The following is a 72,089-nucleotide window of genomic DNA, read 5'->3' as shown; positions in this document are numbered from 1 at the left end:
AGATGGATTCGCCAAGACGGCCTGCTGTTTGTGAAGTGGATGGATACTAGAGAGGTTGTCATGTGTTCCAGTATTCACAAGTCCTTCAGTGGAGATCATGTAATCAGACGTGTAAAGGATGGTTCTGGGTCATGGACCACTAAAAATGTCCCCATTCCTTTAGCTATCAAGGACTACAACAAGAGCATGGGAGGTGTGGACCTGTCAGATGCACTGATTGGCTACTACAATGTGCTCCACAAGACAATGAAGTGGTACAAGACATTTTTCTATCACTTTATTGACATTGCTGTGGTGAATTCCTTCATCCTCCAGAAGGAAATGGCTAAGAGCCGTGGACAGCCCCACATCTCACAGCTAGCCTTCCGAGAGCTGCTCATCCAGGAGCTTGCTTGCTACAGCAAGTCTACTGCAGCACCTTCTGGCCCCTCTACCTCTGCTGTTCACCTGCCCAGATTCATCTCTGCAGGCATGAATGTGCCTCAGGGCAAAAAGGGCACCGTGGGGAGACGTCGTTGTGCCCTTTGTCACAGGAAATGCCCTATCACCTGCACCACCTGTTCAGTAACCCTCTGCTTTACAGCAGAAAGAGACTGCTATTGGGCATGGCATCAGCAGAACAATATTATGTAGAGGACTGAGGGTCTTCACAATATTGTATATTATACTTTGAATGTGTGTAAATAGTTACCCTTGTTATTTATTTTTTTTTCAAATTTTCAAATTTTTATATTATTATTATTATTTTTTGTTGGGGTGTGTGTTAGAATAGCATTTTAGTATTTTGTATATAGTCATTTAGTTCAAAATGTATCACTGTACCAATTTGGCCATTTGGGTACATTTGGGCAACTTGTGTGGGACACCTGGGTGACTACATGCTCAATGTCATGTAGCTCACTCGTTCCTGAAGATATCGTTTTGAAACTTTTTTCTAATACTGTTGCCATCTTATGTTCTGCATCAGAATTATCCCCAGCATCATATCTGAATGTTTGCCTGTTCTTGTTCAGTTGAAAGATGATGCAACAACAATAAAAACAAAAAACGTATGTTTATTTCCTTGTATTTTCTTCTACCAGATCTATTGTGTTATATTCTCCTACATTGAATTCACATTTCCACAAATTTCAGAGTGTTTCCTTTCAAATGATACCAAGAATATGCCTATCCTTGCCTCTGGGGCTGAGCTACAGACAGTTAGATTTGGGTATGTCTTCAGGCGGAAATTGAGAGAAGGGGGGGGGTATCCCAAAGAAGTTAATATCCTGACCTAGTGAGATATACATGGCGGAGGCTCAATCAAGCTAGTCATCTTGACTACTTTCTTATGTCATTCTCTCTGGCACCAAAAGTGAAAAAAATGTGTTGATAGGGGATAGAATGTGGTCGGACCATCAGATAATTGACATATACATTACTCTACTTATGTAACGATTGTCGTCGGGAGAAGGAGAGGTGGACCAAAGTGCAGCGTGGTACATATCCATAATACTTTTAATAAAGATGAATACGATAACAAAACAACAAAAACGACCAACGAACAGTTCTGAAAGGTGCAACAAACACTAAACAGAAAATAACCACCCACAAACAAAAGTGGGAAAACAGGCTACCTAAGTATGGTTCTCAATCAGAGACAACGATAGACAGCTGCCTCTGATTGGGAACCATACCAGGCCAAACACATAGAAATAGAAAACCTAGACCTACAACATAGAATACCCACCCACATCACACCCTGACCAAACTAAATATAGAAACATACAAAGCAATCTACGGTCAGGGCGTGACAACTTTCTTATGTCATTCTCACACATGAAGGGAACATTTTAGCATTTGCCGTATGGTTAGTGAGAAACACCATATTGCAAATGTACGGCCCCTTACTAGACGTCTGGCAACGTTTGTAAAATTCGCGGACGGCGCCGGGCCGTGCACGGGGGACAGATCTTTCAGGAAGTAATCGAACGAAGTCTCTCGGACATTCGGTTTCCGTTTTATAAAATTTTTACATTTTGGGCATTCTTCTGCTGTCCCGAAAATTTGCCCACCAGAGGGCAAATAAATCATATTGCAAATGCACAATCATATTGCAAATGTACGTGGCCTTTTCTCCTAAACGGAAAAGACTTCGAAGACGAGACTTGGTGAGCATAGGTTTGGAATAACAGGCAGTTGGCCCTGAACAAGATGGCGTCGAGGCCTCAATGCTTTTTGAGTTATGGCCATTTTTCTGGGATTAAAGGTCAAAAATGCAAAATAGAGCGCTAATTTGACCGCTTCACGTCAAAGTACATAAACCTACGGTGTCAGGAAAAAAATAACCAGCCATTTATCTATCGTAATTTAAGATAAATCGTACATTGTACAATTGGTAATGTTCACAAAAAGGAGTTTTTTTCTAAAAAAAGTGACAGATCCAGTTGCAGTGTGTTCAGACGAATATTTTTTAAGTGGGTTTCGAAGCTCTGCGAGAATTCTGTGATTTTATATGATTTTATGAAATAACACACACTCATTTAACCCTCTGTAAATAAGTCATTTCTTAACATAAAGACTTAAAACTCAATATTATATAAGAGCCTACGGATATGTGGAGGATATGTGTTCACTTTCAGCTTCCTGTGTCAACCGGAAGTACCTTAAAATGGTGTCATAGGGGCTGTTTCGAAGGGTTAAAAAGGTCAGATCTTTTCAAAACTTCATATGTGTAATTAGGCAACCCTCATGAATTGTAAATCAGTCATTTCTCCCAACAGATGTCAAAGAAAAGCTCTCTCACACACACACACAGCAAGGATGGAGTGAAAAAGTACGGTGCTTAAAGACACACAGTGCCTGCAATGGCATTACCATTATCTCTAGCACGCTCGGTCTGAGCGCAGCGACAGTGACAAGAAGACTGCCCCAAATGAAGCCTTGACCTACATTTCAAGTCTTTTGCTTTTGGGAGACAGAGAGAGAACCGTTAACTTTTTATGGCAGTATTGAGTAGCTCTGATTAAAGGTGCCCATTTCAAACGGCCTCGTACTCAATTCTTGCTCGTACAATATGCATATTATTATTACTATTGGATAGAAAACACTCTCTAGTTTCTAAAACCGTTTGAATTATATCTGTGAGTCAAACAGAACTCATTTGGCACAAACTTCCTGACCAGGAAGTGGAAAGTCTGAAATCGAGGCTCTGTTCTTCTTCCTGCCTATACATGGGCATGATACGTAAGAGTCTACGTGCACTTCATAGACCTTCCCCTGGATGTCAAGAGGCTGTGAGAGAAGAAATTTTGTGTTTATCTTGGTCTGAATTGGAATACAAGCTCTTTGTATGACGTGTCCCTCATTTCCGGTACTCTTGGGAGCGCGAGGTGGACAGTGGGATTGCCTTCTGTTTAGCTGCCGTTATGGACGACTACTATCTCCGGCTCTGATTTTATTTGATACATGTGACCATATCATCGTAAAGTATGTTTTTTCAATATAGTTTAATCAGATTATTGAAATTTTTTCGGGAGTTTTGCCGTGTTCCATTCTCTGACTTTGTTGACGATGGAGAGATCCGTGCCACTTGGCTAGTGCGCGTGCTAAATGAAGAGGGAAAGTTGCCGTTCTAAATCCAAACAACGACTGTTCTGGACAAAGGACACCTTGTCCAACATTCTGATGGAAGATCAGCAAAAGTAAGAAACATTTTATGATGCTATTTCATATATCTGTCGTGCATGTGAACTAGTCGTCGGCGCCCAAGTGTTTCTGGCTATTGTGCTAAGCTAATATAACGCTACATTTTGTTTTCGCTGTAAACACTTAATAAATCGGAAATATTGGCTGGAATCACAAGATGCCTGTCTTTCATTTGCTGTACACTATGTATTTTTCAGAAATGTTTTATGATGAGTAATTAGGTATTTGACGTTGGTGTCTGTAAGTTTTATGGCTGCTTTCGGTGCAATTTCTGATTGTAGCTGCAATGTAAACTATGATTTATACCTGAAATATGCACATTTTTCTAACAAAACATATGCTATACAATAAATATGTTATCAGACTGTCATCTGATGAAGTTGTTTCTTGGTTAGTGGCTATTTATATCTTTATTTGGTCGAATTTGTGATAGCTACTGATGGAGTAAAAAACTGGTGGAGTAAAAAAAGTGGTGTCTTTTGCTAACGTGGTTAGCTAATAGATTTACATATTGTGTCTTCCCTGTAAAACATTTTAAAAATCGGACATGTTGGCTGGATTCACAAGATGTGTACCTTTCATATGCTGTATTGGACTTGTTAATGTGTGAAAGTTAAATATTTAAAAAATATATATTTTGAATTTCGCGCCCTGCACTTGAGCTGGCTGTTGTCATAAGTGTACCGACGCCGGGCTGCAGCCATAAGAAGTTAAGGTTAGAAGCACAATTTGACCTCAGGAACATTCCTGAGGTCCTCCCGATCTGTGAAAGCCTAACCTTGACCGTGTAGCATTAACCCTTAACAGTGAAAACAGTTTTTTTCATCTCACAGTTTACAATGACTTCTCTCCCCATAGGAATACATTGCCTGCTCCCCTAAATTCAACCTGAAGCCTATGTGGGTTATCAATGTCTTATGAACCTGTCTTCGATGACAATTCATCAGGCCACTATGAGGTCTACCTGTGTTGATTCTAAGCTTCTTGGAGCAACCGGAAGTGGTTAAAATCACCCTAAAAGTGTTTTGCCATACCCAACCTGCAGTTTGAGAGAAACAGTGCATTCAACCCTATGTAAATCAGTGAGTTCTTAACGTATAGATTTAAGACTCAGGATTCTGTAAAAGCCTACTCCAATGAGGATATGTGTTTACTTTTAGCTTCCTGTGCCAACCGGAAGTGCCATAATTGGTGTAAAAGGGGCTGTTTCGAAGGGTTAAAAAAGTCAAATCTTTCCAAACCTTCATATGTGTGATTAGGCAACCCTCGTGAACTGTAAATCAGTCATTCATCCCATCAGATTTCCAAGAAAAACTCACACACCCACACAGAAAGGATGGAGTAGACACATTGGGGGGCTAAGAGACAGACAGTGCCTTCAATAGATACCGTTGTTCGAACTTTTAAAGAACCGTCAGACCTAGAGTTCTGAAACTTTAGAAACCTGTTCTAGAGCTCAGGTCGATTGTGCACGGTGAGTTATGTGGCTCTAGAAGGTTCTCAGACCGAGAAACAGCCTAGTACATTTGCAATGACTTCAATTAATTTTGACCATTACGAAAATGGCAACATTTAGAAAAGTCCCAGAGTCGCAAGACTAGGTGCATTGAAACCGGCTCGGCCCATAGAGACGGACCCCAATGTTTCTGTCCGATAGCTCATTCAAGGACCCCGTAGCAAGGCATGGAAAAAAGTGGAACTTCAGCACCAATTAAGGTCTTGCTCGGGCACTGAATGACCTATCGAGCCAAAACTTGGGATTCGAGGTCGCCTCACATAGGCCTACACATAATGTCAGAACTGGACCTGCAGCTAGAACGTAACTACGTGTTATATGTTTTTATTATGGTTTAAACTGAAGGCGCTGTGAATTTTGGGCCTGCTCTGAAATATGTGATAGTTGGCTTCTAAACGAGTTGGAAAAAGTGAGTTTGTCACACCCTGACCGTAGTTTGCGTTTTTTGTTTCTATGTTTTGTTTGGTCAGGGTGTGATATGAGTGGGCATTCTATGTTGTATGTCTAGTTTGTCTGTTTCTATGTGTTTGGCCTGATATGGTTCTCATTCAGAGGCAGGTGTTAGTCGTGGTCTCTGATTGGGAACCATATTTAGGTAGTCTGTTTTGTATTGTGGGCGGTGGGTGATTGTTCCTGTTCCTGTTCCTGTTCCTGTTTCCTGTGTCTCTGTGTATGTCACCAGACAGGACTGTTTCGTTTCGTGTTATTCTCGTTTATCGTTAGTTTGTTGTTTTGTTCGAGTATTCGCTTTTCATTAAAAAGAATATGAGTACTCACTACGCTGCATCTTGGTCCTCCGATCCTTCCTACCACTCCTCCTCAGAAAGGAGGAAGACGAGCGTTACAGAGTTTGGTGTCAGATGGTATCAGTTTGGTGTCTGAAAATATCTAATTGACTGATGGACACTGACTTGCTAGTTGACTTTTGTACATTTGCAATATGTTTAAACAGTGAGGTACCATCACCAAAATGGACATGATGAAATCAACACAACGAGCGATGGAGAGGAACCACTATCACTGCCCGGCCATCCCGAGTTCATCAGGCCAGTCAATTTTGCATTTCTGCAGTATTTTTGAGCATGTCAAATTCGTGATGGTAATTGAAACATATTGAAACATATTGCAAATGCACGTTACATTTGCAATATGATTCAACAGTGAAAAACATCACCAAATGGACAAGATGAAATCAACACAACGAGCGATGGAGAGGAACCACTATCACTGCCCGGTCATCCCGAGTTCATTAGGCCAGTCAGTTTTTCATTTCTGCAGTATTTTAGGCTATGTTTCATGTTTTGGGTTACCAGGCACAATTTTCAAAAAACGGTTTTATATGCTTTTAGGGGGCATCCAGACTTCCATGCCCGCTATGGGAGCACTATACTACGGCCCCAAATCAATGGGTGCTGGCCTGAGTGATTTATGGAGGTTTTCAAAAAAAGTCAAAAATATTCTGTTTTTTCTTCTCGAAAATATTCTGTTTCATGTTTTGGGTTACCAGGCACGATTTTCAATACGGTTTTAAATGCTTCATTTTGGCCTTTTCTATCGTTATTTTCGACTTTTGACTTCCTATGAAATCATATTGCAAATGGACAAAACTTATGCCTTAATAAAATTTGACAAAAGTATGTTCATGCAGTTCTTATACATGTGAAATTGACATAAAAATCAAAAGAATTTCGAAAAACGGTCCAGAAAGCACTTTTTTAAAGGGGGTGATAAGTTTTTCAAATTTTTGGAATTTTCTACTTTTGACTTTTGACTTCCTATGAGATCATATTGCAAATGTACAAAACATATGCCTTATGGACAAGTAAAAACTAAAATAATAATTATGATAATAACATTTGACAAAAGTATGTTCATACAGTTCTTATACATGTGTAATTGACATAAAAATTCGAAAAACGGTCCAGAGAGCACTTTTTTAAGGGGGTGATAAGGTTTTAGCAAATATTTTCACATTTTTAAAAATGTACTCTTGGGTCTTGACTTGTGTTACATTTGCAATATGAAAAGTTACGGTAAAGCGCACTCGCCATCTATAGGATTTTTGGAGTGTTACAATTGCCATTTGCCATATGGCATTTGCAATCAGTTTTGGATGAAACGACGCCGAATTGAGTGGTATTGTACATCGTGTATATGTTTTGGACGGTGCCAATGACTTCCCATTAATTTTTGTCCATTTCAGGGGGGTGTTCCCTTACACTGGCACCAAAAGTGAAAAAAATGTGTTGATGGGGGATAGAATGCGGTCGGACCATCAGATAATTGACATATACATTACTCTTACTGAATTTCCACGTGGGCGAGGATATTGGAAATTGAATCAAAGCCTATTGGACGATAACTTGTTTTTAACTGGGACAGAGGAATTTTTAACATAATTTTTCTGACATAACATAGGTATAGCAAATCCGCTTCCTGTATGGGGCACTTTTAAATGTGCCTTTAGAGGCAATGCAATTCAGTACTCATCTCTAAAACAAAGGCAGTTTAGGTCAAAGGAGTCCATACTAATAAAGGAAATAGAAGGTCTAACAGAATAGATAGATAGCAATAAAAACTGTAATATAGAGGCTCAGAATAAGGAAAAACAAAAAGAGTGTAATATATTCTAATAATGAAGCAAACTGGATGGAAAATTGGGAAAAATTTGCCAATTTTCTTTTTGTAATCTTCAACATAGATATGCTACCGAAAATAATTTACTGAAACTTGTTTCAAATTATATTTTAAAAGAGGAAGCAAAGAACTTAAAGCATATGTTTTTTTTCAGTCTCCTCCATCTCCTCTATCCATTTTTTAAAATATTAATAATGTAAAATTAATAGCTGTACAGAGAGACTCATGTGAAGACTGGATTTCAGAGGAGGAACTTCTTGATTCAATTAAAGCCTTTAACCTCTACTTCATCACCCTCTTTTTTTCATCACCCTTTTTGATCCTCCTCATCAAAAAAGCTGACTAGCATAGCCTAGCCTAACGGGACAGGGATATCATATAATATAATTTTCTTGAAATCACAAGTCCAATACAGCAAATGAAAGATAAACATCTTGTGAATCCAGCCATCATTTCCGATTTTTTTAATGTTTAACAGCGAAAACACAATATGTATTCTATTATTTCTATTGTATTTCTATGATCTAGAACAGAGTACGAGGCCATTTAATTTGGGCACGATTTTTTCCCAAAGTGAAAACAGCGCCCCCTATTAAGAAGAAGTTAAACGCTAGTAAAACCAAATACATGCTTTTCAACCGTTCGCTGCCCACACCCGCTCTCCCGACTAACATCACTACTCTGGACGGTTCTGACCTAGAATATGTGGACAACTATAAATACCTCGGTGTCTGGCTAGACTGTAAACTCTCCTTCCAGACTCATATCAAACATCTCCTATTCCAAAATCAAATCTAGAATCGGCTTTCTATTTCGCAACAAAGCCTCCTTCACTCACGCCGCCAAACTTACCCTAGTAAAACTGACTATCCTACCGATCCTCGACTTCGGCGATGTCATCTACAAAATAGCTTCCAATACTCTACTCAGCAAACTGGATGCAGTCTATCACAGTGCCATCCGTTTTGTTACCAAAGCCCCTTATACCACCCACCACTGCGACCTGTATGCTCTAGTCGGCTGGCCCTCGCTACATATTCGTCGCCAGACCCACTGGCTCCAGGTCATCTATAAGTCTATGCTAGGTAAAGCTCCGCCTTACCTCAGCTCACTGGTCACCATAGCAGCACCCACTCATAGCACGCGCTCCAGCAGGTATATCTCACTGGTCATCCCCAAAGCCAGCACCTCCTTTGGCCGCCTTTCCTTCCAGTTCTCTGCTGCCAGTGACTGGAACGAATTGCAAAAATCGCTGAAGCTGGAGACCTACATTTCCCTCACTAACTTTAAACATCAGTTATCTTAGCGACTAAGTGATCGCTGCAACTGTACATAGTCCATCTGTAAATAGCCCACCCAATCTACCTCCCTCATCCCCATATTGTTTTTATTTACTTTTCTGCTCTTCTGCACACCAGTATCACTACTTGGACATCATCATCTGCTCATTTATCACTCCAGTGTTAATCTGCTAAATTGTAATTACTTCGCTACTATGGCCTATTTATTGCCTACCTCCTCACGCCATTTGCACACATTGTATATAGACATAATTTTTTTATATTGTGTTATTGACTGTACGTTTGTTTATTCCATGTGTAACTCTGTGTTGTTGTTTTTGTCGCACTGCTTTGCTTTATCTTGGCCAGGTCGCAGTTGTAAATGAGAACTTGTTCTCAACTAGCCTACCTTGTTAAATAAAGGTGAAATAAAAATATAAAAAAATTAAAGTATGTATTTATATGTGTATGTATGTGTGTGTGTGTGTGTGTGTGTGTGTGTGTGTGTGTGTATATATATAATTGGAAAAAATATATGGGGGATTTGAAGTGACAATTACATTGATGGAAGCTACAATCTGCAATTTTAAAGCTGATCTACCACCTAAAATATTTTTTTTTCAAATCAAACTTTTCCCTCTTTTCCAAGAACAGGCCATGAAACATATTATTTTTATTTTATTGGACCTGTATTTAACAGGGAGTCACATTGAGATGAAAATCTATGTTACAAGACAGCCCTGTTGTCACGCCCTGGCCATAGAGAGGCTTTTATTCTCTATTTTGGTTAGGCCAGGGTGTGACTAGGGTGGGCATTATAGTTTCGTTATTTCTATGTTTGTGTGGTTCCCAATCAGAGGCAGCTGTCTATCGTTGTCTCTGATTGGGGATCATATATAAGTTGTCCTTTTCCGTTGGGTTTTGTGGGTAATTCTTTTCTGTTTAGTGTCTGCACCTGACAGAACTGTTTCGATTTTTCATTTTGTTAGAGTGTTTTTGAGTAATAAAGAATCATGAACACTTACCGTTTTGGTCAATGCCTTCCGACGAGAGACGTTACACCTGTACACATTACAATAAAAACAGAATATTAAAACATACACATGTGTATAAAACAAAATTCAGCACAATAAAAATAAGAAAGAAAAAAACATTTAATAAAAGCAATCACATTCAACTACATAGAGGTCTTTAATCAATAATGTAAACTTGCTGAGTGACACCAACACATCTAACTGTAGTGAACTCTGCAAATTGTTCCACAAATTTGGGGCATACATTTTCTTTGTGGAGACTGGAGGGTCCTCTAGTGTAGTTCCATTCCTGTGAACGGGTTTGGTAACTTATGATTTGTATCTTAATTAATGACGTTACATATAGAGTGAGTTTCTGTAAGATTACTTTGTAAATAAATACAAGAGAATGCAGCTTTTTTCTTACAGACAGAGGTCCAGCTCACAGACTGAAATATCCAGATAACTACAGACTGAAATATCCAGAGGTCCAGCCCACATTTTTGTACAAACTGCAATGATGAGTCCTAAAATTGTCCGCTGTGATAAAACGTATTGCTGAATGGTAGACTGTGTCCAAGGGTTTTAAAACAGAGGTTGCTGCATGTAAACAATATCAACAAAATCTAATACAGAGAGTAGCGTTGCTTGAACAATCTCTCTCCTATTTTTAATACTAAGGCATGATTTATTTCTGTATATAAAACGATCTTGGATCCTAGCTTCTTAGTTGCATTTTTTATATGCCTTACGAAGGACAACTTGTCATCAATCCAGACACACATGTACTTATATTGACAAACAAGCTCAATTTGTGCTCCATTTATAGCGTAAATATACCCATGTCCTCAGGGTCAACATTTTGTGACCTAGAGAACAGCATGAGCTTGGTTTTACTTGTATTTAACACTAATTTAAGATCTGTAAGTGATTTCTGAATTGAATCAAAGTCATGCTGAGGTTCACGAATGGCCTGCTGCACTGAGGTGGCACAGGAATAGAAAACTGTGTCATCTGTATAGAGATGATTGTTAAAAGTATTAAGTGTTTCCTATGTCATTATACAAAGCGAACAATAATGGCCCCAAAAATCGAACCCCGAGGAACACTTTTTTGAATCTCAAGAAATTCAGATTCAATCCCATCTACCAAGATGGCCTGAGTTCTGTCGCTAAGATAATTCTGAAACAATAAACAGGCTGTATATCCCAGGCCTACTCTTGATCATTTCTTCCATAAAACAAAATGATGAACAGTGTCGAACACCTTTGACAGGTCAATGAACAAGGCAGCACAGCTCTTTTTAGCATCCAAGGCATTGACATGATCATTAACAACTAGCGTGGTTGCTGTGGTACAGAGGTGGTAGTACTATGCCCAGGCCTGAACCCTGATTGGTTTATATTAAGAATACAATTATCAGATAAAAAGGAACAAAGTTGTACATTAACCAAGGATTTAAGAATCTTAGCTGAACAAGGTAGTCTTGAAATGGGGCGATTATCAAGGCACAAGGCGAGACCCAGATGCAGACACAGGAGGCAGATGGTTGGAGTCTTACTATGTGTAATAATCCAAAGGGGTAGGCAAGAGAATGGTCGTGGACAGGCAAAAAGGTCAAAACCAGATCAGAGTCCAGGAGGTGCAGAGTGGCAGAGAGGGTCATGGTCAATGGTCAAACACCTGGCGTCCTCCCTTGGTGCATACCTGGCTAACCGGGGTGTCACCGGTGGAAATGAGGGCTGGGTCCAAGATGTCTTTAGCCGGGACCCAGCACCTCTCCTACGGGCCATAACCCTCCCAGTCAACCAGGTACTGGAAACCCCTGCCCCATGGTCAAACCTTCAGGAGGCGTCTCATGCTGGCTGCCCACCAATAATCCGGGGAGTGGGATGGGCCTGGATACAAAAGACATAGGACAGTGAGACACGGGCTTAATCCTAGACACGTGGATGGTAGGGTGAATACGGAGGGTACGGGGTAACACAAGACGGACAGCAGTGGAACTCATGACTTTGGAGATGGGAAAAGGACCAATGAACCGGGGAGACAGCTTGCGGAACTCTACCCGAAGGGGCAGATCCCGAGTGGAAAGCCATACTCTCTGCCCAATGCGGTAGCTGGGAGCTGGGGTCCGGCGACGGTCCGCTTGTCAACGTTACCTGGAGTTGGTCTTGAGAATAGCCGCCCTGGCTCTTCTCCAGGTACGTCGACAGCGGCGGACAAACATCTGGGCCGAGGGTACGCTGACCTCCTGCTCAGGGAAGAGTGGAGGCTGATACTCCATGGAGAATTTGAAAGGGGTAAGTCCCGTGGAAGAACTGGGAAGGGTGTTCTGGGTATACTCCACCCAGACCAGTTGACGGCTCCAGGTAGTGGGGTTGGTTGAGACCAGGCACCTGAAGGTGGTCTCCAGGTCTTGGTTGGCTCGTTCCGACATTAGTTTGGGGATGGAATCCGGATGACAGACTGGCCAACGACCCAATAAGGGTGCAGAATGCCTTCCAGAACTGAGACGAGAATCCCGATCGGAGACCATGTCTACGTAGAGTCCATGGATCTGGAAGACATGCTGCACCATAAGCTGGGCTGTCTCCTTGACAGAAGGTAGTTTGGGGAGAGGGATGAAATGGGCAGCCTTGGAGAACCGATCGACTACCATCAGAATGACAGTGTTGCCATCAGATGGAGGGAGACCGGTGACAAAGTCCAGAGATATGAGACCAGGGACGATGAGGAACCGGTAGTGACTGAAGAAGGCCAGAAGGAGCTTGCCGTGGAGTCTTCTTCAGAGCACACACTGTGCATGCGGCGACGAAGGCAGAGACGTCAGGGACCATTGTGGGCCACCAGAAACGTCGTCGGAGGATGGCTAGGGACCCTGGATGACAGGTCAGTCTGAGGAATGAGCCAATTCCAGGACCCGGGACCGGACTGGATTAGAGACAAACTCTGTCTCTACTCTGTTCTATCTGAAGTATCACTACTCTGTTCTATCTGAAGAATCACTACTCTGTTCTATCTGAAGAATCACTACTCTGTTCTATCTGAAGTATCACTACTCTATTTGAAGTATCACTACTCTGTTCTATCTGAAGTATCACTACTCTGTTCTATCTGAAGTATCACTACTCTGTTCTATCTGAAGTATCACTACTCTGTTCTATCTGAAGTATCACTACTCTGTTCTATCTGAAGTATCACTACTCTGTTCTATCAGAAGTACCACTACTCTGTTCTATCTGAAGTACCACTACTCTGTGCTAACACAACAAACATCCTGTTAGTTCAACTATAGTCCTGAAATATTTCAGTGAATTATAATTGAGCTGAGCTTGACACCTCATCTTCTACTGCGTGACTGTGTAGTGTATTCACCAAAAGCTGATGATGAATTGTAAATAAGTGGCTAAGTCAATATTTAGTCATGTCCTGTTAATGCTTCATTAGAGATCTGAGTACTTAGAAATGACTGAGAGGTGGAGTCAATGTTAAAACGTTTCCTCCAACCAAAAACAAATAATCTGTAGACACAACCCAGAGCTTGAACAACTGTAGGACATCTATGACAGCGTCCCAAATGGCACCCTTTTCCCTATATGGTGCACTACTTCTGACCAGAGCCCTATGGGGGCTAGTGAGTAGGGTACTATTTGGGATTGATCCTACAACTTTGTGGTCCAGTGGTGAGTCCTGGCTGTGGTCCAGGGGTGAGTCCTGGCTGTGGTCCAGTGGTGAGTCCTGGCTGTGAAGCAGACTGTGTCCACAATAAGACTAACACAAACTTTCATCCCTCTTTTCAAATAACAGGCCATGAAACATGACAAGTAGTAAACCACAATTGAAGTTGTAAAACACTGAAGTTCAAACACATGGATCCCATCAGGTTTTAGAGGTTTATTTGAACATCTTTGTACATTTGCAGAACGTACATAACATGTGATGTCATACAATGTATTAAAAACCAGGTAAAACCATAAAATCAGCATAAACAGATGGACAGCGCATCATCCATTAGTCATACACAGGCCCACTCCTTCATTTGAAAAAGAACTAAACGGCAGCCCCGTCACTTGGTTTGCTATAAAAGTTGAGGGATAGGGCTGGAGAAACATCACCACTCAAACACGTCTATGGCATAAATGGCTGTAAATATCACAGACTGGCCCTTTAAAGATTAATGAAACAATCTAAGATTCTGTAGAATGTTGATGAGTCTGTCCATTCATCACAGTTTCAATAAGGGTTTACTGTAATCAATATGTGCCCAAATGGCACCCTATACCCTATACCCCATACCCTATACCCTATGCCATACACGAGGACTCTGTTCAAAGGTAGTGCACTATACACTGAGTGTACAAAACATTCCTAATATTGAGTTGCATGCCACCTTTTTGCTTTCAGAACAGCCTCAATTCGTCAGGGCATGGACTCTACAAGGTGTCGAAAGCGTTCCACAGGGATGCTGGACCATGTCGATCCCAATGCTTCCCACAGTTGTGTCAAGTTGGCTGGATGTCCTTTGGGTGATGGACCATTCTTGATACACACGGGAAACTGTTGAGTGTGAAAAACCCAGCAGCGTTGCAGTTCTTGACACAAACCGATGCACCTGGCCCCTACTACCATACCCCGTTCAAAGGCACTCTTTTGTCTTGCCCATTCATCCTCTGAGTGGCACACATACGCAATCCATGTCTCAATTGTCTCAAGGCTTAAAATTCCTTGTTTAACCTGTCTCCTTCCCTTCATCTACACTGATTGAAGTGGATTTAACAGGTGACATCAATCAGGGATCATAGCTTTCACCTGGAGTCTTAATGTTATGTACACTCATTGTATAGGGAATAGGGAGCACTTTTGGGACGTACCCTACATATCATGAATATCGATAGTTACCTAGGGATTATTAGGATTAATACATTACACAATGTCACTTACAGGAAAGGTAATCCTACCTCTGACAGACAGACAAACAGAACAATGGTAACACCTAAAGTTTGATCAGTCCCCTCCTTAGATACAGAATCAACTATCCCAGCATCATCAAGGTACTTCCTTGAGTGTAGGTACTTCCTTGAGTGTAATAGTTTAAAAGCAGGCACCTGGTGCCTCACGGTATCAGTAGGAACAAGAAGAGTACCTGTTCAGGTGGACCAGGACGACTCGTTAGAAGAACCATCATGGCACTCCAATGGGTGAAGCCGTGGATCGCTCTCGTCTTCGGACTATCTGCTGCACATTCTGAGACTGGTAAGACAAGACAAGATATGATGAAATACAATTTAATATCACCTTAGGATAACCCATGTAGTATAGTTTAGGAATTAAAGAGGAGCTGGGTTAGAAGCAAAATAAGACTTGTTCCCTGTCTATTTCCAGTTATGATTCCAGATATGACTGCCATTGGGAGTCTATATGATTCCAAACTGCAAATCTTATCAGGTAATTTGTGTTGTTGAATATATGTCACCAAATACTCAAATATCTATATTCTACTCTACTGTTATATTATACATCTTATATTCAGACATGACTGGCGCAACTATACTGTACATTTCTCCCCCATGCAGCAGGAGTGAGTCCCACTCATAACGGGCAGGTCTGCAGCACATGGGGTAACTACCACTACAAAACCTACGATGGAGACTTCTTCCAGCTGCCCTACACCTGTAACTACGTGCTGTCGTCGTTGTGTAAGAGCAGCAGCGGCTACGAGGCCTTTAACATTCAGTTGCAGCGCGGGGAGGTAGATGGGCTGCCCACAATCACCAAGGTATTCCTTTTTGATCAGTTCTTTGTTTTTAAATTGCACTATTGATTAATTGTTTTAAATTGCGCTATTGATGAATTGCTTTAAATTTCACTATTGATTAATTGTTTTAAATTGCGCTATTGATTAATTGTTTTTATTGCTCTATGATCTTAATTTAAGGTGACCTTGAGGGTCCTGAAAGGCGTCTGTCAAATAAAATGTCCTACTATTATTTTTATTAAGGTTTCTTTGAAGCTGGATGGAACCTTCGTGGAGCTGGCCAACGGTAACGTCAGCGTCAACGGATTACAGTGAGTTCCCAGTCTAGTCAACAACGGATCTCAGATGTGTAAAACCATGGGCTCTTAGATGTGTAAAATACATTGTAATACAGGAAGTAAATGATACGGGGGTTTGTAATCACTTAACTACATCCAATGGTATTCATTTTATTCAGAGATCAATCTTTTTTTTTTCTTTTTTTTTACGATTGGAAATAATTTTATTTTCACCTCACCTGCATTCAGTTGCTACTTTTGTGCAAAGACTTGAGGTAAAATTCATGAGTAAAAAAAAAAATGCATCATCATTTAACTCATCTTGAGATCAACGTTTTGCTGTTTTAACATAATCTACATAATGTCAGTTTCAACGGGCAATAGTGAGTTCATCAGTGATCTAAAAGCATTCAGAGATAAAACTCTTATTCTGAAGTTTAGTTGATGTGCATTTACAGATGAAAGTTACCAAGCTGAAATTCCATTTGATGAAATCCTATACAGACATGTTTTCCTAGTACATTCTCAACAGGGGAGGAAGAAAAATACAAAGAAAATACTTTAAAGGACAATTTTGACCCTTGTAGGAATACCGGCTCTCCTCTCTGATGAACACTATTGTTTTGTCCCCCTAGGGTCACCATACCGTTTGGTCAGTTTAACGTCTTCATTGAGAGGACCGTTTCCTATGTGAAGATCACAGCTAAGCTGGGGTTAGTCGTCATGTGGAATGAAGATGACTCCTTCTGGGTATGTGTTCAGTATGCTGACTCATTTCCATACGTCTTCTGTTACACTACAGTGATATGTGGTTGTTTCAGCTGCTTTGGTTCAATACACGGATTGTAAATCACTCTGGATGAGTGTCTGCTAAATGTCAAATGTAAATGTGATGCTTTGCTGCAATATTCTGGTCCTGATGAAAATGGTCTGTAGTTTGCTAGTGACTGTAGGGAACATCAGTGTTAGTTGAACTGTTGGGATAAGATTGGGAACATCAGTGTTAGAGGAACTGTTGGGATAAGAGTGGGAACATCAGTGTTAGTGGTACTGTTGGGATAAGAGTGGGAACATCAGTGTTAGAGGAACTGTTGTGATAAGAGTGGGAACATCAGTGTTAGAGGAACTGTTGGGATAAGAGTGGGAACATCAGTGTTAGAGGAACTGTTGGGATAAGAGTGGGAACATCAGTGTTAGAGGAACTGTTGGGATAAGAGTGGGAACATCAGTGTTAGAGGAACTGTTGGGATAAGAGTGGGAACATCAGTGTTAGTGGAACTGTTGGGATAAGAGTGGGAACATCAGTGTTAGAGGAACTGTTGGGATAAGAGTGGGAACATCAGTGTTAGAGGAACTGTTGGGATAAGAGTGGGAACATCAGTGTTAGTGGAACTGTTGGGATAAGAGTGGGAACATCAGTGTTAGAGGAACTGTTGGGATAAGAGTGGGAACATCAGTGTTAGAGGAACTGTTGGGATAAGAGTGGGAACATCAGTGTTAGAGGAACTGTTGGGATAAGAGTGGGAACAGAGTGTTAACCTCTAATGGGACAGGGCAGCCCAATCATCAATCTACCTCCTGGGTTATATTTCTGCACGGTTACATACAACATTCTTACATTAAAAGTAGATTTTATCAGTCTAACGATCATTCCAACAGTTGTGGTCTTTTTAGTATGGCCACAGAATGGCAGGTGAAGTGACATTACAATAGGCTTTGCTCCAATCAAGGATGTGGGCCAATCTACTTCCTCCAACAACCCTTTTCATCATCTAGGCTTCAGTGAAAAAACTCAGAAAAGGGTTGTCCTAAATGGCACCCTATTCCCTTTATAGTGCACTACTTTGTGTGCACTACTTTTCTATAGGCCTATGTAGGAAATAGGGTGCCATTTGGGGGGGACAGTATGGAAGAACTTATTAGTTTAATCAGTTCACAGAGTTTGATTTGATCAGAAGTCACAATATTGTCTCAATATCTATTGACATTGTACTGAGTAAATACTGTATGTATCATCGTTCCCCTTCGTGTTTATAAATAATCCCAGTGTACTCAGACATCATAACCTCAGACTGAAAATAACTTGCAAAGCAGACGGACCAGTTTTTAGACAACTCACATTCAATTTAATGACCAAAACATAATAAATATGATGCTTCATTTTATTCATTTTTTTAAATGCACGCAAGAAAATAGAAAACAACATGATGAGAGTTTAAAAGATTTTAACAACATGATGAGAGTTTAAAAGGTTTTAACAACATGATGAGAGTTTAAAAGGTTTTAACAACATGATGAGAGTTTAAAAGATTTTAAAGGGAAGAGTACATGTGCAGTAGAGGTAAAGTCAGAGGGGATTGTAAGACACCTCCCCCTGTCAGATGTTTATAGAACACAAACCAACAGAAAATAGAATCCTGATTATTAAAACGGAGAAACAAATAGTTGGGAAGATTCATACAGTGAATGTATTTGGTATTGTTGTTCAGATCCTATCCATTTCATGTCAGACCAGAATAAAACTACAGTGAAACAGGTTTCCTATTGTAGATATATTGTAGACATGATCCCTATCCGCATAATTCACTTTAATGAATAACCACTTGGGTATACAGTACATTAAACATTAAACAATATTAGCAAAGTTCTGTGCACACTTTTGTATTTTTTTAGGTAGCCTAATGCTCTGTATTGACCCTATCTGTACATACCTAACCTGAAATACAGTGCCTGTTTTGTGCTAACATCCCACTCCTTGTACTCAGTGTCATATGCCAAACATAGCTATATCAAATCAAATTCTATTGGTCGCATACACATATTTAGCAGATGTTATTGCGGAAGTAGCGAAATGCTTGTAGCACAGGTACAAGGAGTGGAATGTTAGCCTAAAGAGACTGGTACCCAGGCTGGAACAAGGAGTGGAATGTTAGCATAAACAAACTGGTACCTAGGCTAGAACAAGGAGTGGAATGTTAGCATAAACAGACTGGTACCCAGGCTAGAACAGTTGAAACCTGTGAAATGTCAGTACATATGAACTGCTGTAGGTGCTTCAACAGCTAGCTGTATGTAAAATGTACGTATATATGAACTGCTGTAGGCGCTTCAACAGCTAGCTTGCAATGCATTAACCCTCAGTCGTCTTCCATTGGTGTTATAGGTGGAGCTGGACTCAAAGTTCCAGAATCAGACTTGTGGGCTGTGTGGAGACTTCAACGGAGTCCAGATTTACGACGAGTTCATTAGGAATGGTAAACAAAACCACCAAATGTCTTAGAGGGGTGGATTACGCTCCTGTTCTGTTTATGAATGTGTGGGTTCAATCTATGGGTTAGGAAGGGGTTATAAAGTATATTTCTAGGTACCATTTTAAGAAAGTGTTACCAAAAACACAAAACACATGATGACAGAGACTGTTTGTAAGGGGAAATAAACTGGTAAAACGAAACGGTTTATTCATCCACAGGTGATTATCTGAAGACAATCGACTATGGAGATATTTGGAAGATGAATGGCCCAACAGAGACGTGTACAGAAATCCCTGCTCACACTGAGCAGTGTGAAGACCAGGTACTTACAAGATTAGAGCTGAGCTGAACATTTAAGATTTCTTATTCATTACATTTAAACATGATTGTTAGTTTAAAATCTCAATATCAACATCATCATTGCTGACATTTGATCAGTATATAATCCCTCTGTTGCCTCTAGTAATTCTTCTTCTTCATCCTTTCAGACCAAACTTTGTGAGCAGCTTCTCACCAGTCTTGCCTTCAGTAGCTGTAAGGACCTGATTGCCACAGACTCCTTCATCAAGGCCTGTGCAGAAGACATGTGTCACTGTGGCAACAGCAGCAGCAGTGCCAGCTGCGCCTGCCCCACCATGTCAGAGTACTCCCGCCAGTGTGCTCACGCAGGGGGGAAACCCCAAGAGTGGAAGACCGACCACTTCTGCTGTAAGGGAATCTTTTTTGCATCACTGTTTTGCATATCCTTTATGTTTTTATTTTGGATGGTTTGTTTGTATTGCTCTGTTGGTAGATTGGATGTAGGTACAAAAACAATCCTCAGCCAGAGTTGTGTTGTAACTCAAAGTAAACACTTTTGACATGCAATAATGCTTTGCCTTAGGTCATCGATAGTGTCTTCTTCTTTGACATGCTAGTATTTACATTTATGTGACTGAAAACTGAGGAGCAAATCCACATTTTCACTTCCAATGATGTCAATATAAGAATACGTGAACATGTGAAGTAATGAAGACTCAGAAACAGATTTTTGACCAGGGTTATTTGTCTGTGTTGAGCAGTGAAGACGTGTCCTTTAAGCATGCAGTACCAGGAGTGTGGTAGTCCCTGCACTGATACCTGCTCCAACCCAAAGAGGAACCAGCATTGTGAGGAACACTGCACCGACGGATGCTTCTGCCCTGCTGGTATATGCACTCATTTACTGAATACAACATCATATGTACCTATGTAACTATTTTAAAGTAGCTGAGTACAACATTATATGTCAGCTATATAACTATTTTAAAGTAGCTGAGTACAACATTAAATGTCAGCTATATAACTATTTTAAAGTAGCTGAATACAACATCATATGTCAGCTATATAACTATTTTAAAGTAGCTGAGTACAACATCATATGACAGCTATATAACTATTTTAAAGTAGCTGAATACAACATCATATGTCAGCTGTGTAACTATTTTAACCTCTAACGCCTCCCAAACCCGGATCCGGGAGCACCCCCATCAGTAGAAAAGCTACTAGCATAGCCTAGCATAGCGTCACAAGTAAATACTAGCATCTAAATATCATTAAATCACAAGTCCAAGACACCAGATGAAAGATACACATCTTGTGAATCCAGCCATCATTTCTGATTTTTAAAATGTTTTACAGGGAAGACACAATATGTAAATCTATTAGCTAACCACGTTAGCAAAAGACACCACTTTTTTTTTTTCCACCAGTTTTTTACTCCATCAGTAGCTATCACAAATTCGACCAAATAAAGATATAAATAGCCACTAACCAAGAAACAACTTCATCAGATGACAGTCTGATAACATATTTATTGTATAGCATATGTTTTGTTAGAAAAATGTGCATATTTCAGGTATAAATCATAGTTTACCATTGCAGCCACCATCACAACTCTCACCAAAGCGACTAGAATAACTACAGAGAGCAACGTGTATTACCTAATTACTCATCATAAAACATTTCTTAAAAATACACAGCGTACAGCAATTGAAAGACACAGGTCTTGTGAATCCAGACAATATTTCAGATTTTCTAAGTGTTTTACAGCGAAAACACAATATAGCGTTATATTAGCATACCACAATAGCAAACATCACAACAGCATTGATTCAAGCCAAACATAGCGATTACGTATAAACCACCAAAAGATATTAATTTTTTCACTAACCTTCTCAGAATTCTTCAGATGACAGTCCTATAACATCATATTACACAATGCATATAGAGTTTGTTCGAAAATGTGCATATTTAGCGGCACAAATCGTGGTTATACAATGAGAAAAGTAGCAAAGCTGCCCAGAAAATGGCAGGAGAAATCTTTGAAGAGGCACCTATTCTAATCAGTAACTATTCCAAAACTTGACTAAAAAATACAGGTTGGACAGCAATTGAAAGACAAATTAGTTCTTAATGCAATCGCTAGGTTACATTTTTAAAATTAACGTTACTTCAAGCATACAGCGTGCGCTAAAGCGAGACGCACTGAAATTCATGGCGGAATTATTATTTGACATTTTTCAACAGAACAACGAATTATCAGCATAAATAGTTCTTACTTTTTGATGAACTCTCATCAGAATCTTGGGAAAGGTGTCCTTTGTCCAAAAGAATCGTTGCTAGGTTGGAGAACGTCCTCTTCCACGTTGCAATTAGCAGTAAACAGTAGCATGAGAGAGAGAGATACCCAACACCCTAGAACGCCAGGAAATGAAATACCCGAAAATCGCAATATACTGACATAAACTGATATAACTCGGTTTAAAATAACAACATTATGATGTCTTTAACACCTATATCGAATAAAAACAGAGCCGTATATATCTAAGAGCTAAAACAGGAGCTTCTAGCACGACATGCCAAGGTTCTTCCTGCGTCAGAGCGAAGAGTCAAAAGAGCGGACACCTCGTTTCCAAGCAATTTATAAACTTTCAGATCTGCCTAGAGACTCCATTTCAATTCCCTCTATTCGCTGACACCCAGGGGAAGGCGTATGCAGTGCATCTCAACCAATAGAGGACAGGCAAATTAATAAACTGTTCTGGGAACAGCGAGCAGATTTCAGCATTTTCAAATCCTCATAGGAAAATTGCTCTAAGTCCAGTTCTGTTTCACTCACAGACATAATTCAAATGGTTTTAGAAACTAGAGAGTGTTTTCTATCCAATAGTAATAATAATATGCATATTGTACGAGCAAGAATTGAGTACGAGGCAGTTTAATTTGGGCACTATTTTTTCCAATGGGGAAACAGCGCCCCCATATTGACAAGAAGTTCTTAAAGTAGCTGAGTACAACATCATATGTCAGCTATATAACTATTTTAAAATAGCTGAGTACAACATCATATGTCAGCTATGTAACTATTTTAAAGTAGCTGAATACAACATCATATGTCAGCTGTGTAACTATTTTCAGGACCCTATAGGGTCTGACAGTGATTAATTAGTAGTTGTGAAAAGGTATTTATATGGGCAATGATGGGAGTGGGACCAGATTTACATTTTTAGCAGATGCTCTTATCCAGAGCGACTTACAGGAACAGTTAGGGTAAGAGCCTTGCTCAAAGGCACACTGACAGAATTTTCTCCTAATCAGGTCAGGGATTCAAACCATTGACCTTTCAGTTACTAGCCCAATGCTATTAACCAATAGGCTACCTGCCGCCTAGGTATACAGGTATATATTTTCTAAACAGGTCACATGGTTTTAAAGAAATTCTGGAAAAACTCCTGGCCTTTGGGAGGATGAAAACCCTGTCAAACTGAAGCAACCTTGCAATTAATATGAAATATATTTTAAAACAACTTTCCTGTACACAGACACAACCACAGCGATTGGACAACAGAACTCACAAGGCTGAGCTTGCTTTATGCAGGTTAGCATCATATAGGCCTATACAACTGCAATTCAAAAGTAACTCACACAGTATATTTATGTCATCAGTATTGTGTTGTTTGATTCATTTCAGATAATCATTTTGGATTGAAAAGGTCAAGGTAGCCTAGCCAGCCAGCCAGCTAGACCAAGTTTGAATATAACCTAGACCGAATTTGATCACATTCACATTTTCTCCTAAAACATATAAATGCACTATAAATAGGCTGCACAACATTACCATGTGGTTTACCCTGGCCAGAGGGCCAGAGGGACAGGGCACACAATATTACCACATGATTTACCCTGGCCAGAGGGACAGGGCACACTACATTACCACATGGTTTACCCTGGCCAGAGGGCCAGAGGGCCAGAGCACACAACATTACCATGTGGTTTACCCTGGCCAGAGGGCCAGAGGGCCAGAGCACACTACATTACCACATGGTTTACCCTGGCCAGAGGGCCAGAGGGACAGGGCACACAACATTACCACATGGTTTACCCTGGCCAGAGGGCCAGAGGGGACAGGGCGCATTGGCTGTAGACTATACAGCTCCAGGCTGCGGTTGTTATCAGTAACATAGTCAGACTGAGAAATCCTCTAGTTTTCTTCCCATACAGTTTAAGTGTAGGCTGCTGAAACATTTCCGTGAAGAGTTCTTGCTTGGGTATGTCGGGAGTGATGTGTTATCATGTTTGCTAAATACATCCCGGAGGAAAGTGGAGCAGAGAGCGTTTTGATAGATTATGTGATTTGCGCCCGGCGTGCGCAACCTGTGATTTCCGTGAATCTGATTGGTCAAGACACCGAACAAAACGCACAGAACCTGCTGGACTCTGATTTAAAATACCAGATAGGTTTACATGCAGCAAGATGACACATCGAGTCATACAGCTCAAATACCAGATAGGTTTACATGCGCAAGATGACACATCGAGTCATACAGCTCAAATCCAAGTTAAATCACGAGTCATAGATGCTCAAGTCCAAGTTAAATCACGAGTCATAGATGCTCAAGTCGAAGTGTAGTGGGAAGTGTTTTACTTTTTGTCAAGTCTCAAGTTGCAACATGACTGGAGTCCACATCCCTGGATTTTAAACCAGGAAGGCTGTATAAAACCCTAATATTGGTTATGTGGCTATTTAAACCAGGATGACTGTATAAAACCCTAATATTGGTTATGTGGCTATTTAAACCAGGAAGACTGTATAAAACCCTAATATTTGTTATGTGGCTATTTAAACCAGGAAGACTGTATAAAACCCTAATATCAGTTATGTGGCTATTTAAACCAGGAAAAGGTTAAAGGTTACATAGATTGGAAAAGTAGCCTTACTGTAGGACTGGAGATTTCGTTATTTTAACAAAAGTTCTGCAACAGATGTACCGTAGTGATTAAGATACTGAACTACATGGATCAATGTATTTTATGACATAAGGAAGGACTATATTAATTGAATGTAATTTATGGGATCAGCTGACTAAATGTAATGAAAGTCATTATGGAACCAGGTGACCTAAATGTAATGTATTGAATGTAAGTCATGGGATCAGCTGACTGAATGTATTGAATGTAATTCATGGGATCAAGTGACTAAATGTATTGAATGTAATTCATGGGATCAGCTGGCTAAATGTATTGAATGTAAGTCATGGGATCAGCTGACTAAATGTAATGTATTGAATGTAACTCATGGGATCAGCTGGCTAAATGTATTGTATTGAATGTAATTCATGGGATCAGCTGACTAAATGTATTGAATGCCTTTCTCATAGGAACCGTATTTGATGACATCACTCAGACTGGCTGTGTAGCTGTGAACCAATGCTCTTGTCTCCACAACGGACAATCTTACCAGCCTGGACAATCATTCTCAAGAACATGCCATAAATGGTAAGAGCTGCATTGTGTTTATATACACTGAAATATTGTGTGTGTTGAGCCGGATGTGTTGAGGCTAAACTGACTGTCTCTCTCCGTTAGTACCTGTATCCAAGGTCAGTGGAGTTGTATGGACCTAGATTGCCCAGCTACCTGCTCCATAGTGGGAGGTTCACACATCACCACCTACGATGGGAAAGCCTACACCTTCCATGGAGACTGCTCATATGTCCTGTCCAAGGTAGGGATCTAACCTACTGTATGGAGACTGCTCATATGTCCTGTCCAAGGTAGGGATCTAACCTACTGTATGGAGACTGCTCATATGTCCTGTCCAAGGTAGGGATCTAACCTACTGTATGGAGACTGCTCATATGTCCTGTCCAAGGTAGGGATCTAACCTACTGTATGAAGTGATATTAGTGCCAACAGAAGTATTGAATAAAAATGTGATTTCTTCATACAAATTCAAAGTGATTCAATTCAGATTCCATGTCATTTGGCACTAATATGACTCCATGCTGACGCATACTGTATGTTTAGTAGATTTAACTCCTAACTCGCTAGCGAACATGTACTGGCCCACGAACAGGCCACATCCGGCATAGATTGCGGCTTGACAGCTGGCAGCCACTTGCATTGGAGGTGCTTATACATACCGTTGTTATCACTATCCATATTAATCTCATAAATACTTTTCAATCAAGTTGAACCATAATATATAGTGCCTTCAGAAGGTATTCATGCCCCTTAAATTTTTCACATTTTGTTGTGTAACAGCCTGAATTTGCACAGAGCCACATCAAATCACAGAAATACTCATAATAAACATTAATAAAAGATACAAGTGTTTTTCACATATTTAAAGATATACTTCTCCTTAATGCAACCGCTGTGTCAGATTTCAAAAAAACTTTACGGAAAAAGCAAACCATGCAATAATCTGAGTACGGTGCTCAGAGACCAAAACAACCCAAGAAGATATCTGCCATGTTGGAGTCAACATAAGTCAGAAATAGCATTATAAATATTCACTTACCTTTGATGATCTTCGTCAGAATGCACTCCCAGAAATCCCAGTTCAACAATAAATGTTTGATTTGTTCCATAAAGTCCATCATTTATGTCCAAATTCCTCCTTTTGTTAGGGTGTTTAGTAAACAAATCGAAACTCACGAGGCGCGGGCAAGTCCAGTGGAAATGTCGGACGAAAATTCCCAAAAGTTATATTACTGGTCGTAGAAACATATCAAACGATGTATAGAATCAATCTTTAGGATGTTTTTATCATAAATGTTCAATAATGTTCCAACCGGAGAATTCCTTTGTCTTTAGAAAAGCAATGGAACGAGAGCTACTTCTCACATGAACGAGCGTCAAGAGTTTGTGGCACTCTGCCAGACCACTGACTCAAAGAGCCATTATGAGCCCCTCCTTTACAGTAGAAGCCTCAAACAAGTTTCTAAAGACGGTTGACATCTAGTGGAAGACTTAGGAAGTGCAAAATGACCCCATAGACACTGTGTATTTGATAGGCCAAGCCTTGAATAAAATACAAACACAGATTTCCCACTTCCTGGTTGGATTTTCTCAGGTTTTCGCTCAGGTTTTCGCCTGCCATATAAGTACTGTTATACTCACAGACATCATTCAAACAGTTTTAGACACTTCAGAGTGTTTTCTATCCAAATCTACTAATAATATGCATATATTAGCAACTGGAACTGAGTAGCAGGCCATTTATTCTGGGCACGCTTTTCATCCAAACGTGAAAATGCTGCCCCCTATCCTTGATTTTTGAATGAACACCTCATCTCTGTACCCCACACATGCAATTATCTGTAATGTCCTTGAGTCTAGCAGTGAATTTCAAACACAGATTCAACCACAAAGACCAGGGAGGTTTTCCAATGCCTCGCAAAGAAGGGCACCTATTGGTAGATGTGTAAAAATTAAAAAGCAGATATTGAATATCCCTTTGAGCATGGTGAAGTTATTAATTACACTTTGGATGGTGTATCAATACACCCAGTCACTACAAAGATACAGGTGTCCTTCCTAACTCAGTTGCCGGAGAGGAAGGAAACCACTCAGGGATTTCACCATGAAGCCAATGGTTACTTTGAAACAGTTACAGAGTTTAATGGCTGTGAAAGGAGTAAAACTAAGGATGGATCAACAACATTGTAGTTACTCCACAATACTAACCTAATTGACAAGTGAAAAGAAGGAATCCTGTACAGCATAAAAACATTCCAAAACATGCATCCTGTTTGCAACAAGGCACTCAAGTAATAATGCAAAGACAGTGGCAAACTAATTACTAATTCATATTTTCAAGCATAGTGGTGACTGTACCATGTTATGGCTGCATCATGTTATGGGTATGCTTGTAACCGTTAAGGGCTGGGACGTTTTTCAGTATAAAAGTTCCATCAGACACTGGGAGACAAATTCACCATTCAGCTGGACGGTAACCTAAAACACAAGGCCAAGTATACACTGGAGTTGCTTACCAAGATGACATTGAATGTTCCTGAGTGGCCTAGTTACAGGTTTGACTTAAATCAGTTTAAAATCTATGGCAAGACTTGGAAATGGCTGTCTATCAATGATCAACATCCAACTTGACAGAACCTGAAGAATGTACAAAAATTTAAAATTGCAAATATTGTACAATCCAGGTGTGCAAAGCTCTTAGCAACTTACCCAGAAACACTCACAGCTGTAATCGCTGCCAAAGGTGATTCTAACATGTATTGACTCAGGGGTGTGAATACTAATGTAAATAAGATATTTCTGTATTTCATTTTCAATAAATTAGCAAACGTTTCTAAAAACATGTTTTCACTTTGTCATTTTTGGGTATTGTGTGAAAAAAAAATGTAATCCATTTAAAATTCAGGCTGTAACACAACAACATGTGCAATAAGTCAAGGGGTGTGAATACTTCCTGAAGGAACTGTAGTTCCATAGAACCAAAAGTAGGCAAGTAGTAAGTAGTGTGTTACAAAATATGTGTTCCCTTAATACTGTCATACCTTAACTTTACTATCATACCTTAACTTTACTATCATACCTTAACTTTACTGTCATTCCTTAACTTTACTATCATACCATAACTTTACTATCATACCATAACTTTACTATCATACCTTAACTTTACTATCATACCTTAACTTTACTATCATACCATAACCTTACTGTCATACCTTAACTTTACTGTCATTCCTTAACTTTACGGTCATACCTTAACTTTACTGTCATACCTTAACTTTACTGTCATACCTTAACCTTACTGTCAAACCTTAACTTTACTGTCATTCCTTAACCTTACTGTCATACCTTAACCTTACTGTCATTCCTTAACTTTACTGTCATACCTTAACTTTACTGTCATACCATAACTTTACTATCATACCTTAACTTTACTGTCATTCCTTAACCTTACTGTCATTCCTTAACTTTACTGTCATTCCTTAACTTTACTGTCATACCTTAACTTTACTGTCATACCATAACCTTACTGTCATACCATAACTTTACTGTCATTCCTTAACTTTACTATCATTCCTTAACTTTACTGTCATTCCTTAACTTTACTGTCATACCATAACCTTACTGTCATTCCTTAACTTTACTGTCATACCATAACCTTACTGTCATTCCTTAACTTTACTGTCATACCATAACCTTACTGTCATTCCTTAACTTTACTGTCATTCCTTAACTTTACTGTCATACCTTAACTTTACTGTCATACCATAACCTTACTGTCATACCATAACTTTACTGTCATACCTTAACTTTACTGTCATTCCTTAACTTTACTGTCATACCTTAACCTTACTGTCATTCCTTAAATTTTCTGTCATACCTTAACTTTACTGTCATACCTTAACTTTACTGTCATACCATAACTTTACAGTCATACCATAACTTTACTGTCATACCTTAACTTTACTATCATTCCTTAACTTTACTGTCATTCCTTAACTTTACTGTCATTCCTTAACCTTACTGTCATTCCTTAACTTTACTGTCATACCTTAACTTTACTGTCATTCCTTAACTTTATTATCATTCCTTAACTTTACTATCATACCTTAACCTTACTGTCATTCCTTAACTTTGCTGTCATTCCTTAACTTTACTTTCATACCTTAACTTTACTGTCATACCTTAACTTTACTGTCATTCCTTAACTTTACTGTCATTCCTTAACCTTACTGTCATACCTTAACTTTACTGTCATACCATAACCTTACTGTCATTCCTTAACTTTACTGTCACACCATAACCTTACTGTCATTCCTTAACTTTACCGTCATACCATAACCTTACTGTCATTCCTTAACTTTACTGTCATACCTTAACTTTACTGTCATACCATAACTTTACTATCATACCTTAACTTTACTGTCATTCCTTAACCTTACTGTCATTCCTTAACTTTACTGTCATTCCTTAACTTTACTGTCATTCCTTAACTTTACTATCATTCCTTAACTTTACTGTCATTCCCTAACTTTACTGTCATACCATAACTTTACTATCATACCTTAACTTTACTATCATTCCTTAACTTTACTGTCATTCCTTAACTTTACTGTCATTCCTTAACTTTACTGTCATTCCTTAACTTTACTGTCATTCCTTAACTTTACTGTCATACCATAACTTTACTATCATACCTTAACTTTACTGTCATTCCTTAACCTTACTGTCATTCCTTAACTTTACTGTCATACCATAACTTTACTATCATACCTTAACTTTACTATCATTCCTTAACTTTACTGTCATTCCTTAACTTTACTGTCATTCCTTAACTTTACTGTCATTCCTTAACTTTACTGTCAGTCCTTAACTTTACTGTCATACCATAACTTTACTATCATACCTTAACTTTACTGTCATTCCTTAACCTTACTGTCATTCCTTAACCTTACTGTCATACCTTGTACCAATTGTCCCCAGCAAACCAACGAGACTGCTTTCACAGTCCTGGGTGACATAGTGAAATGTGGGAAGACGGACAGTGAGACCTGCCTAAGATCTGTAACCCTGGTGACTCCAGAGTCCATGGTAAGTTAGCCTTTCTGCAGTGACACACCCACCTGATAGTGTCGTATTAAAATATATCAACATCAAACCATGTTGTGTATGTTCAGGGGAAAAAAGCTCAATGTTGAGATTTCTGCTGATACCAGTGACTCATATCACCACTTCAGGGTTGGAGTAAATTACATTTAAATTCCAGTCAATTCAGGCAGTCCACTGAATTCCAATTCCAATGCTCTTCATTGTTTTTCAGTGAGGAACACTTGGAATAATTAGGTTAACTTTCTGAATTGACTGGAATTGACTCCAACCCTGTTCCACACTCCTTATCACCAGGGGAGTGTCATTTATTGAAGTTGTAATTTGATCACTTGCAGATGATCGTCATCGAGGCCAGTGGAAGGGTCTTTGTCAACAAGATGTTTTCTCAGTTGCCGCTTTTCATGGGTGAGTGACTGATTGATGGCTGCTTGAGAAGAGGGATACAGAAATGTGATATCTGTCTAATTGTTCGTAGTCATTAATCAGTATAAACGTATGTTTGAGACCCTTCCCATGCAGTACGTACTATACCAGAAGTTGTCTCTTTTCTTCATCTTTCTTTCCTTGTCTAGCAGCGTGTAACACCATAAGCATCCCACAATGGGGAAGTGGGATCTAAAAGTTCATGGTAAACCAGATTGTGACTAGAACTTGTGTATATTTTCCACAGCGGATGTAAGGATCTTTCAGCCCTCTACGTTCTACATCGTTGTGCATACCTCTTATGGGCTCCGTCTAGAGGTGCAGCTAACACCTATAATGCAGGTCTACATCGTAGCTAGCAGTTCAAACAAAGAAAAAACCCAGGGTATGTTTCTCTCTGTTCATTTAACGTCTTTGTGGAAAGATGAGCGTCTTTGGGTCTTTGAAAAGCGCTATATAAATCTCATGCATTATTATTATAAAAGATGATTTGTTATCAAACTATTGTTAATGTAACGTGTGTCACTATACCAGTTGTTTGAGGGGTTCGGTCAAACCTCACCTGAAACAATTATTAGTAAACTAATGATACTTGATGCATTGCATCTTTAGTCAATGTTAGTTCAAACCACCTGTTGTAATGTTTTGTACCTCTTATCCAGGTCTTTGTGGAGACTTTAACAGCGTCCAAGCTGACGACTTCAGAACCATCAATGGACTGGTGGAAGGAACCGCTGTAACGTTCGCCAACACGTGGAAGAACAAAGCAAGCTGTCCTGATGTGGCACAGAGCTTTGAGATCCCATGCAGTCTGAGTGTAGAGAACGGTACTCCTTCAACCTCTTTAAAAACACTAACATATGTCTTATGCAGCGGTTCTCAAACTTGTGGTCACGACCCCATGTGGGGTCACTTTATATGAAAATGGGGTCACGGGAGAATTTCCAAAATATCAAATAATATATTTACAAATGTATTTACATCCCTGTTTGTTAGCATTTTGCATTTGCCAAGACAATCCATCTACCTGACAGGTGTGGCAGATCAAGAAGCTGATTTAACAGCATAACAATTACACAGGTGCTAGGGTAAAAAAAAGGCCAATCTAAAATGTGAGGTTTTTGTCACACAACTCAATGCCACATGTCTTAAGTTTTGAGGGCGCATGCAATTGGCATGCTGACTGCAGGATCCACAATAGCTGTAGCCAGATATTTGAATGTTAATTTCTCTATCATAAGCCGCCTTCAACGAAGCGAGGCCCATTGTCGTGCCATTCAACCACCACCATCACCTCATGTTTCAACATGATAATGCACGGCCCCATGTCGAATTTAAGCCAGAATTCCTGGAAGCTGAAAATGTCTCTTGGCTGCACCGTTGCAGCCAAGAGGCACATGGTGCATTCCCACGTTGAACGGCTAGTTCCACTACGGTATGAAACCACACACTATTGCAGAGACTTTGATATTACATGTTAAACAAAGAATTTATGCTTTTTCTCGCAATCAAGAGAAACTCTGATTAAACGACTCAAACTCCCCAGCTTATGCTCTCTAAATGGACTTTAGCTGTGGGGGCCGAGATGCCCATGTATTGAATTTTGTTCGCTATACATGTCGGGGGATGCTATTCATGAGGACATATTGTTCTGTCTCACGATTTCTGAGCATGAGGGGATGTTCCGTGTGTTGCATGGCTATATTGACAAAAACAGATTCCATGTGATTGAAAGGTGGACTCTTGCACAAATGGGGCAAATCTATGGTGGGACAGCGAGCAGGCCTCTTCACTCTAGTCAAAATGGGGTCTTGGGCCAGAAAGGTTTGGAAACCCCTGGTCTAATGAAACAATACCCAAACGTGCTTCAGCCCAGCTTGAACCAAAAGGGAATCAGGTACTCGACTGAGGGATTTGATAATAACAAAACATTCCTTATTAGTAGTAGAAAGAAGGATCACGCTGTGCATAGATCTGAGTTTATTTTCTAACTAACCATTTAAATTGTTTCATTATGTTTCGGCATAGAGAGCCTTTATCAGAGCCTTGGAATACTTCTTGGGGATTACACTGACGTATGTCTACTGAGATGCACAGTAAAGCCTAGATAAAAACTCTTTGTTTATTTGTGAAATGTTGTTAATATCTCATATGTTTTACAGAGAGATATGCCAAGCACTGGTGCTCGATGCTGTCAGATCGTGAAGGAATATTTTCCCAATGCCACACTGAGATCAACCCAAATTACTACAAGGATGTAAGTACGAGATTTTAATTTGTCAAATGCTTTTTAATTACAGAGTTATCCCAAAGCTCTAAGAATATATATTTTTTTAAACGATCGTTTAAGAAGTTCTATATCAAAATGATCAAATTTTAATAAAAATATCTCAAAACATCTAATCAGATTTTTATAATACTATTGTCCTGTGCTTGTGTGTGATTTCAGAAAACAGTAGTTTTCTTCATTAACACATCTCATAACTGAACGTTCTTCTTCTTCTGTTTCTTCTTCTCTCCCTATAGATCTGCCTGTATGACAGCTGTAACTGTGAGAGGAGTGAGGAGTGCATGTGTGCTGCGGTCTCCTCCTACGTCCATGCATGTGCTGCTGCAGGCGTCCTGCTCAGTGGATGGAGAAAAACCACCTGTGGTAAGATAAACATCAGAGATACTGAATTTATTGATTAATTAATGAAGGGTTTCCCCTCCTATTAACCCACAGTGTCCAGGGTTTCCCCTCCTATTAACCCACGGTGTTCAGGGTTTCCCCTCCTATTAACCCACGGTGTCCAGGGTTTACCCTCCTATTAACCCACGGTGTTCAGGGTTTCCCCTCCTATTTACCCACGGTGTTCAGGATTTACCCTCCTATTAACCCACGGTGTTCAGGATTTACCCTCTTATTTAAAAACAAAATTCCCCAAAACATATAATTAACTGTTGAATCACCACCCTGTTTTCCTAAGGGAAGTACTCCTCTAGCTGCCCTGATACGATGGTCTATGACTACACCATGACCAGCTGTGACCGCACCTGTCGTTCACTGAGCCAGACAGACTTTACCTGCCAGGTACATTTACATGGACATCTCATTTCTATTATATTTCTTTGCTATTATTATTAATATTATTCATTTTATTAATGTCTTGTTGTTGTGTAAGATGTTGTTGTGTGTGTTGTTGTTGTGTATGTTGTTGTTGTTGTGTATCTTCTTGTTGTTGTTGTCTTGTTGTTGTTGTTGTGGATGTTGTTGTTGCTGTTTTGTTGTTGTTGTGTATCTTCTTGTTGTTGTGGATGTTGTTGTTGTTGCAAATATGCCCAAAGTAATTTCCCCTCAAGGATAAAACACTTTTAATTTAATTGAACAGTCAGACCATGTGTCTGTGGACGGCTGTGGCTGTGCCGAGGGAACCTACCTGAACGACCAGGGAGAGTGTGTCCCTGCCTCACGCTGCTCCTGCTACCATGGAGGCACAGTAGTACCCTCTGGAGAGGTCACCAGGATCTATGGGGCTACTTGGTGAGGACTTGGTTGGCGTGTGAAAGAAAATCTCTGAAAATCTGATGGTCTTTTCTGTTGTGGCTCTACTAAAATATTTAGAAATCGACTGTCTTCTACTGAAGTCTTGGTTTACTTCAAGAGGCATGTTAAACCATGCTTAACCCCCTCCTCTTGTACCCCTCTTAACCACCCAGCTCATGCAGACAAGGGAAATTAAGCTGTACTGGAGAACCACAACATCTATGTGAGTACTCTGAAATTCAGAACACATCTTTATTTGACAAATACAGCAAATCACTTCACAACCAAGACTCTGTACTTTAGTTCCTACTAACCTATAAAACCTACTTTTGTTCCCTACAGCCTGTAAAGAACCAATGGGTTTCTTCAACTGTTCTAGTGCAGGGCCCGGAGCCAAGGGCTCAGAGTGCCAGAAGAGCTGTCAAACACTTGACAGTCACTGTGTAAGTCTACAATGGGACATGTCTTACAACACGGTAATAAAAACATTTCTTACAACACGTTAATAAAAACACGCCTTACAACACGTTAATAAAAACATGCCTTACAACACGTTAATAAAAACATGCCTTACAACACGTTAATAAAAACATGCCTTACAACACGTTAATAAAAACACGCCTTACAACACGTTAAAAAAAACATGCCTTACAACACGTTAATAAAAACATGCCTTACAACACGTTAATAAAAACATGCCTTACAACACGTTAATAAAAACATGACTTACAACACGTTAATAAAAACATGCCTTACAACACGTTAATAAAAACATGCCTTACAACACGTTAATAAAAACACGCCTTACAACACGTTAATAAAAACACTTCTTACAACACGTTAATAAAAACATGCCTTACAACACGTTAATAAAAACATGTCTTACAACACGTTAATAAAAACATGCCTTACAACACGTTAATAAAAACACGCCTTACAACACGTTAATAAAAACATGCCTTACAACACGTTAATAAAAACATGTCTTACAACACGTTAATAAAAACATGACTTACAACACGTTAATGAAAACACGCCTTACAACATGTTAATAAAAACATGCATTACAACACGTTAATAAAAACATGCCTTACAACACGCTAATAAAAACATGACTTACAACACGTTAATAAAAACATGACTTACAACACGTTAATAAAAACACGCCTTACAACATGTTAATAAAAACATGCCTTACAACATGTTAATAAAAACATGCCTTACACCACGTTAATAAAAACATATCTTACAACACGTTAATAAAAACATGCCTTACAACACGTTAATAAAAACATGCCTTACAACACTCAAAAAAAAACATTACTTACAACACGTTAATAAAAACATGCCTTACAACACGTTAATAAAAACATGCCTTACAACACGTTAATAAAAACATGCCTTACAACACGCTAATAAAAACATGCCTTACAACACGCTAATAAAAACATGTCTTACAACACGTTAATAAAAACATATAATGCAACACGTTAATAAAAACACGCATTACAACACGTTAATAAAAACATGCCTTACAACACGCTAATAAAAACATGCCTTACAACACGCTAATAAAAACATGTCTTACAACACGTTAATAAAAACATATAATGCAACACGTTAATAAAAACATGCATTACAACACGTTAATAAAAACACGCCTTACAACACGTTAATAAAAACATGACTTACAACACGTTAATAAAAACATATAATGCAACACGTTTTAATAAAAACATACAAGGACAATGTTATGTTAACACAGTGTCAGATTGATCTAATTATTTATTACCTTGGACATAGCTAGGCCCAGGATCCAAACGATATCCTCTGATGAGATTGACTTTTTAGAGGGTTTCTGTTTGAGCAGACATCTGTAACGTTTACAGAGAACCTGATCTACATGAACATCAAGGAGATCATCTTTAAAAGTCATCCTTGTGTCTTTTCAAACACTTGATCAATTGATCCATTTGACAAATAATGTCCACATCTTATACCCTGGATGGTGGAGGGACATACAGGCACATAATGTCCCCATCTTATACCCTGGATGGTGGAGGGACATACAGGAACATAATGTCCAACTTAAATTCATGTCAGTCCTATTTCATTGTGTGTTATAGATCAGTGCAGAGTGTGTGTCAGGCTGTGTATGTCCTGATGGTCTGCTGTCTGATGGAAACGGAGGATGCGTCAAGGAAGACCTATGTCCCTGTTCTCACAATGGAGTCTACTACCAACCTGGACATGTGCTCAAAGTAGACTGCAATACCTGGTAAAGTCAACTTCTACCCCTCTTCTTCTTCTCCTTCTTTGGATTTTTCAAATGTTTCCTTCTAAAATCTCCCCATGTGATTATGTTTGCATCATTGTAGCACTTGCGAAGGCAGAAAATGGCAGTGTACCAATACGCAGTGTGATGGGATGTGTGCCATATATGGAGATGGGCATTTCATCACTTTTGATGAGGAAAGGTTTACTTTCAATGGAGATTGTGAATACACTCTTACTCAGGTAGGGCAATAATCATTTGTATTTATGATTTGATTTGTATTTTTATTAAAACCCCTACTTTATGTATGATGCACATATTTTCTAATTATGATTAAGTTGACGTAATAATAATAACTAAGAGGCAAAGGTTTTCTGATGGTGTATTTGAATACATCCTGCAGGACTACTGCAGCAACAATCCAAACGGAACCTTCAGAGTGATCTCAGAGAACATTCCCTGTGGAACCACTGGCACTACCTGTTCCAAGGCCATCAAGCTCTTCTTGGGGGTAGGAACTGCTGTTCATAAACGGCTTCATACATGCATTAAAGGTACAATAGACAAGTCTGGACATTTGACTCAATGTCGACACCGGTGGCTGCGAGTGGAATTGCATGCTGACCTCTGGAATGCACTGATCTCGTCCCCTCCATGCGTTTTGTTAGCACGCTAGATTGACAGATTGCTAGATTGTCTGCTTAGAATTATTGTTGGGCAGATTTGAAAGCAGCAGAAAAATCACCCCTATGTATTTGGGTTTAGGGTTATCTATGTTTTTGGACAGTAGAATTTCAAATCGACATGTTGTATCTATGTACAAACTGAATAGTGTAAAACCCACCACCACCACAGTGTAACCCTGGACAGTGTAAAACCCAGCACCACCACAGTGTAACACCCAGCACCACCACAGCGTAAAACCCAGCACCACCACAGTGTAAAACCCAGCACCACCACAGTGTTAAACCTAGCACCACCACAGTGTAAATCCCAGCACCACCACAGTGTAAAACCCAGCACCACCACAGTGTAAAACCCAGCATCACCACAGTGTAACCCTGGATAGTGTAAATCCCAGCACCACCACTGTGTAAATCCCAGCACCACCACAGTGTAAAACCCAGCACCACCACAGTGTAATACCCAGCACCACCACAGTGTAAAACCCAGCACCACCACAGTGTAAAACCCAACACCACCACAGTGTAAAACCCAGCACCACCACAGTGTAAAACACAGCACCACCACAGTGTAAAAGCTGTCTACTAGTATTACATTATCAATTAACACTTTCTGTTTCTGTCTTTCAGAGCAATGAAATCATACTAGCAGATGAATCTGTAAAAGTGATCAAACAAGAGAAGGGGGTTGACGTGCCATACCAGGTCCACTCTATCGGTATCTATGTTGTTGTTGAGGCTGAAAATGGCCTGATCCTCATGTGGGATAAGAAGAATAGCCTGTTCATCAAACTCAGCTCTACCTTCCAGGTGAGTGACTAGAATAGGTCATTTTGAACCAGTGATTGCACTGTATCTTTGTTTAGCAGTTGCATTGGCATACCATTTTTATAAATGTTTTATTAGCTACTTCAAGTTATTATTATTATATTTTTTAAATCCTTCCAGGGCCAAGTGTGTGGTCTGTGTGGAAACTACGACGGTAATGGAAAGAACGACTTTACGTCCAGAAACCAGGAAGTGGTTGTTGAAGCTCTGGAGTTTGGGAACAGCTGGAAAGTGTCACCCAGATGCCCCAACGCTGATGTCATAAAAAACCCATGCACTTTAAGATCCTACAGGCAGTCGTGGTCTCAGAAACGCTGCAGCATCATCACCAGTCACGTTTTCTCAGCCTGCCACTCACAGGTACAGTACACAGCAGATACTAGTCAATATAGATTCAATACTTTATTGCCATACCAACCAAAGTTGTTAGGAAGTTGACGTAGTGCAGCTGATATAAACAAAGACAACAAGACACACATATAAATACTTTCATTTGCATAATCTATACATTCAATAGAGACTACAGCAGATACATTCAATAGAGACTACAGCAGGTACATTAAATAGACACTACAGCAGGTACATTCAATAGAGACTACAGCAGGTACATTCAATAGAGCCTACAGCAGATACATTCAATAGAGACTACAGCAGATACATTCAATAGAGACTACAGCAGATACATTCAATAGAGACTACAGCAGGTACATTCAATAGAGACTACAGCAGGTACATTCAATAGAGACTACAGCAGATACATTCAATAGAGACTACAGCAGATACATTCAATAGAGACTACAGCAGATACATTCAATAGAGACTACAGCAGATACATTCAATAGAGCCTACAGCAGATACATTCAATAGAGCCTACAGCAGATACATTCAATAGAGACTACAGCAGATACATTCAATAGAGACTACAGCAGGTACATTCAATAGAGACTACAGCAGGTACATTCAATAGAGACTACAGCAGATACATGCAGTCGGCAGGTTAAAACAAGCTGTATTAACAGAGGCTACCGCTTGTGTATCTTGGCTACATTGATATTTACATTTGGTGAAATTTTTTATTTTCTCTTAAAACTTCTTATGGCTGCAAGGCAAAGTGTTGAGTAGCCAGTGAAATCGTGCCCATTTCAAACGGCCTCCTACTCAAATCTTGCTCGTACAATATGAATATTATTATTCTTTTTGGATAGAAAACACTTTCTAGTTTCTAAAACAGTTGGAATTATTTCTCTGAGTGAAACAGAAGTCCTTCTGCAGCACTTTTCCTGACCAGGAAGTGAAATGTCAGAAATCGATGCTCTTTTCAACTTGATGCCTATACATGGTCTTGACACTTAGGAGTCTGCTGACACTCTATACGCCTTCCTATTGGTGTAAAGAGGATGTCAGAGAAGAAATTTTTGTGCTCATCTTGTTCTGTGGTGGAAAAAAAACTATTTCTTTGACGTGACCGTCCACTTCCGGTACTCTGAAGGAAGTGGGATTGACTTCTGTTTTGCCTTCGTAACGAACGGCTAACATCTCCGGCTCGAATTTTTTTTGATACATGTGACCATATCATCGTAATGTATGTTTTTTCAATATAGTTTAATCAGATTATTGAAACTTTATTCGGGAGTTTTGCCGTGTTCCGTCCTCTGACTGTGTTTACGTTGGAGAAATGTATGCCACTCGGCTAGTGCCAATGCTAATTGAAGAGGGAAATTTGCCATTCTGAATCGAAACAACGACTCATCTGGACAGAGGACACCTTCTTCAACATTCTGATGAAAGATCAGCAAAAGTAAGACCCATTTTATGATGTTATTTCATATATCTGTCGTGCATGTGAACTGGCCGTGGGCGCCCAATTGTGTCTGTCTATTGTAGCTACGCTAATATAGCGATACATTTTGTTTTCGCTGTAAAACATTTAATAAATCGGAAATATTGTTTGGAATCACAAGATGCCTGTCTTTCAATTGCTGCAGACTATGTATTTTTCAGAAATGTTTTATGATGAGTAATTAGCTATTTGACGTTGGTGTCTGTAAATATTATGGCTGCTTTCGGTGCAATTTCGGATTGTAGCTGAAATGTAAACTATGGTTTATACATGAAATATGCAAATTTTTCGAACAAAACATATGCTATACAATAAATATGTTATCAGACTGTCATCTGATGAATTTGTTTCTTGGTTAGTGGCTATTTATATCTTTATTTGGTCGAATTTGTGATAGCACCTGATGGAGTAAGAAACTGATGGAGTTAGAAAAGTTGTGTCTTTTGCTAACGTGGTTAGCTAATAGATTTACATATTTTGTCTTCCCTGTAAAACATTTTAAAAATCGGACATGTTGGCTTGATTCACAAGATGTGCACCTTTCATCTGGTGTCTTGGACTTGTTAATGTGTGAAAGTTAAATATTTTTAAAAAATAGATTTTGAATTTCGCGCCCTGCACTTTGAGCTGGATGTTGTCATAAGTGTACCGGTGTCGGGCTGCCCCCGTAAAAGGTTAAAAGTCTAAGCCGTTGGGGGGGATAACATATGGAGGTCATAGGACTTCATGTTACACAATACATGCATGTTTTGTTCGATAAAGTTCATATTTATATCCAAAAATCTTAGTTTACATTGGTGCGTTATGTTCAGTAATGTTTTGCCTCCAAAACATCCAGTGATTTTGCGGAGAGCTACATTAATTTACAGAAATACTCATAATAAACATTGATAAAAGATACAAGTATTAAACATGGAACTTTAGATAAACTTCTCATTAACTTCTTCTGGCTGCAAGCCCGAAGCCGGGCACAATATGACAACAGCCACTTCAAGTGCAGGGCGCGAAATTCAAAATATATTTTTTAGAAATATTTAACTTTCACACATTAACAAGTCCAATACAGCATATGAAAGATAAACATCTTGTGAATCCAGCCAACATGTCCGATTTTTAAAATGTTTTACAGCGAAAACACCACATATATTTATGTTAGCTCACCACCAAATACAAAAAAGGACAGACATTTTTCACAGCACAGGTAGCATGCACAAAGCCAACCTAACTAACCAAGAACCAACCAAACTAACCAAGGAACAACTTCATCAGATGACAGTCTTATAACATGTTATACAATAAATCTATGTTTTGTTCGAAAAATGTGCATATTTGAGGTATAAATCAGTTTTACATTGCAGCTACAATCAGAAATTGCACCGAAAGCAGCCAGAGTAATTACAGACACCAACGTCAAATACCTAAATACTCATCATAAAACATTTCTGAAAAATCGATGGTGTATAGCAAATTAAAGACAAACATCTTGTGAATCCAGCCAATATTTCCGATTTTTTAAGTGTTTTACAGCGAAAACACAATATAGTATTATATTAGCTTACTACAATAGCCTACCACACTACCGCATTCATTCATCAAGGCACGTTAGCGATAGCAATAGGCAAGTTAGCGATAGCGAATAAACCAGCAAAAGATATATAATTTTTGACTAACCTTGATAAGCTTCATCAGATGACAGTCCTATGACATCAGGTTATACATACACTTATGTTTTGTTCGAAAATGTGCATATTTAGAGCTGAAATCAGTGGTTATACATTGTGCTAACGTAGCAGCTTTTTCCCAGAATGTGCGGGTATTTTTATGGCACTCAACTATTCTGACCAAATAACTATACATAAACGTTACTAAAAAATACATGTTGTATAGGAAATGATAGATACACTAGTTCTTAATGCAATCGCCGTGTTAGAATTCTAAAAATAACTTCATTACGACATCCAGCTTAGGTATAGCGAGAGAGTACCCAAAATCTGGGCGCAAACGACTATTTCACATGTTCGACAGATATATGAAATAGCATCATAAAATGGGTCCTACTTTTGACGATCATTCATCAGAATGTTGTACAAGGGGTCCTTTGTCGGGAACAATCGTTGTTTGGATTTAGAATGTCCTCTTCTCCAGTCAATTAGCACGGAAAGCTAGCAAAGTGGCGCGAAGCTCTCCTTCCTGAACAAAGGCACACAACGCAACACGCCTAACGTCCCGAAAAAATTTCAATAATCTAATAAAACTATATTGAAAAAACATACTTTACGATGATATTGTCACATGTATCAAATAAAATCAAAGCCGGAGATATTAGTCGTCTATAACGACAGCTGTACAGAAGGCAAAACCAGGTCCCTTCACGCGCTCTCCAGAAAACAGGAAACTGGTGACACGTCATACAAAGAGCTTTTGTTTGACCCCAGATCAAGTTACACACTCCATTTCTTCTCTCACTGCCTGTCGACATCTAGTGGAAGACGTATGAAGTGCATGTATACTGATATATATCAAGGACATTTATAGGCAGGCCCTAGAACAGAGCAACGATTTCAGATTTTCCACTTCCTGTCAGGAAGTTTGCTGCAAAATGAGTTCTGTTTTACTCACAGATATAATTCAAACGGTTTTAGAAACTAGAGAGTGTTTTCTATCCAATAGTAATAATAATATGCATATTGTACGAGCAAGAATTGAGTACGAGGCCGTTTGAAATGGGAACCTTTTATCCGGCTACTCAATACTGCCCCTGCAGCCCAAACAGGTTAATGCAACCGCTGTGTCAGATTTCAAAAAACTTTACGGAAAAATCACACCATGCTATAATCTGAGTACAGCTCCCAAATAAGCCATAAAGATATCTGCCATTTTTTGGAGTCAACAGAAGTCAGAAATATCATTATAAATATTCACTTACCTTTGATGATCTTCATCAGAATGCACTCCCAGGAATCCCAGTTCCACAATAAATGTTTGTTTTGTTTGATATAGTCCATCATTTATGTCCAAATACCTTAATTTTGATCGCGCGTTCAGTCCAGTAATCCACATTCATAAGGCGCAGGTCAGACGAAAAGTCAAACAATTCCATTACAGTTCATAAAAAGATGTCAAACGATGTATAGAATCAATCTTTAGGATGTTTTTAACATAAATCTTCAATAATGTTTCAACCGGAGAATTCTTTTGTCTTCAGAAATGCGATGGAACGCAGGTCGCTCTCACGTGAGCGTGCATGTTCAGCTCGTGCCAGACACCTGACTCAAAGAGCTCTCCTTCCCTCATTCTTCACAGTAGAAGCATCAAACAAGGTTCTAAAGACTGTTGACATCTAGTGGAAGCCCTAGGAAGTGCAAAGCGACCAATATCCCACTGTATATTAGATAGGCAAACCCACAAACCTCAGATTTCCTACTTAATGGTTGGATTTTTTTCTCAGAGTTTTGCCTGCCATATTAGTTATGTTATACTTATAGACATCATTCAAACAGTTTTAGAAACTTCAGAGTGTTTTCTATCCAAATCTACTAATAATATACAAATCTTAGCCTCTGAGCCTGAGTAGCACGCAGTTTACTCTGGGCACCTTTTCATCCAAGCTACTCAATACTGCCCCCCATCCATAAGAAGTTTTAAGATAGTCATACTATTGATCATTTAGATATTTCATTTAACATTTTAGGATCCCTTTATTTTTCTAAAATATATATATAGAAAGAAAACATTTCAAATATTGAATTTGGCCTTTACTACTACAGGCCATAACATCACATTCATAAATGGCGAAAAAGACAGTAAAAAATAAATCATAAGGAATAAGATTTTGAAGTGTCTGTCGTATATTTAGGAGATTTAAGAAAGCTCAGGAATACATTTATTTGGGGGACATATTTAACCCCTTATTTCTGTTGGCAGAAAGCTCCCTCCATACTTCCATTCGTTTGTGTGGTTTACTGTCACCATCTTGTTCACAGGAGTCTCCCCTTTCCATAGAGTGGTGTCGTGTCTTTGGCATCATTAAAACGGAATACTTATTTATCAAATATCTCTCTGTAATTATTATTACGCGATTAAACTGATTAATCATGTAACTGTAATTAACTAAGAAGTCGGAGCACCAAGGAAAATATTCAGATTACAAAGTTATAATTTTCCTAATTTAACTTTCAGATATTTTAATATCTGATCAATTAGTATTCAAATTAATTAATTATTCTTTACCTCACGTTAGTCTCTTTCCAAATGTCGTAAATTGTTGGTTATCTGCACGAACCCAGTCTTCACTATGAGTCATCAATACATCAATTGTCTTAAATTATTGATTTACTAACTAAGTAATTCACAGAAATGCATAACAAACAGTAGATATGGTTACAAGGAAATGATAGGGGAATGTGCCCTAGTGGGCTAAACCGGCATGGTGGACAAAAGGGAAGAGGGGGTCGACTGAGATGAGACACTACAAGGTTGATAATTATAACAATTGAAATGCTAATCCTTTGCACATGAACGCTCACTCATTCGGGAATAATTGCAATCAATATATATATTTACGCTCAGTGTGTCGTCGGGATCTCTGTTGAAAAGTTTGTTTCTGTTGGAGAGTTTGTCCGCCCTCTCTCTCTCTCTGCCGTGGTTAGAATGGATAGTTCAGAGTAACATTCATTCATGTCGTTATAGAATAGATGTTTCGGCAGTTGTCGGTCTTCACGTTCAATGATACCAAATTCCCAGCTGCAGACTAGTAATTAGTATCAAAGATGTGTTCTTATTCTGTCGATATCGATAGTCTCAGAGTTTCAACAACCATTACAACCTGAGCTTATTCTCAGGTTTTATGGTCTGGTCTCAAACCTTAGCCCTCTCGTGGAAATCGAGGTAGGCTGATCTCGTCTCAACCCTTAGCCCTCTCGTAATTGAGGTAAGCTCGGTCTGGTGATAGAAAACCCGGGTGGGGGTTTTATTCGAAAGAGCAGAAAAGGGCCTGTCCCATGACGCCAGACCATAACTGTGCTCATGGGCGGTCATATCTGTCATATAAATTTGGAGCTGAGATGTGAGTCAGCAGACTGAGGGCTCAACTCTAAAAGGGCTAGATTCCCTTTTTGGCTATCCACCTTTAAAAAGCTATATTTCCATGTTTGTGGAGACCACATTCATGGTAAACGCTGCATTTGTTTGCTCAGTCGCGCTATTACACGGATTGAATCTAGGCCTTAAAGGTTGTATTTACATTTCCTAACAACCTAAATCTGATTTTCTTTTTATATCCAATCTTTTTTTCTGACTGTCCACACGTAGTTTTACATGTGGCCCATATCAGATTGGTTCCTTCACACTGTTGTAGGCTCTGAAGTAGCACACCGATGCAATGCTCATTTCCTGTCCTTTACATTTTGGGGTGGTTGTCATGGTAATGGAAGGTTGTCATGGTAATGGCAGGTCATGTGCAAAAAAAAAACATCAGATCTGAGCATCCAGAAAGAGATCACATGGAGAATAGGATTTGAAACAGGATTGAGATCCACAATGGAAGTGGTAAAGATCAGATTCCATGTGTTTTTAATTTGCTGTTTACACATTAAGGAAAAGATCAGATAGGTATTAAATATGAAAAGATTTGGTAAAAGATCTGAATTGGACTGCCTGTGTAAACGCAGCCAAAGTGGAAGTGCATAAGTACAAGAATATGGTTAAGGCTTCCACAATAGTTAATTTACCTCAATGCTTCACGGTCATAATAACAGTCATATGGTGGAATTTATAACAACCGATCATTTTGGAGCACAAGTCTGAGGCTAACAGGTTTTCTATAAGGTCACACAATGACAAGCAGAGTTGCATGATGGGACATGGCAATCTTTCTAATACAATTGGTTTGTCAATAATCATGTGAATGTCCACAAAGTCAACATAAAAGACAACAACAAAAGTAGTACTAAACAGATATCAAAAACATAAAGTCAACCATCCAACCCAATAATAATCATTGTCAATAGTTCATCTGTAGTCTCTTCAACAAGCTGGGCAATGCATTGAATAAATAAATGATGGATTAATACATCTTCCTATAAGGTGGACCCCACGCCATTCCATGATGCCTGTGTGAGGGACTCGTGTGCCTGTGACACTGGGGGAGACTGCGAGTGTTTCTGTACAGCTGTAGCAGCCTACGCCCAGGCCTGTAACGAGGCAGGGGCTTGTATCAAGTGGAGAACACCAGATATCTGCCGTGAGTCATTTGCTTTGAGTGGGACAATTGATTGATGGATAGGTGGGATTGTTTTGCTATCGGGACAAAATACCAATTGATGATTTGTATGTGTAACTGTTCAATCAATCCTCTTTTAGGATCCTGGTTAAGTTAAAATGTGGCATGTTTTTAATTTCACCAGCTCTGTTCTGTGATTTCTACAACCCTATTGGTGAGTGTGAGTGGCATTATAATCCGTGTGGATACCCCTGTATGAAGACCTGCAAGAATCCCTCAGGAACATGCTCCAGTCAGATCCCTGCGCTGGAAGGTAACTAATAGCCCTTCATAACAGTTTGGCCATTTTGATTTAGACTATTTACAATCCAAGTTGTTCAACACATGTACAGTATAAAATATGTAATGACTCCCCCCTCCCTTGTCCATCTATACTGAAAACTAAATACAAATCTAGAAATATCATATCCATTACAGCTTTGGTGTTAGAACTAGATACCACGAGGAGGATCTAATCTGTGCAGGTGTCCTGGATTAAATTGACTGTTTATATCTTAAAGGTTGCTATCCAAAATGTCCTCCGGCCACTCCTTATTTGGAAGAAAGTACCATGAAGTGTGTCCGTATCGTGGACTGTGGTTGCTACGATGGAAATGGAACTCATTACAACAAGGGAGAGGTTATACCTTCCAAGGAGAACTGTCAGAGTTGGTATGTTTTCAGATCAACATTTTGATATATACATAGATACTATATTTACATTACATAGGATTTAATATGGTTGGTATAAGCCTTAAGGTAGCCTGTATTTCTGGTGAGATAAGACAATGTCAATAGTCCACCTACAAAGAGGTTTACCAACCATTCGATTGATTTTGCTTTTCAAAGATTGTGATTTGACCTGTTAATACCTTATTTTATTATTATTTTAAAAAAAATTCACCTTTATTTAACCAGGTAGGCTAGTTGAGAAGATAAAGCATAGCAGTGTGAACAGACAACAACACAGAGTTACACATGGAGTAAACAATAAACAAGTCAATAACACAGTAGAAACAAAACAAAATGAGTCTATATACATTTTGTGCAAAAGGCATGAGGTAGGCAATAAATAGGCCATAGGAGCGAATAATTACAATTTAGCAGATTAACACTGGAGTGATAAATCATCAGATGATCATGAGCAAGTAGAGATACTGGTGTGCAAAAGAGCAGAAAAGTAAATAAATAAAAACAGTATGGGGGTGAGGTAGGTAAATTGGGTGGGCTGTTTACAGATGGACTATGTACAGCTGCAGCGATCGGTTAGCTGCTCAGATAGCAGATGTTTAAAGTTGGTGAGGGAAATAAAAGTCTCCAACTTCAGCGATTTTTGCAATTCGTTCCAGTCACTGGCAGCAGAGAACTGGAAGGAAAGGCGGCCAAATGAGGTGTTGGCTTTTGGGATGATCAGTGAGATATACCTGCTGGAGCGCGTGCTACGGGTGGGTGTTGTTATCGTGACCAGTGAACTGAGATAAGGCGGAGCTTTACCTAGCATGGACTTATAGATGACCTGGAGCCAGTGGGTCTGGCGACGAATATATAGCGAGGGCCAGCCGACTAGAGCGTACAGGTCGCAGTGGTGGGTGGTATAAGGTGTTTTAGTAACAAAACGGATGGCACTATGATAAACTGCATCTAGTTTGCTGAGTAGACTATTGGAAGCTATTTTGTAGATGACATCGCCGAAGTCGAGGATCGGTAGGATAGTCAGTTTTACTAGGGTGAGTTTGGCGGCGTGAGTGAAGGAGGCTTTGTTGCGAAATAGAAAGCCGATTCTTGATTTGATTTTGGATTGAAGATGTTTAATATGAGTCTGGAAGGAGAGTTTACAGTCTAGCCAGACACCTAGGTATTTATAGATGTCCACATATTCTAGGTCGGAACCGGAACCGGATTTGACCTGTTAATACCTTATTGGGATTTGACCTGTTAATACCTTATTGTGAATACAACATATAACATTGTTTGGTACTTCATAACAACCAGCTCTTAATATCTTATTCGACTTTGAAAGGTACTGTAACCTCCTTCTTTCTTTTTCAAGTCGTTGCTCATCAACTGAGGCCAGTTGCAGCTATGATGTCCAAGGTAAAGAAAACCACTACATTACCCTACATTATTACCAAGAAGGTAACATGACAAGATGATTACATGATAATAACTTGTGTTCCCTGTGAAAATCCTATTGCAGCTTGCTATTGTTTATACGACGGCAGAACATACCCGTATGGAGCGACCATATATCACACATCTGACGGTGATGGGACCTGTATTACTGCCATCTGCAAAGAGAACGGAACCATTGTCCGGATTATGAATCCCTGTCCCACCACCCCAACAACTACACCAAATGTTACAACAACACAGATATCCACTCAAGCACCGACTACAACAGTATTTGTTTTCTCAACTCCTACCACTACCCCAACAACAACCCCTACCACTACCCCAACAACAACCACTACCCCCACAACAACCCCTACTTCACCAACAACCATTACACCGACAACAACCACTACCACTACCCCCACAACAACCACTACCCCCACAACAACCACTACCCCCACAACAACCACTACCCCCACAACAACCACTACCCCCACAACAACCACTACCCCAACAACAACCACTACCCCCACAACAACCACTACCACTACCCCCACAACAACCACTACCCCCACAACAACCCCTACTTCACCAACAACCACTTCACCCACTACTACTCCACACTGCCTGACCAAGACTGTCTGTGATTGGTCAGCCTGGATTGACAATCACTATCCTTCATTTGGACCAGAAGAAGGAGATTATGAAACCATAGAAAATATAAGGAAATCTGGCATTGATATTTGTAGCCAACCGAAGGAAGTAGAATGCAGAGCCAAAGAAAACATCCATGTTCCTTTGGCCGAACTAGGTCAAAATGTTGAATGCAATCCCTCAGTTGGACTGATATGCCGCAACAAGGATCAAGGCATCCCACCAATATGCTACAACTACGAGATCAGAGTCAGATGTTGTGTTGATGTTTGTAGCAATGAGACAACTACCACCTCAGAAAGGCCCACAACAACCATTACAACATCAACAACTACCCCAACAACAACAACAGAAAGTCCAACAACAACTACCCCAACAACAACAACAGAAAGTCCAACAACAACAACTACCCCAACAACAACAACAACAGAAAGTCCAACAACAACTACCCCAACAACAACAACAACAACAGAAAGTCCAACAACAACTACCCCAACAACAACAACAGAAAGTCCAACAACAACAACTACCCCAACAACAACAACAGAAAGTCCAACAACAACTACCCCAACAACAACAACAGAAAGTCCAACAACAACTACCCCCACAACAACAACAGAAAGTCCAACAACAACAACTACCCCAACAACAACAACAACAACAAAACGTCCATCAACAACTACCCCAACAACAACAACAACAACAGAAAGTCCAACAACAACAACTACCCCAACAACAACAACAACAGAAAGTCCAACAACAACAACTACCCCAACAACAACAACAGAAAGTCCAACAACAACAACTACCCCAACAACAAGAACAACAACAGAAAGTCCAACAACAACAACTACCCCAACAACAACAACAACAGAACATCCAACAACAACTATCCCTCCAACAACAACAACTTTACCAACAACAACAACAACAGAAAGTCCAACAACAACAGAAAGTCCAACAACAACAGAAAGTCCAACAACAACAACTACCACAACAACAACAACAGAAAGTCCAACAACAACAGAAAGTCCAACAACAACAACAACATCTAAGAAAACAACATATTCCACAACAAGTGAAACAACAGAGGAATTTACAACTGGTCCAGAATCAACAACACCGACAACATCCATTATACCATCAACAACCCCTACCACTACTCCAACAACAACCACTACCCCCACAACAACTCCTACCCCCACAACAACCACTACCCCCACAACAACCACTACCCCCACAACAACCACTACCCCCACAACAACCACTACCCCCACAACAACCACTACTTCACCAACAACCACTACCCCCACAACAACCACTACCCCTACCCCCACAACAACCACTACCCCCACAACAACCACTACTTCACCAACAACCACTACCCCCACAACAACCACTACCCCCACAACAACTCCTTCCACTACCCCCACAACAACCCCTACTTCACCAAGAACCACTTCACCCACTACTACTCCACACTGCCTGACCAAGAATGTCTGTGAATGGTCAGACTGGATTAGCAAATACTATCCCTCTGTTGGACCAGAAGAAGGAGATTATGAAACCATAGAAAATATAAGGAAATCTGGCATTGATATTTGTAGCCAACCTAAGGATGTAGAATGCAGAGCCAAAGAAAACATCCATGTTCCTTTGGCCGAACTAGGTCAAAATGTTGAATGCAATCCCTCAGTTGGACTGATATGCCGCAACAAGGATCAAGGCATCCCACCAATATGCTACAACTACGAGATCAGAGTCAGATGTTGTGTTGATGTTTGTAGCAATGAGACAACTACCACCTCAGAAACGCCCACAACAACCATTACAACATCAGTAACTACCCCAACAACAACAACAACAACTACCCCAACAACAACTACCCCAACAACTACCCCAACAACAACAACTACCCCAACAACAACAACAGAAAGATCAACAACAACATCAACAACTACCCCAACAACAACATCAACAACTACCCCAACAACAACACCAGAAAGATCAACAACAACAACTACCCCAACAACAACAACAGAAAGTCCAACATCAACAACTACCCCAACAACAACAACAACAACAGAAAGTCCAACAACAACAACAGAAAGTCCAACAAAAACAACTACCCCAACAACAACAACAACAACAGAAAGTTCAACATCAACAACCACCCCAACAACAACAACAGAAAGTCCAACAACAACAACAACAACAACAACAGAAAGTCCAACAACAACAACTACCCCAACAACAACAACAACAACAGAAAGTCCAACAACAACAACTACCCCAACAACAACAACAACAGAAAGTCCAACAACAACAACAACTACCCCAACAACAACAACATCAACAGAAAGTCCAACAACCACAACTATGTCAACAACTCCATCCATAACAACAAAAGTAACAGAGGAATTTACAACTGGTCCAGAATCAACAACACCGACAACATCCATTATACCATCAACAACCCCTACCACTACTCCAACAACAACCACTACCCCCACAACAACTCCTACCCCCACAACAACCACTACCCCCACAACAACCACTACCCCCACAACAACCACTACCCCCACAACAACCACTACTTCACCAACAACCACTACCCCCACAACAACCACTACCCCTACCCCCACAACAACCACTACCCCCACAACAACCACTACTTCACCAACAACCACTACCCCCACAACAACCACTACCCCCACAACAACTCCTTCCACTACCCCCACAACAACCCCTACTTCACCAAGAACCACTTCACCCACTACTACTCCACACTGCCTGACCAAGAATGTCTGTGAATGGTCAGACTGGATTAGCAAATACTATCCCTCTGTTGGACCAGAAGAAGGAGATTATGAAACCATAGAAAATATAAGGAAATCTGGCATTGATATTTGTAGCCAACCTAAGGATGTAGAATGCAGAGCCAAAGAAAACATCCATGTTCCTTTGGCCGAACTAGGTCAAAATGTTGAATGCAATCCCTCAGTTGGACTGATATGCCGCAACAAGGATCAAGGCATCCCACCAATATGCTACAACTACGAGATCAGAGTCAGATGTTGTGTTGATGTTTGTAGCAATGAGACAACTACCACCTCAGAAACGCCCACAACAACCATTACAACATCAGTAACTACCCCAACAACAACAACAACAACTACCCCAACAACAACTACCCCAACAACTACCCCAACAACAACAACTACCCCAACAACAACAACAGAAAGATCAACAACAACATCAACAACTACCCCAACAACAACATCAACAACTACCCCAACAACAACACCAGAAAGATCAACAACAACAACTACCCCAACAACAACAACAGAAAGTCCAACATCAACAACTACCCCAACAACAACAACAACAACAGAAAGTCCAACAACAACAACAGAAAGTCCAACAAAAACAACTACCCCAACAACAACAACAACAACAGAAAGTTCAACATCAACAACCACCCCAACAACAACAACAGAAAGTCCAACAACAACAACAACAACAACAACAGAAAGTCCAACAACAACAACTACCCCAACAACAACAACAACAACAGAAAGTCCAACAACAACAACTACCCCAACAACAACAACAACAGAAAGTCCAACAACAACAACAACTACCCCAACAACAACAACATCAACAGAAAGTCCAACAACCACAACTATGTCAACAACTCCATCCATAACAACAAAAGTAACAGAGGAAGTTACAACTGGTCCAGAATCAACAGCATCTACTACCACTACCACCACAACAACAACTCAGATGAGGACTACCTCTGAGGAAACAGCCACCACCAAACCATCTACCATAACAACAGTCTTCTCTGTAGTCACACATCCACTATACACACAAGCAACTCAAAAGCAAAACTCAACATTGACAACACAGAAAGAAACTACTACATCAAACCCAACAACAACCCCTATCATTACCCCAACAACAACCACTACAATTACCCCAACCACAACCACTACCATTACCCCAACAACAACCCCTATCATTACCCCAACAACAACCCCTATCATTACCCCAACGACAACCCCTATCATTACCCCAACAACAACCCCTATCATTACCCCAACAACAACCCCTACCATTACCCCAACAACAACCCCTATCATTACCCCAACAACAACCCCTACCATTACCCCAACAACAACCCCTATCATTACCCCAACAACAACCCCTATCATTACCCCAACAACAACCCCTATCATTACCCCAACAACAACCACTATCATTACCCCAACAACAACCACTATCATTACCCCAACGACAACCCCTACCACTACCACTACCACTACCACTACCACAACCCCTACCACTACCACTACCACTACCCCTACCCCTACCACTACCACAACCCCTATCGATACCACTACCCCTAGCATTACCACAACCACTATCACTACCACTACCACTACCCCTACCACTACCACAACCCCTACCACTACCACTACCACTACCACTACCCCTATCGATACCACTACCCCTACCACTACCACTACCCCTACCACTACCACAACCCCTACAACTACCACAACCCCTATCGATACCACTACCCCTACCACTACCACTACCACTACCCCTACCACTACCACAACCCCTATCGATACCACTACCCCTAGCATTACCACTACCCCTAGCATTACCACAACCACTATCACTACCACTACCCCTACCACTACCACAACCCCTACCACTACCACTATCGATACCACAACACCTACCACTACCCCTATCGATACCACAACACCTACCACCTCCACAACCCCTACCACTACCACTACTCCTACCATTACCACTATCACTACCACTACCCCTATCGATACCACTACCCCTAGCATTACCACTACCATTACCCCAACCCCAACCCCTACCACTACCACTACTCCTACCATTACCACTACCACTACCCCTATCGATACCACTACCCCTAGCATTACCCCAACCCCTACCACTACCACTACCACTACCACTACCACCTCCACAACCCCTACCACTACCACAACCCCTATCGATACCACTACCCCTAGCATTACCACTACCCCTAGCATTACCACTACCCCTAGCATTACCACAACCACTACCACTACCACTACTCCTACCATTACCACTACCACTACCCCTATCGATACCACTACCCCTAGCATTACCCCAACCCCTACCACTACCACTACCACCTCCACAACCCCTACCACTACCCCTATCGATACCACTACCCCTAGCATTACCACTACCCCTAGCATTACCACTACCCCTAGCATTACCACTACCCCTAGCATTACCACTACTCCTACCATTACCACTACCACAACCCCTATCGATACCACTACCCCTAGCATTACCACTACCCCTAGCATTACCACTACCCTTAGCATTACCACTACTCCTACCATTACCACTACCACAACCCCTATCGATACCACTACCCCTAGCATAACCACTACCCCTAGCATTACCACTACTCCTACCATTACCACTACCACAACCCCTATCGATACCACTACCCCTAGCATTACCACTACCCCTAGCATTACCACTACCCTTAGCATTACCACTACTCCTACCATTACCACTACCACAACCCCTATCGATACCACTACCCCTAGCATTACCACTACCCCTAGCATTACCACTACCCCTAGCATTACCACTACTCCTACCATTACCACTACCCCTAGCATTACCACTACTCCTACCATTACCACTACCACAACCCCTATCGATACCACTACCCCTAGCATTACCACTACCCCTAGCATTACCACTACCCCTAGCATTACCACTACTCCTAGCATTACCACTACCCCTAGCATTACCACTACTCCTACCACTACCACTACCCCTACCACATTATGTTTTTGCACATACAAAAATCTACATTTCCCTGCTGGTAAGTTTCCTTCATTAAAATGATCAATTCTGACTACATAATGCATTCATACACTTCATGTAATATCTATTCATTACTAATAATATGTTTTTGTTTAGGTTCCTTGATATATAATGAGACTGACGGGGCAGGCTGGTGTTTCACCTCCTACTGTAACTCAAGTTGTATTGTTGAGAAACAAGCCAGACCATGTCCCTCTACGACCCCAGCTACAGTCAGCACTGTCTCAGCTACAGTCAGCACTGTCTCAGCTACAGTCAGCACTGTCTCAGCTACAGTCAGCACTGTCTCAGCTACAGTCAGCACTGTCTCAGCTACAGTCAGCACTGTCTCAACAACAACAGAAGCTACACATACTAGAACATCTACATCGTCCCCGACTACACCTTACATGGACTGTGAATATGTCAATCCACCAAGAAAGGTAATGAAGTTAACAGAATTATTGTGTTTCTTAGTTATAGTGTTGTGTAGTCATAGTGGTGTGTAGTTATAGTGGTGTGTAGTTATAGTGTTGTGTAGTTATAGTGTTGTGTAGTTATAGTGTTGTGTAGTTATAGTGTTGTGTAGTCATAGTGTTGTGTAGTTATAGTGTTGTGTAGTTATAGTGTTGTGTAGTTATAGTGGTGTGTAGTCATAGTGTTGTGTAGTTATAGTGTTGTGTAGTTATAGTGTTGTGTAGTTATAGTGTTGTGTAGCCATAGTGTTGTGTAGTCATAGTGTTGTGTAGTTATAGTGTTGTGTAGTTATAGTGTTGTGTAGTTATAGTGTTTTGTAGTTATAGTGTTGTGTAGTTCATAGTGTGTAGTTATAGTGTTGTGTAGTTATAGTGTTGTGTAGTTATAGTGTTGTGTAGTTATAGTGTTGTGTAGTTCATAGTGTTGTGTAGTTATAGTGTTGTATAGTACGTAGTGTTGTGTAGTCATAGTGTTGTGTAGTTAAAGTGGTGTGTAGTACGTAGTGTGTTTACTTTCAGGACTAAAACATACATTTTCAACTTTAGGATGGTGAGACTTGGAAGACAGACAACTGCACTACTCAAACTTGCCACAGGGGTGTAATTACCACAACGTTTGTGGTCTGTGAGTCTGTAAAAAAGCCTGTGTGTGAAAATGGATACCCACCAGTGAAAGTCTATAACGAATCAGGTTGCTGCTATCACTACGAATGTGAATGTAAGTTCAAAACGTAATGTTTTTAATTATTTTCTCTCCTTCTACACATACTTCTATCTCCAAGTGTACTTGTTTTTAAGACGTCCTCCAGTGATTTTAGAACATTTCCTGTTGGAAACTGATATCCCAAGTATAAATACAGTAAAGTCCGCACACTAAAGGTACAAAATAGTGTTTTTTGGACACAACTGCAAACTTCAAGGAGTTGGTCTGATCCAGGGGTGCAACTTTGGTTTTAGAAGTGGGGGGGACATAATTATTATTTTTATCCAGTCGGATAAACACTCCAAACAGCCTACTCGACCGCTCGGAGGCATCCGCATGGTCCTAAAGCCCAGTGTTGCCTTGTTTCGTATCACATTCCAATGATTAAACTGGGGGGGAACAAAAATGCAATTTCAGAATGTGGGGGCGACATCCCCCCCCCTGTCCCCAGTGAAAGTGGCACCCTCTGATCTGATAGTGACATTGTGATGTTATCAGCTTGTGCCATTTCATGAGGATACCTAGACCCCCTGTTGTGGTCAGTAAATCAGGTGTTAAATGAGGTGAAAAGGAGACTAGAGTAGGACTTTAAGCTCTTGTATTGATGCGTGATCTATCTATTTACTACCTTTTTCTGTTCTATCTCTCAGGTATATGCTATGGATGGGGAGACCCTCACTACGTCACATTTGATGGCCAATATTACAGTTTCCAGGAAAACTGCACCTACGTTTTGATTAAAGAAATAGTTCCTCGACAGAACTTCAGTGTCATCATCGACAACTACAACTGTGATCCGTCTGGACATGCGACCTGCCCTCAGTCTCTGATTGTCTATTACAAGTCCTATACAATTGTTCTTACGCCGAAGAGATTAAACGTGACAACAAATGTGGTAATTATAACTGTGCTTTTGTACACATTTATACACTTACAAAAGTGCACTTTGATGTAGACATTCTTTGATACAGACCTTTGATACATACATGATTTGAGATAGACATTCTCATACCACTTTAAGACTTAAAATAATCTTGCTTCATATTTTCAAATGTATTATTTACTTTTTGTTAACGTGGGGGTATTGATTAATAGGAATATCTGATCTTGCTGACTACGACAAGTGTAATTTGCAATACTACACTACATTAGTTACAAATAGTTATTTAACAACATGACATATTGGTTAACCACTTTGAGGATGCCATCACGTTAACTCAAAAACCATCATCAAGGTATCTGAAACAGTCCCATGACATTTCAAAGAATTACATTTTATTGACAAAAGATTGACAGACTACCAACTCTTCTTGTGACTTGATTTAGTTCTGGAAACCGTTCATATCTTATCTACGGTATTGTAATGTTATTCTGTTCTCTATTCTCATTCCTTACGTAATGTTTTTACTTATCATTCACAAGGTTTACATCAATGGAAATCAGATCTTCCCGACCTTTTCTAATGAAGACCTCAGCATCACCAGCACTGGAGTAGAGTTACTGTTGAAGATCCATGCCATTAAAGCAACAGTGATGTTTAAGTCCCTTATGTTCAGTGTAACCCTGCCAAACTCCCTATTCCACAACAACACAGAGGGGCAGTGTGGTAAGTATGTAGGCTTTACTGCATCCCAAATGGCACACTGTTCCCAATGTAGTGCACTCCTTTTAACCAGGGGGAATAGGGTCCCATTGTAGTGCACTCCTTTTAACCAGGGGGAATAGGGTCCCAATGTAGTGCACTCCTTTTAACCAGGGGGAATAGGGTCCCATTGTAGTGCACTCCTTTTAACCAGGGGGAATAGGGTCCCAATGTAGTGCACTCCTTTTAACCAGGGGGAATAAGGTCCCAATGTAGTGCACTCCTTTTAACCAGGGGGAATAGGGTCCCAATGTAGTGCACTCCTTTTAACCAGGGGGAATAGGGTCCCATTGTAGTTCATTCCTTTTAACCAGGGGGAATAGGGTCCCATTATAGTTCACTCCTTTTAACCAGGGGAAATAGGGTCCCATTGTAGTGCACTCCTTTTAACCAGGGGCAATAGGGTCCCATTATAGTTCACTCCTTTTAACCAGGGGGAATAGGGTCCCATTGTAGTGCACTCCTTTTAACCAGGGGGAGTAGGGTCCCATTGTAGTGCACTCCTTTTAACCAGGGGGAATAGGGTCCCAATGTAGTGCACTCCTTTTAACCAGGGGGAATAGGGTCCCATTGTAGTGCACTCCTTTTAACCAGGGGGAATAGGGTCCCATTGTAGTGCACTCCTTTTAACCAGGGGGAGTAGGGTCCCATTGTAGTGCACTCCTTTTAACCAGGGGGAGTAGGGTCCCATTGTAGTGCACTCCTTTTAACCAGGGGGATTAGGGTCCCATTTGGGATGCACCCATTATGTTGACCAAAAACACTTTAAGTATGAATCAGAAGAACAGCTTGTAGTACTCTGAGTAAACTGAACATTAGTTGCAATGATTTGATGATATTTTGTTGCATGTTATTGCATTTCAATGGCATTAAAGAGTTCACTGTACAGTTACAATGATAGCATAACCAATGAAAAGATTCTGTAGGTAGGCTTAAAGTTATGAGCAGCTGTTTCTGACATCAAAGAAGTTGTGTTTATTTCTCATTCCCATATTTATTTGACCTTTATAAAGGTACCTGTGACAATAACCGGAAAAACGATTGCAAATTACCGAATGGTCAGATTGACCCATCATGTCCTAGGATGGCTCATGAATGGAAGATTCCTGATGATAAAAAACCCTACTGTAAACTGCAACCTCCTACCCCACCTACCCCTACGCCTACAACCTGCCCGTCAGGAAAGACATCAATCTGTGACATCATACTTAGCCCGTAAGACATGTAACCTTGTAATAACACAAAGAGACAGCTATATTACAAAGACAAGGGAATCTGATTGAGGTTGCTATGACACTGTATACCTAAAAGTCTGTAAACTTTCCGCTAAAGGCATGGGTTGTTGTTCCATAACTTAGAACCAAACTTATCTTACAGACTGTTTATGCCATCTAAAATATGCCATATTCATAAGAACTTAATAGATGCTTCACAAATAAAGTAGCGTGTAAGGCATACAGTAATCAATATTTGTAGGAAATCTGTCGTGACATGTTATATGCCCCATTTGGGTTTGGCCTATATATAATAACATAAATGGGTTCTTTATTTTGGAAGGGTCTTTAAGCAATGCCATGACGTTATCCCACGACAACCCTTCTTCGAGGCCTGTAAGTTTGATGTCTGCCACATGCCAAATATCTCAATCGGCTGCTCCAGCCTGGAAGCCTACGCCGTGAGGTGTGCAGCAGCTGGAGTCTGTATCGACTGGAGGCACTCAACTAAAGGACAATGTGGTAGGGAAGGACATCCATATAAAATAAGGACCGTGTCCCAAATGGGATCCTATTCCCTACATAGTGCACTGCTGTTGACCAGGCTCCGGCAAAAGTAGTGATCTAAGTAGGGAATATGATCCCATTTGGGATGTATCCAAGATGTTAATAAGATTTTTAATAATTCTAAAAACTTTAATTGTATTTTGAATTTTACAATTTGTATACTTACTGTTTTGTCTTTCATTCCATCTTGACCATATTACAGAACTGACATGCCCTAAGACCAAAGTGTATAAGGCATGTGGCTCTACTATCCAGCCAACATGCAATTCAAGGTATCCATCTCATTCTCATCTCATTCTCATCTCATTCCCATCTGATTCTCATCTTATCTCATTCCCATCCCATCTCATTCACATCTCATTCTCATTCCCATCTCATTCTTATTCCAATCTCATCTCATTCCCATCTCATTCCCATCGCATCTCATTCCCATCGCATCTCATTCCCATCGCATCTCATTCCCATCTCATCTCATTCCCATCTCATTCCCATCTCATCTCATTCTCATCTCATCTCATTCTCATCTCATTCCCATCTCACTCCAATCTTATTCTCATCTCATTCCCATCCCATTCTCATCTCATTCCCATCTCATCTCATTCCCATCTCATTCTCATCTCAATCCCACCTCATTTTCATCTCATCTCATTCCCATCTCATTCCCATCTCATCTCATTCCCATCTCATTCTCATCTCATTCCCATCTCATTCTCATCTCATTCCCATCTCATCTCATTCTCATTCTCATCTCATTCCCATCTCATTCCCATCTCATTCCCATCTCATTCCCACCTCATTTTCATCTCATCTCATTCCCATCTCATCTCATTCCCATCTCATTCTCATCTCATTCCCATCTCATTCTCATCTCATTCCCATCTCATCTCATTCTCATCTCATTCCCATCTCATCTCATTCTCATCTCATTCCCATCTCATCTCATTCTCATCTCATTCCCATCTCATTCTCATCTCAATCCCACCTCATTTTCATCTCATCTCATTCCCATCTCATCTCATTCCCATCTCATTCTCATCTCATTCCCATCTCATTCTCATCTCATTCCCATCTCATCTCATTCTCATTCTCATCTCATTCCTTTCTCATCTCATTCTCATCTCATTCTCATCTCATTCCATCTCATCTCATTCCCATCTCATCTCATTCCCATCTCATTCCCATCTCATTCCCATCTCATTCCCACCTCATTTTCATCTCAACTCATTCCCATCTCATCTCATTCCCATCTCATTCTCATCTCATTCCCATCTCATTCTCATCTCATTCTCATCTCATTCCCATCTCATCTCATTCCCATCTCATCTCATTCTCATCTCATTCCCATCTCATCTCATTCTCATCTCATTCCCATCTCATTCCCATCTCATCTCATTCCCATCTCATCTCATTCCCATCTCATCTCATTCCCATCTCATTCCCACCTCATTTTCATCTCATCTCATTCTCATCTCATTCCCATCTCATTCTCATCTCATTCCCACCTCATTTTCATCTCATCTCATTCTCATCTCATTCTCATCTCATTCTCATCTCATCTCATTCTCATCTCATTCTCATCTCATTCCCACCTCATTTTCATCTCATCTCATTCTCATCTCATTCCCACCTTATTTTCATCTCATCTCATTCCCATCTAATTCCCATCTCATTATTTTACATCACTACCTAATGTACATGCTTTCTTAAAGGTTTCCATTATATTCCAATGTTTCTAGTCTGTAATGAATTGTTTTTTCTTATCATAGATACAATGAAAAATATGTGCATTCATGTCAGGGAGCACAAAGGAGCCTCAGAGATGAATGTGACTCATTCATGGAGGGCTGTTTCTGCCCTGAGGGTACCATCTTGTTCAACACATTCTCTGACACCTGTGTTCGTGACTGTGGTAAGGATGTGACCGTTTGAGGAATACATTGTTTAATTGTGTCTCAAAGTAACACCGTTATATGACTTAAGATCTTATTTTCTCCTTCAAGGATGCACAGGACCTGATGGAAAACCCAAACAGGTAATAATGTAGATGTATACCACAATGAATCTGTCAGAAGAAATGGTTCAACAGCTCACTTCACATTACGGCCCACAAAAAGGTTCTGTATAGAACCCCAATTATTTTAAGCTGTTTACTAGTTTTGTAAGTGGTCCAAGCCCTGAAGAGGCTGGAGCCCTATTGTTATTATCAATCGATCAAATGTATTTGGTAAAGCCCTTTTTTCATCAGCAGTGGTCACAAAGTGCTTTACAGATACTCAGCTTAAAACCTCAAAGAGCAGGCAATGCAGAGGCAGAGAGACAGTAGCTAGGAACATCTCCCTAGAAGGAAGGAACCTAGGAATAAACCAAGAGAGGAACCAGGCTCTGAGGGGTGGCCAGTCCTCGTCTTAATAAGTTTGAAGTCTCTGCTAACAGTGTTTGTTTTGTCCCAACACAGTTTGGTGAGACTTGGTACAGTAACTGCCAGAAGTGCACGTGTAATGCTGACACACTGAGTGTCCAGTGTGAACCAGTGAAATGTCCGCCCCAAGAAATTGTTACCTGTAAGAAGTACGGTGAGGTGTTGGTCAACAAGACGGTGGACTGCTGTCAGATAAATACATGTGGTGAGTAGAGACAGGATTTGAGTTTAGACCGGATAGAGGCACTTTAACGTGCCACCAGGTTACCTGGGTACAAGTCTGTTTGTGCTAAATGTTTGGCATATGACAAGGAGTACAAGGTGTGGAATGTTAGCACCAAACAGGTCTTCACTCTAGCTACTTCATAAAGCCTTCATAAGCACTACATAAATGTGTTACAAAGCATCTATAACATGCTTTATAAAGGGTTCATAAATGTGCCATAACACTGTGACATAATGTCATTCGTGATATCGTGATGGTAACATGGTGCAGGAATTGTGACTAACTTAACCGTTCAACAACTGTTATTTCTCAACCATTGTCTGACCCTTGTATTGTGTCTTCTCTCAGTGCCCAAACCTGTTTGTGTCCACAATAATACCGAATACACGGTGAGAAGTAACACTTTTTTTTTATATAACTCTAGAGCATTATTACAGTAAATAATTTGTACATTTTGTATAAAATTAACCTAAATATTGATGTACCAATCCCAGATTGCCCCTTTAAGTAATCCTGAGAGCCACTGTGGCCCCAAGCTTAATTTCTGCTTCAGTACATGATACTAACTCTTGCTTGCACTCTCCAGCTTGGTCAAAATGTTCCCAAAGGCACCTGTGAGGAGTGCAAGTGTGGCCCTAATAAGGATCCAGTCTCCAAGCTGTATGTTGTTGAGTGTGCCCAAATCAACTGTGTCACCACCTGCCCAACGGTACTGTACTCGGGATAATGGCAGACTCGGTTAAACATAAGTGAAACATTTTACATGGTTGGCTATACAGTATAATAATCCAGGTATATATGAAGGAAATCCACTAATGATGTCACCATGTTGATTCTCCTCCAGGGTTATGAGTATGAAGTCGTACCTGAGAAATGTTGTGGAGCGTGTGTCCAGAAGGACTGTGTTGTAGTTCTCCCAGATGCCACATCTCACATCATTCAGGTGACATGGATGAGATAATGCAACCCAATTAGATTATTTTTAATATCAGATATCTTTGTGATATCTCAAAGGGACGAATGGCATCACTGAGACCATATAAATGCTTACAAATATTCATAAATGCATCATAAATTATCATAAATGTTAAAGGTGTAAATGCTTAAGAATTGTAATGCTTGTTAACATTTTCAAATAACAAAGTACTTATTTCTGAAAAGTTTATAGATGATTTATCAATGCTTATTTATTGAAGTTTTTATAACGTACAGTATTAATTTACCAACGTTCATTTTTTTCTACTTGACAGCTTGGGAAGCTTTGGTCGCCCCCTAGTGACCGCTGTGTGAAGTATGAATGCACAAAGACAAACAACCAGTTCATCGTTGTGGAATCCAAATTGAAATGCCCAGTGTTCCGTCCAGAGGACTGCGTCCCTGTAAGTAGATGAGGAAACTGCTTGAATGTGTTTGTTTGAAGTAAAGTAACTATACCTAAATATACTGGTTGCTTCATTTGATAGGAACTTGTAGGTTATATTGAATTTACACCCGAGTAACATATTCATAGATGATCATAGTTTTCCATTATAACATCTATACTGTGTTCTCTAGCTCAATAGACTGTAACTAGTCATGTCCAAATTGATCTGTACACTATTCTTTTTGACAGGGAACTGAGAAAACTGATGCAAATGGATGTTGCACAACCTGTAAGTTAAAACAATATAATGATTCATTTCTAAATATTGATGATTTGTGTGAAGTTGTATTTTTTGTTTATACATCAGATCTACTAGTCAAACATGACCTCTTATGAACCTGACCTCTTATGAACCTGACCTCTTATGAACCTGACCTCTTATGAACCTGACCTCTTATGAACCTGACCTCTTATGAACCTTTTATGAACCTGACCTCTTATGAACCTGACCTCTTATGAACCTGACCTCTTATGAACCTCTTATGAACCTGACCTCTTATGAACCTGACCTCTTATGAACCTCTTATGAACCTGACCTCTTATGAACCTGACCTCTTATGAACCTCTTATGAACCTGACCTCTTATGAACCTGACCTCTTATGAACCTGACCTCTTATGAACCTGACCTCTTATGAACCTGACCTCTTATGAACCTCACCTCTTATGAACCTGAACCTCTTATGAACCTCTTATGAACCTGACCTCTTATGAACCTGACCTCTTATGAACCTGACCTCTTATGAACCTGACCTCTTATGACCCTGACCTCTTATGAACCTGACCTCTTATGAACCTGACCTCTTATGAACCTGACCTCTTATGAACCTGACCTCTTATGAACCTGACCTCTTATGAACCTGACCTCTTATGAACATAAGAAACTCACCACTTTAAAATGTCCTCCTTAACTCTGTCTACCTACACAGGTGCTTTACGCAGTCACTGTGATGTGAAGAACACCACCACCTACCTAGAGGTGAATAACTGCAAGTCTACTGTGCCGGTGGAAATCTCAGCCTGTGGGGGATCCTGTGGAACATCTTCTATGTGAGTACAAACTCTAAATAAGAACACATCACACACGCCAAAAAAGCACACAGAAACAAACTCAACATGCATTTGGGTCTTGCAGAAATGTGTAAGTGGGGAATTGGATTGAAGGGTGAGAATTCAATGGGAGTTGACCTACGTCCAGAATACATGTGGTACTGTTTCTAACAGTGGTGTTTGTGTGTCCTGTTTGCTAGGTACTCTGCAGAGAAAAACACCTTGATGCACTCCTGCTCCTGCTGTCAGGAGATGTCTACCAGTGAGAGGAAGGTGGAGATGGTCTGCCATGACGGGAAGAAGATCATGCAGTCCTACATTTACATTGATAAGTGCGGCTGCCATGACTCTGAGTGTGACAAGAAGAACCACTTAGATTAGGCCTTGAAGAATTAAGTCTTTTGAAATGTTCTTATTTACATTAACTGCATGGAATATTAAATAGTTTTATCTAAAGGGAACCAATAGGGTCTGTCTCATTATCATAATGTCTACTTTGATGAACTGTATGTCCTTTCTGTCTACACGATCATAGACATTATGCAAACGTATTAAACTGATGAAGAAGCATGAAGTCATTATCTTTCCTTTTTTATTTCATATTGTCAAGTGCATCAATGTGTGACTAGGTTAAAAGTACACATAGTATTTAATAAAGAGTACATTCATTACATAACTGTTACTATTAAAAGGGGTAATCTGCGAATCAAACAATAACAAAGTGGGCGCCCTGCCACTGTTTTGGCAAAAAGCTGAAGGATGGGGCTGGAGAAATGTAGCCACTCTCAAGTTCATAGACAGGGCCATTGATGCAAGGACTGACCGTCCATGATATCAAAATGATACTTTTAATCATGTTTTGAGGATATACAGTGTTTATTAACAATTATGTAGTTTACTAACAATGGAATAAAACAATCTTATATTTTGGGTTGTGATGGGCTACGACAGTTGAACTCAGCTCATTAAGCATTTATAAGTTATATTCTTCAAGAATCAATGTGTATCAATTTACAAGTCCAGAAATATATGTAGCGATCACAAATTAGTCACTGAAATCTGCAACATTGATTACCTATACTAATACATTGATTACCTATACTAATACATTGATTACCTATACTAATACATTGATTACCTATACTAATACATTGATTACCTATACTAATACATTGATTACCTATACTAACACATTGATGTCAAAATGTCACAAGAACCACACTCACTGGGCATATATGTTAGTTCAACATCTATTCAACATTGGTTCAGGGTACTTTCATTAAAATGACGTGGAAACTATGTTGAATTAACCAGTGTGTGCCCAGCGGGTAGTATATTATTAGAAAAACAATTAGGGTACACAATTTTTATGTAGTCACTCACTGACAACATACCATGAGCTGTTTTCTAAACGGATGTTATTGAACGTAACAAACTGGCTACCTATTTGTCATTTCAAGAGATCCTCTCACTGATAGAAATAACATAAATCTGTCTTTTGTTTAGCCAATTCTATCTCCATGAATGTGTCTGTCATTTCAAGATGTAGATAATTCTATCTCCATGAATGTGTCTGTCATTTCAAGATGTAGATAATTCTATCTCCATGAATGTGTCTGTCATTTCAAGATGTAGATAATTCTATCTCCATGAATGTGTCTGTCATTTCAAGATGTAGCTAATTCTAACCTAAATATTTGTTTATTGACATTTAGATGGCATTTTTAGCCGGAGAGAACGTTTATAGCAAGTTGAACATTTGATTTAACGGAGGTGAGCTGAGCTGTTGACCCTGTTACGATTGTCTGAAGTTTGTGGAGGTAGTTGGAACTATGAATCCAATTAGGTTGACGCCTGATAAAACATTTTTATTGGGAAGAGGTTGATGCTAAAGGGTTAAGAGATGGGAGCTTGTAGGTGTTCTGTAAGGACATGGAGCAGAGAGATGGGAGCTTGGTGGTGTTCTATAAGGACATGGAGCAGAGAGATGGGAGCTTGGTGGTGTTCTGTAAGGACATGGAGCAGAGAGATGGGAGCTTGGTGGTGTTCTGTAAGGACATGGAGCAGAGAGATGGGAGCTTGTTGGTGTTCTGTAAGGACATGGAGCAGAGAGATGGGAGCTTGTTGGTGTTCTGTAAGGACATGGAGCAAAGAGATGGGAGCCTGTTGGTGTTCTGTAAGGATATGGAGCAGAGAGATGGGAGCTTGGTGGTGTTCTATAAAGACATGGTGCAGAGAGATGGGAGCTTGGTGGTGTTCTGTAAGGACATGAAGCAGAGAGATGGGAGCTTGCTAGTGTTCTGTAAGGACATGGAGCAGAGAGATGGGAACTTGTTGGTGTTCTGTAAGGACATGGAGCAGAGAGATGGGAGCTTGGTGGTGTTCTGTAAGGACATGGAGCAGAGAGATGGGAGCTTGGTGGTGTTCTGTAAGGATATGGAGCAGAGAGATCGGAGCTTGGTGGTGTTCTGTAAGGATATGGAGCAGAGAGATCGGAGCTTGGTGGTGTTCTGTAAGGATATGGAGCAGAGAGATGGGAGCTTGGTGGTGTTCTGTAAGGATATGGAGCAGAGAGATCGGAGCTTGGTGGTGTTCTGTAAGGATATGGAGCAGAGAGATGGAAGCTTGTTGGTGTTCTGTAAGGATATGGAGCAGAGAGATGGGAGCTTGTTGATGTTCTGTAAGGATATGGAGCAGAGAGATGGGAGCTTGTTGATGTTCTGTAAGGACATGGAGCAGAGAGATGGGAGCTTGTTGGTGTTATGTAAGGACATGGAGCAGAGAGATGGGAGCTTGCTGGTGTTCTATAAGGACATGGAGCAGAGAGATGGGAGCTTGTTGGTGTTATGTAAGGACATGGAGCAGAGAGAAGGGAGCTTGTTGATGTTCTGTAAGGATATGGAGCAGAGAGATGGGAGCTTGTTGATGTTCTGTAAGGATATGGAGCAGAGAGATGGGAGCTTGTTGATGTTCTGTAAGGACATGGAGCAGAGAGATGGGAGCTTGTTGGTGTTCTGTAAGGACATGGAGCAGAGAGATGGGAGCTTGCTGGTGTTCTATAAGGACATGGAGCAGAGAGATGGGAGCTTGTTGGTGTTCTGTAAGGATATGGAGCAGAGAGATGGGAGCTTGTTGGTGTTCTGTAAGGACATGGAGCAGAGAGATGGGAGCTTGTTCGTGTTCTGTAAGGACATGGAGCAGAGAGATGGGAGCTTGGTGGTGTTCTGTAAGGACATGGAGCAGAGAGATGGGAGCTTGGTGGTGTTCTGTAAGGATATGGAGCAGAGAGATGGGAGCTTGCTGGTGTTCTGTAAGGACATGGAGCAGAGAGATGGGAACTTGTTGGTGTTCTGTAAGGACATGGAGCAGAGAGATGGGAGCGTGTTGGTGTTCTGTAAGGACATGGAGCAGAGAGATGGGAGCTTGTTGGTGTTCTGTAAGGACATGGAGCAAAGAGATGGGAGCCTGTTGGTGTTCTGTAAGGATATGGAGCAGAGAGATGGGAGCTTGGTGGTGTTCTATAAAGACATGGTGCAGAGAGATGGGAGCTTGGTGGTGTTCTGTAAGGACATGAAGCAGAGAGATGGGAGCTTGCTAGTGTTCTGTAAGGACATGGAGCAGAGAGATGGGAACTTGTTGGTGTTCTGTAAGGACATGGAGCAGAGAGATGGGAGCTTGGTGGTGTTCTGTAAGGACATGGAGCAGAGAGATGGGAGCTTGGTGGTGTTCTGTAAGGATATGGAGCAGAGAGATCGGAGCTTGGTGGTGTTCTGTAAGGATATGGAGCAGAGAGATCGGAGCTTGGTGGTGTTCTGTAAGGATATGGAGCAGAGAGATGGGAGCTTGGTGGTGTTCTGTAAGGATATGGAGCAGAGAGATCGGAGCTTGGTGGTGTTCTGTAAGGATATGGAGCAGAGAGATGGAAGCTTGTTGGTGTTCTGTAAGGATATGGAGCAGAGAGATGGGAGCTTGTTGATGTTCTGTAAGGATATGGAGCAGAGAGATGGGAGCTTGTTGATGTTCTGTAAGGACATGGAGCAGAGAGATGGGAGCTTGTTGGTGTTATGTAAGGACATGGAGCAGAGAGATGGGAGCTTGCTGGTGTTCTATAAGGACATGGAGCAGAGAGATGGGAGCTTGTTGGTGTTATGTAAGGACATGGAGCAGAGAGAAGGGAGCTTGTTGATGTTCTGTAAGGATATGGAGCAGAGAGATGGGAGCTTGTTGATGTTCTGTAAGGATATGGAGCAGAGAGATGGGAGCTTGTTGATGTTCTGTAAGGACATGGAGCAGAGAGATGGGAGCTTGTTGGTGTTCTGTAAGGACATGGAGCAGAGAGATGGGAGCTTGCTGGTGTTCTATAAGGACATGGAGCAGAGAGATGGGAGCTTGTTGGTGTTCTGTAAGGATATGGAGCAGAGAGATGGGAGCTTGTTGGTGTTCTGTAAGGACATGGAGCAGAGAGATGGGAGCTTGTTCGTGTTCTGTAAGGACATGGAGCAGAGAGATGGGAGCTTGGTGGTGTTCTGTAAGGACATGGAGCAGAGAGATGGGAGCTTGGTGGTGTTCTGTAAGGATATGGAGCAGAGAGATGGGAGCTTGCTGGTGTTCTGTAAGGACATGGAGCAGAGAGATGGGAACTTGTTGGTGTTCTGTAAGGACATGGAGCAGAGAGATGGGAGCGTGTTGGTGTTCTGTAAGGACATGGAGCAGAGAGATGGGAGCTTGTTGGTGTTCTGTAAGGACATGGAGCAAAGAGATGGGAGCCTGTTGGTGTTCTGTAAGGATATGGAGCAGAGAGATGGGAGCTTGGTGGTGTTCTATAAAGACATGGTGCAGAGAGATGGGAGCTTGGTGGTGTTCTGTAAGGACATGAAGCAGAGAGATGGGAGCTTGCTAGTGTTCTGTAAGGACATGGAGCAGAGAGATGGGAACTTGTTGGTGTTCTGTAAGGACATGGAGCAGAGAGATGGGAGCTTGGTGGTGTTCTGTAAGGACATGGAGCAGAGAGATGGGAGCTTGGTGGTGTTCTGTAAGGATATGGAGCAGAGAGATCGGAGCTTGGTGGTGTTCTGTAAGGATATGGAGCAGAGAGATCGGAGCTTGGTGGTGTTCTGTAAGGATATGGAGCAGAGAGATGGGAGCTTGGTGGTGTTCTGTAAGGATATGGAGCAGAGAGATCGGAGCTTGGTGGTGTTCTGTAAGGATAGGGAGCAGAGAGATGGAAGCTTGTTGGTGTTCTGTAAGGATATGGAGCAGAGAGATGGGAGCTTGTTGATGTTCTGTAAGGATATGGAGCAGAGAGATGGGAGCTTGTTGATGTTCTGTAAGGACATGGAGCAGAGAGATGGGAGCTTGTTGGTGTTATGTAAGGACATGGAGCAGAGAGATGGGAGCTTGCTGGTGTTCTATAAGGACATGGAGCAGAGAGATGGGAGCTTGTTGGTGTTATGTAAGGACATGGAGCAGAGAGAAGGGAGCTTGTTGATGTTCTGTAAGGATATGGAGCAGAGAGATGGGAGCTTGTTGATGTTCTGTAAGGATATGGAGCAGAGAGATGGGAGCTTGTTGATGTTCTGTAAGGACATGGAGCAGAGAGATGGGAGCTTGTTGGTGTTCTGTAAGGACATGGAGCAGAGAGATGGGAGCTTGCTGGTGTTCTATAAGGACATGGAGCAGAGAGATGGGAGCTTGTTGGTGTTCTGTAAGGATATGGAGCAGAGAGATGGGAGCTTGTTGGTGTTCTGTAAGGACATGGAGCAGAGAGATGGGAGCTTGTTCGTGTTCTGTAAGGACATGGAGCAGAGAGATGGGAGCTTGGTGGTGTTCTGTAAGGACATGGAGCAGAGAGATGGGAGCTTGGTGGTGTTCTGTAAGGATATGGAGCAGAGAGATGGGAGCTTGCTGGTGTTCTGTAAGGACATGGAGCAGAGAGATGGGAACTTGTTGGTGTTCTGTAAGGACATGGAGCAGAGAGATGGGAGCGTGTTGGTGTTCTGTAAGGACATGGAGCAGAGAGATGGGAGCTTGTTGGTGTTCTGTAAGGACATGGAGCAGAGAGATGGGAACTTGTTGGTGTTCTGTAAGGACATGGAGCAGAGAGATGGGAGCTTGGTGGTGTTCTGTAAGGATATGGAGCAGAGAGATGGGAGCTTGTTTGGTGTTCTGTAAGGATATGGAGCATAGAGATGGGAGCTTGGTGGTGTTCTGTAAGGATATGGAGCAGAGAGATGGGAGCTTGTTGGTGTTCTGTAAGGATATGGAGCAGAGAGATGGGAGCTTGTTGGTGTTCTGTAAGGATATGGAGCAGCGAGATGGGAGCTTGTTGGTGTTCTGTAAGGATATGGAGCAGAGAGATGGGAGCTTGGTGGTGTTCTGTAAGGATATGGAGCAGAGAGATCGGAGCTTGGTGGTGTTCTGTAAGGATATGGAGCAGAGAGATGGGAGCTTGTTGGTGTTCTGTAAGGATATGGAGCAGAGAGATGGGAGCTTGTTGGTGTTCTGTAAGGATATGGAGCAGAGAGATGGGAGCTTGTTGGTGTTCTGTAAGGATATGGAGCAGAGAGATGGGAGCTTGTTGGTGTTCTGTAAGGATATGGAGCAGAGAGATGGGAGCTTGGTGGTGTTCTGTAAGGATATGGAGCAGAGAGATGGGAGCGTGTTGGTGTTCTGTAAGGATATGGAGCAGAGAGATGGGAGCTTGTTGGTGTTCTGTAAGGACATGGAGCAGAGAGATGGGAGCTTGTTGATGTTCTGTAAGGACATGGAGCAGAGAGATGGGAGCTTGTTGGTGTTCTGTAAGGATATGGAGCAGAGAGATGGGAGCTTGTTGGTGTTCTGTAAGGATATGGAGCAGAGAGATGGGAGCTTGGTGGTGTTATGTAAGGACATGGAGCAGAGAGATGATGAGCTTGCTAGTGTTCTGTAAGGATATGGAGCAGAGAGATGGGAGCTTGTTGGTGTTCTGTAAGGATATGGAGCAGAGAGATGGGAGCTTGTTGGTGTTCTGTAAGGATATGGAGCAGAGAGATGGGAGCTTGTTGGTGTTCTGTAAGGATATGGAGCAGAGAGATGGGAGCTTGGTGGTGTTCTGTAAGGACATGGAGCAGAGAGATGGGAACTTGTTGGTGTTCTGTAAGGACATGGAGCAGAGGGATGGGAGCTTGTTGGTGTTCTGTAAGGATATGGAGCAGAGAGATGGGAGGTTGGTGGTGTTCTGTAAGGATATGGAGCAGAGAGATGGGAGCTTGGTGGTGTTCTGTAAGGATATGGAGCAGAGAGATGGGAGCTTGTTGGTGTTCTGTAAGGATATGGAGCAGAGAGATGGGAGCTTGGTGGTGTTCTGTAAGGATATGGAGCTGTCACGGTCGTCATATGGAATGGACCAAGGCGCAGCGTCGTATGCGTACATTCTCTTTAATAAAGGAACACCGAACAAAACAACAAATAAACGAACAAAACGTGAAGCTATACAAAATAGTGCAGACAGGTAACTAAACATAGTCAAGATCCCACGAAACACAAAGGGGAATTGGATGCCTAAATATGATCCCCAAT

General features: G+C 40.6%; 2 protein-coding genes across 2 annotated transcripts; both read left to right on the top strand.

Annotated features, from left to right (window-relative positions):
- The first annotated feature begins 15,319 nt into the window (after positions 1–15,319).
- Positions 15,320–54,165, top strand: LOC120065985 (mucin-2-like). Its single transcript, XM_039017024.1, is given in 34 exon segments — positions 15,320–15,389; positions 15,519–15,581; positions 15,710–15,912; positions 16,135–16,202; positions 16,805–16,919; positions 19,333–19,423; positions 19,639–19,742; positions 19,909–20,128; positions 20,482–20,607; positions 25,099–25,216; positions 25,307–25,445; positions 30,185–30,274; positions 30,625–30,715; positions 30,981–31,118; positions 31,396–31,560; positions 32,896–32,990; positions 33,260–33,386; positions 33,703–33,806; positions 34,105–34,256; positions 34,433–34,482; positions 34,602–34,702; positions 36,386–36,537; positions 36,638–36,776; positions 36,938–37,045; positions 37,848–38,027; positions 38,166–38,405; positions 45,970–46,126; positions 46,290–46,418; positions 46,666–46,816; positions 48,195–48,238; positions 48,342–48,624; positions 49,006–49,959; positions 50,062–50,407; positions 54,088–54,165. Coding segments are annotated over 34 exon segments (5,391 nt in total).
- A 783-nt stretch (positions 54,166–54,948) lies between these two features.
- Positions 54,949–65,047, top strand: LOC120066789 (intestinal mucin-like protein). Its single transcript, XM_039018259.1, has 17 exons — positions 54,949–55,257; positions 55,837–56,008; positions 56,644–56,888; positions 57,416–57,599; positions 58,649–58,850; positions 59,193–59,371; positions 59,619–59,688; positions 61,183–61,325; positions 61,417–61,448; positions 61,872–62,040; positions 62,410–62,450; positions 62,648–62,770; positions 62,906–63,004; positions 63,312–63,440; positions 63,674–63,713; positions 64,412–64,532; positions 64,733–65,047. The coding sequence occupies exons 1-17, from the start codon at positions 55,225–55,227 to the stop codon at positions 64,911–64,913; spliced, it is 2,163 nt and encodes a 720-aa protein (XP_038874187.1). The 5' UTR covers positions 54,949–55,224; the 3' UTR covers positions 64,914–65,047.
- The last annotated feature ends 7,042 nt before the right edge of the window (positions 65,048–72,089 follow it).

Source organism: Salvelinus namaycush, chromosome 21, assembly GCF_016432855.1.
Source record: "Salvelinus namaycush isolate Seneca chromosome 21, SaNama_1.0, whole genome shotgun sequence".
Classification (NCBI taxonomy): domain Eukaryota; kingdom Metazoa; phylum Chordata; class Actinopteri; order Salmoniformes; family Salmonidae; genus Salvelinus; species Salvelinus namaycush.
Note: the sequence above shows the minus strand (reverse complement) of the source record. Positions and strands in the feature narration are given on the sequence as shown.

Bases quoted from the DNA above. Each gene is read 5' to 3' on its own strand.
- LOC120066789 (XM_039018259.1), top strand. From the start codon at position 55,225: ATGGACTGTGAATATGTCAATCCACCAAGAAAG. The intron at 56,889-57,415 runs GTAATTATAACT...ATCATTCACAAG, and splicing joins TAAACGTGACAACAAATGTG to GTTTACATCAATGGAAATCA. The intron at 63,714-64,411 runs GTAAGTTAAAAC...CTACCTACACAG, and splicing joins AAATGGATGTTGCACAACCT to GTGCTTTACGCAGTCACTGT.